Source organism: Myripristis murdjan, chromosome 3 (assembly GCF_902150065.1).
Source record: "Myripristis murdjan chromosome 3, fMyrMur1.1, whole genome shotgun sequence".
Lineage (NCBI taxonomy): Eukaryota > Metazoa > Chordata > Actinopteri > Holocentriformes > Holocentridae > Myripristis > Myripristis murdjan.
The window spans coordinates 46198625-46270713 of record NC_043982.1 but is presented as its reverse complement, the minus strand read 5'-3'; the positions used below and the strand labels follow the sequence as shown (position 1 = coordinate 46270713).

General features: G+C 44.2%; 1 protein-coding gene across 1 annotated transcript; it reads left to right on the top strand.

Annotated features, from left to right (window-relative positions):
• The first annotated feature begins 20343 nt into the window (after positions 1-20343).
• LOC115356941 (annexin A2-like) lies at positions 20344-40838 on the top strand. The gene is made up of 13 exons (XM_030048255.1): positions 20344-20388; positions 24906-24966; positions 27958-28051; positions 32373-32467; positions 32591-32704; positions 32971-33061; positions 33473-33552; positions 34424-34483; positions 34915-35008; positions 36398-36493; positions 37264-37322; positions 39100-39222; positions 40537-40838. The coding sequence occupies exons 2-13, from the start codon at positions 24916-24918 to the stop codon at positions 40594-40596; spliced, it is 1017 nt and encodes a 338-aa protein (XP_029904115.1). The 5' UTR covers positions 20344-20388; positions 24906-24915; the 3' UTR covers positions 40597-40838.
• The last annotated feature ends 31251 nt before the right edge of the window (positions 40839-72089 follow it).

The window sequence follows — 72089 nt, the reverse complement described above, 5'->3', positions numbered from 1 at the left end:
TGAGCCTCGTGCAGGTGAGTTCAGAATGGTTTAGAAGGTTTTAAATTTCTCTGATTTAAGGCTTTTGAAGGCCCTGCAGCTGCTCTGCTGCCAGCGAGCCGGCCGGCTGTTTTACTTTTACACAACATGTGGTTTCATTTGGAAAATGGCAGAATGAGTTTCAGTCACCCATCTTAATGAAAGCAATATTAGAGAAATCGTCTGGAGAGCAATAGACATACAACTGTATATATACACACACATATATATATATATATTTTTAAAAAAAGGTCTATCAAGCTATGCATAGTATAGTGTATGCACAAGTACAGTGAATTTGATTTTGGCAAGAAAATGTTTTGATATATGCTGCATGTGTGTGTGTGTGTGTGTGTGTGTGTGTGTGAATGCTATGCATGTGAAGACTCAGACAAACCCAGACAAGGTTTTGACCTCCGACCTCCCTTCCCATCGTCTCCTCCCTCCTTTTTATTTCAGGTTTTCTTTTTCCTCTCTCACATGAACTCCCATCACATTGAAACTTCACAAGGTTTAAAATGAACAGTTTTTTTTTTTTTTTTTTTAAATCATCCGTGATACACGATGGACAGAAGACTATGCAGACAGACCAAAACACAGAAACAATCCACCGTCATAAATGTCTCAGTTTGAAGTTCAACACGATGAGTTCAGTTCAGACATCCCAGCAGCTGGCAGCTTCATAATGACACATTATGGAATAACACAGCATTTTGTAGCAACTCTACAAATATTATACATGCCCCCCTTCATTTTGTAATAATTTACCATATGTTGTCATAAAACCTTGAATGCAAAATGTTTTGCAATAACATACACCTGCTGCTACAAGCTGATGTAGGAGCTGCACTTTTTTGACAGATATGCAATAATTCAATGCATTTTGTAATAACTTGCCACAGCTGCTGTCTTTTCATCAAGTTCCACAAATTATTATTATTATTATTATTATTATTAATAATAATAATAATAATAATAATAATAATAATAATAATAATAATAAATTATTTAATATTATTTATTATTTAATAATATTATTATTATTAACATTTTTAAATAGTATTATTATTATTATTTAATAATTAATTATTATTATTATTATCTTTTTTATGAAATTGTACTAAAGTGTACTTCCAGTCCAAACCACGCCCCCTGGCAGAGGTTAAGGAAAGGGCCCAAGATCAGATTTCACAAAATGCAGGAAAAGTTTTTATTTCGTTTTATTTTTTTATTTTATTTTATTTTTTGTGACTGAATGTGTCAAGCTATAACAAAACATGGGTGTTACTGCAAAATGAAAGAACATTTTGGTAAGTTATTACAAAATGTGGCATTATTCCATATTGTTTTGTCACCACCCCCTAATTCTGTAACTGAATAATCAATAAAATCCGTGTGTTTCATGTTTGATTTCACCTCAAAGCACCACAGCAGTCTCTCTAGTTCCAAAGCACAAGAGTGAAACTGTATTTCTGGCAAATAATGAAAGTAACTTTAGCCATAACTGAATGTCAAGCAATAATGTAAATGTTGTATTTTTATCTTCTTTTTTTTTGTGCGTGTGTATAGTTTAAAAAATGGCATGTCAGTGCAGACTCTAATTTATCAGATTGGATTTGGTTTTCTTTTAAAGCCTGTGTGTTGTTTGCTTCCTTGTTTTGTCACTTTGGACAAATCTGAACTGAATCACCTACGCCGATGACATACCACTTTTCTGTCCATGCCGCCTCATTGGTTTGACTCCTCCCTCTGTAAGTAACTTTAAATATTTGTCTGTATAGGCCACAGGAAAATACTGCTATAGATGCCTACTCAGCACAAACCCTTTTTCCTGTTGACTGATATGCACCATGATGTATAATATAATGTTTTGATATGCGCTGCCCTCTTTTAGATTTAGTTTAGGTCAGGACGGAGCGGCACTTTGTGTTTTTATGATGTGTGTGGTGCTAGGTTACCTTTCGTGAGCAGGTTCTTGATTTTTCCAGCTCTACCACCTCCATGTTTCTTTGACTTCACAGGGTATTTGACACATTTAACATGAACAGTAATTATGATGAATAAATATCATGATACAAGAATTTTATTGCCCAGCCTGCACCTGTATCAGTGTGCCAGACTCGGACCTGTTAATTTCCTTTGTCTGTTTTAATTGGTTAGCGATGGTAGTGTTGGTTTTGATACACAGTAGAGCTGCTGCGTCCAAAATGTCAATTTAAAAAAAAACGAAAAAAGAGGAAAGTATTTGTTTGATTTGAGCTCATTAAGTTGTGTTTGTGTTTGTTTTCTGGGTTTCTGATCTTTGTCAGATGTGGTTGTGAGATTTGTCCCACAGTTAAACTCGAGTCAACATGGCTTATGCTAACGCTAATGCTATGTCACCCAGAATGCAAAAGTGCAGTCATTAGTATGCAAACCACACAATAAACACAACAAACTGCAGAGGATCATCGGGCAGCAGAGAAATGCCTCAGCCGGCCGCTCAGCTGCAAAGTCGACTTTTAGTCTCATTGATTCAGTTAAACCCCAGAGGGCGGGGTCAAAAACACTGAATATGGCTGGATTTTATTTTTTCCTTCAGAAGCAGAGAGCTTCTTTTCAGAATATTAGCCTCCTTCATTCTTACCTTTTAAATTTTTCAGTTAAAAGTTAAACACCTCCACAACACTGGATTTGTTTCTCTCCATTCACTTCCAGAGGAAAACAGCTCCCAAAATAAAATCACTTTTACCACAGAAACCAACAAAAATATGCAACGAGACCCGGTTCCCAATTTTTATAGGAAATTGAATGCCTCTTGTCTTGTTATTTTCTTATTTTAATTTGAAAGTAACAACAGGTAATCTCGCACCAAGAACACACAATACTTTCACAAATAATTGCTATTGCATGATAAAAAAAGAAAAATGTTAGCTATCTCTCTACAAAAGTTTGAGTTAGCGTTAAATTAATATTTTACAAGAAACATTTTTAGCTATAAAAACGCTGGTTCTCTGGCTCCACCCACTGAGGTTTAACTCAACCAATCAACAGTCGTCCAGCTGACAGGAAGTGTGTGCAGGCCTGAAGCTTTACAGTCCGTCTGCTCCTGTCAGTAAAACACCGGAGGCGGCTGGTTAATGTGAAGATGACAACATGTTTTTTTTCCTGCTATGGGTCAAATTTTAATAGAATTAGAATGATAAAGAAAAGCAAAATTATGAGCCGTAATGTCTGCTGGGTTAATGAGTGAGACGAGCAGGACAAGCTTTCTGACATTTTGACTCCTGGTGGTGATAAATGGACAATCTGTTTATGTGGTTTGCAAGATGGCTTCAATTTCTGTCCATGTAATTTAAAAAAAAAACAAAAAACAAACAAACAAAAAAAACATACATTTGCCTGAGTGAGGTCAAAGGTCAACATCTGAGCACAGTGTTTGGATGTTAATTGTGAATAAATTGAATGGTTTGGTTACATTTTGATGTCACAAATTTGCTGCTGATCTGGAGTTTGACTGTTTCTATGCAGCTGTTTTTTTTTTGTTTTTTTTTTCAAACATCCTGTTTTTTTCTCCACGACAGCAACTTTGTTCCTCGTCCGATAAAGAAATGCAAATAGTATTTTGACTCATTTTGTAAATACGACTGTAAAGAATAAGAAATTTAATGTTGTCTTTGAAATACTTTTCATTCTGCTATGAATATTGTTATATTGTACTTAGAAGCTGTACCTTTAATAAGCCTTTTATCAGAGGTGCATTGAACACATCTATTTTTGATGTGTGTAATGTTGGTTATCCCAGAATAAAAACGACAGCTTGTGGAAAAGCTGCATCTGCCTCTGTCTGGTCTCCTTGCATGGTGTACAGCTAAAACATGCTTATATTTAACAGAATTACTGTGCTGTTTCTGGAAAACTGCTGTGTTTTAAAATCAGTCTTCCTCTTTATAAACTGTAATAGAACTTTACAGACTCTGGGTGAATGGGAACAAGAGGAATCTAAATGGCAGGAATGTGAAACAAATAAGGGAAATGGAAACTACAGGAATAATGCTAGAGGATTTATATGTATTTCTATGTTTTTATGTTTTGTGTGGTGAGTAGACACGTGTTCACCTGTGGTGCTAAACCAGGTGAAATGATTCTTAGTAAGCAGCTTCAGGGCTGGATCTACCAGGGTGGCCTGGGCCGGCAGCTGCCACCCTGAAAACAGGCCAGGCCCCCCAAGCAGAACAACATCACTTTGACTTTTACTCTGAACAAACTAGAGGAACCACAGCTGGAGGCTCTGAACCCACACTCTGATTTTATGCCAAATATCTCGATATACAATATAACCCTCGGTTCACATTTATTTGAAATTTTAAGTGTAACAACACTTACGCATTCTTCAAAGAAACAGAAGAACAGAAAATGCAGTTAGTTCACAAAGTATTTTATTGATCAGAACAGATCAATCAGTGTCTCAGGTTAACGCCTAACCCTGAATTTGATATGGTCAGTATAATTTAATATTACACATGTTCATGTCTAGATAACAATATGATGATGATGTATTGGTCAGCCCTACTGTCTATCTATCTATCTATCTATCTATCTATCTATCACTAACTAAACATTTAAACTGAGGACCCTCTGGAAGACCCTCAGGGACCCCTGGGGGCCCCCGGACCACACTTTGAAACCCCCCAGTTTAGAGATGAACAGCAGCCACAAGACAAATATCAATAATTCACTTTTGCAGCTGAAACTCTGGCCAGACAAATACTGGTTAAATTGATAAAGCCTGTAAGTGAACGAGTCAACGAGCTGACGGGGACTGATTACAGAACAGGATGGACACTCAGCTGGGTGAGTCTGAGGGCAGAGCTGGAGGAAAACAAAGAAGAATCTGTCGGTTCTTTAATGTAAAAGCCAGCAGAGCCAAGGAGGTGAGGACAGAAACCAACAGCAAAATTTACAGAACACATATCCACTCTGAAGATTTGATCCCTCCTGTCTGGTGTGAATCTGGTGTGAATCTGGTTTGGGACCAGATCAGTCTGTGGAACTTCCTGTGAAGCAACAGGAAAGAGATGGATGGATGTCTGGAAGAATGAAAGTCCAGCTGAAGAGGAGGGGATCTTCATGTGGGTCATGTGACTGTTTCTGCCAGCAGAGGGCGCTACATGAGCAGAGAAACAGCCGTGTGACAGGAGCAGCACACTGTTACATCAACACTGACAGGAAAATATTAAAACACAGAGGGACGCTTTTCATAAGACAAACAGCAAACCGTTTGGAAAAAATAGGAATGAAATGACAATGAGACTTTAAATTCCCTTATGAGGTTCTTTTTTGAACCATGAAATAAAAAACAGTGTCTGTGCGGAACCCAACAGTTTGGAGAGTTCTAAATATTTCCACACGTCCTGGAGGCTGTCTCAGCTCAACATGAAGAGAATAAAATCTTTGATTACCAGTCTGTATAAACCAATAAGAGAGCTTATTATTTTTATTATTATTATTTTTATAAATAACAATAATAGCAACAGCAATAAAAACAATAATAATAATCATATGCTAATAATAACAACAACAATAATAATAATAGTAATAATAATAATAATAATAATAATAATAATAATGTAACAATTGTTATTATTATTATTATTATTATTATTACATAGTAGTAGTAGTAGTAGGCTATAGTAATTATTATGCTAGCATAATTAATATTTTTCTATTATCATGTAGCTCCTCAAGGAGCCACCATGCTGAATGAAGGCTCCTGGATGCCCTCTGATATCTTCATCAAGCCATCAAAATGGCGCAAATTAAGGGTTCCTCCAGGAACCTTTTTAATCCGACAGGTTCCTCTGAGAACCCATGTTGTGGCCTCTTAGAGGAGCAGGGTTTCATTTTGATGAACCTCTAATGGAGCTTCCAGGAACCTTTTCTTTTCAGGGTGCACTTTCATTCATTCATTCATTCATTCATCATCTCGACCTGCTGTATCATAAACATTGCACAAAAAGTAAGGAAATTTGTGTTTGGTAGATTATTTCTTTGTTGTAACGATGCTTCTTGGCAATAAATCTCATACCGTTGGAAAGCCTGTTTGTTTCCTTTATAAATTGTGCCACATGTGTAAGGAACATGGATTTGTGGGATGAGCAGCAGAGCTGAGGATGTGGGTTGCGCCCATGAAAAATTTGCCAAATCTTCTCTGCCAATGCCAAACAGCTTATTTTGCTGTTGCTATTGACTCTTGTTTTGAGCTTCTGGTACCCTCAGGTGCTGCCAGTCAGGTGCCTGATTGGCACCTCCACAGTCCGGGATCGAACTCTTTCCTCCAAGATGACAACGCTCGCCCTCACAGAGCGGGTTTATCAGAGACGACCTCCAGAATTTGTGAGAGGAGAGGATGGAACGGCCTGCCAGCAGTCCTGACCTCAACTCCACTGAACACTTGTGGGATCATCTGGGGCTGCTGTTGGTGCCAGAGTGACCAACACAACCACGTGGGCTGACTTGTGAAAAATGCTGGTTGAAGAATGGGACGCCATTCCACAGCAGTGTGTGAGCAGGCTGGTGACCAGCATGAGGAGGAGGAGCCAGGCTGTTGTGGCTGTGTCTGGTTCTTCCACACACTACTGAGGCTCCTGCTTGTTACATCAATAAATTGTTAAATTGCCAATATGTCTTGTTTCTTCAAACTTCAATCATCCAATCCACCAAACACCAAACAAGAGTCAATGGCAGAATAAGCTGTTTGGCATTGGCAGAGAAGATTTGGCAAATTTTTCATGGGCGCAACCCACATCCTCAGCTCTGCTGCTTATCCCACAAATGCATGTTCCTTAAAAATGGGCCCATTTAAAAGGGAAATAAACAGGCTTCATCAAAGATTAGATTAGATTAGAAAGCCTTTATTGTCACCGAGGAAATATTGATTTGCAACAGCAGTCGACAACCAAATTCATAGCATAAAAAAACAGTACAATACATAGAAAAATAAAGACAAATAATAGATGTCATCAGGTGAGTTATCATGACTGTAGATATACAGTACAAGGTGTAACCCCTGGTTACTAGAGGCATTGAATGCAATAAACATTAAATAAATATTAAATTAATACAAAATATATATATTTAGGCTATGGGTTAAATTAATAAGTAATAATTAATTTGAGAACTAAAAATATTAGAACAGTAACCATGACAACTGTCCCATTTAAAAAAAAAAAAAAAAAAAAAAAAAAAAAAAAAAAGCCTGTGTGAGAATGGAATTCTCACTCTCACAGCTGCACCTTGAGAGACACTGAGACTGAGACAGACAGAGACAGAGACAGAGACCAACTGAGGGAATCAAAATAAAAAAAAGAAAAACATCCTGAAAAGAAAGAAAGTGTTTAGCTGGCTTTATGCAGGTGCCGTGGATCAGCTGATTATCAGCTGATCCAGTTGTAAATATAGATCGGTGTTCTTTGGTGTGTTTTTATGTTTACATTTGGGCCGTTTTAAAATATTAGCAGCTGTTAGCAACAGTTAGCATTGGTGGCCATTGCTGGCCGTTTGTATTGGTGTTAACTGAAATAGAATTTAGAATTGTTTTTAGCTGGTTTGTGTGGGTTTAAAAAAAAAAAAATGTTTTAACTGACAATATGAATGACAATTGTAATAATATATATACAGTACAGGCCAAAAGTTTGGACACACCTTCTCATTCAATGCGTTTTCTTTATTTTCATGACTATTTACATTGTAGATTCTCACTGAAGGAATCAAAACTATGAATGAACACATGTGGAGTTATGTACTTAACAAAAAAAGGTGAAATAACTGAAAACATGTTTTATATTCTAGTTTCTTCAAAATAGCCACCCTTTGCTCTGATTACTGCTTTGCACACTCTTGGCATTCTCTCCATGAGCTTCAAGAGGTAGTCACCTGAAATGGTTTTCACTTCACAGGTGTGCCTTATCAGGGTTAATTAGTGGAATTTCTTGCTTTATCAATGGGGTTGGGACCATCAGTTGTGTTGTGCAGAAGTCAGGTTACTACACAGCCGACAGCCCTATTGGACAACTGTTAAAATTCATATTATGGCAAGAACCAATCAGCTAACTAAAGAAAAACGAGTGGCCATCATTACTTTAAGAAATGAAGGTCAGTCAGTCCGGAAAATTGCAAAAACTTTAAATGTGTCCCCAAGTGGAGTCGCAAAAACCATCAAGCGCACAACGAAACTGGCACACATGAGGACCGACCCAGGAAAGGAAGACCAAGAGTCACCTCTGCTTCTGAGGACAAGTTCATCCGAGTCACCAGCCTCAGAAATCCCAAGTTAACAGCAGCTCAGATCAGAGACCAGATAAATGCCACACAGAGTTCTAGCAGCAGACCCATCTCTAGAACAACTGTTAAGAGGAGACTGAGCCAATCAGGCCTTCATGGTCAAATAGCTGCTAGGAAACCACTGCTAAGGAGAGGCAACAAGCAGAAGAGATTTGTTTGGGCCAAGAAACACAAGGAATGGACATTAGACCAGTGGAAATCTGTGCTTTGGTCTGATGAGTCCAAATTTGAGATCTTTGGTTCCAACCGCCGTGTCTTTGTGAGACGCAGAAAAGGTGAACGGATGGATTCCACATGCCTGGTTCCCACTGTGAAGCATGGAGGAGGAGGTGTGATGGTGTGGGGGTGTTTTGCTGGTGACACTGTTGGGGATTTATTCAAAATTGAAGGCACACTGAACCAGCATGGCTACCACAGCATCCTGCAGCGACATGCCATCCCATCCGGTTTGCGTTTAGTTGGACCATCATTTATTTTTCAACAGGACAATGAGCCCAAACACACCTCCAGGCTGTGTAAGGGCTATTTGACCAAGAAGGAGAGTGATGGAGTGCTGCGGCAGATGACCTGGCCTCCACAGTCACCGGACCTGAACCCAATCCAGATGGTTTGGGGTGAGCTGGACCGCAGAGTGAAGGCAAAGGGGCCAACAAGTGCTAAACACCTCTGGGAACTCCTTCAAGACTGTTGGAAAACCATTTCAGGTGACTACCTCTTGAAGCTCATGGAGAGAATGCCAAGAGTGTGCAAAGCAGTAATCAGAACAAAGGGTGGCTATTTTGAAGAAACTAGAATATAAAACATGTTTTCAGTTATTTCACCTTTTTTTGTTAAGTACATAACTCCACATGTGTTCATTCATAGTTTTGATTCCTTCAGTGAGAATCTACAATGTAAATAGTCATGAAAATAAAGAAAATGCATTGAATGAGAAGGTGTGTCCAAACTTTTGGCCTGTACTGTACATATGTAATAATAATGACAGCACACGTGATTGTAAGTGGAACGCGCATATAGGCCTAAATAATCAGGCTAAACGGTAAGTATTTAACATGGCAAACCTTAAAAATGCAAATTATTACATGTTAATCTTAACAAGAAATTTGTATTGTGAATCATTTGTACGGGTAAGTCTAAGGGAGGCAAAACATTGGTCATGTCGGCAAAATAGACAGACAAAAGGTCTAACTATATGAATTTGCAACATATAACATAAATTATATTTCACTATTACTTGGAAAGGTTAACTGATGAAGGAATGAGATGGAAAAGCAAGAAAAAAATGTGTTCCCTGGCCTCTTCGGTCCACTTTGACGACTGCTACATTCGCCCCACACGTGTGCTACATTCGCCCCAACAGTGCGGGGCGAATGTAGCATTGCGCTGCTTCCGCCTTCGGCCTGATCACACCCACTGTATTGATCCGCGGGACGAAACAGTAGTTTGGATTGGTGGAGTACTTGTGTACCTTGCTTACATTAAAATATTGAAACTGTAGCTGGCGCTGTCTTTTTGTAATAAGGAAAAAACGAAAAAGTGCTACAACCATACCGGATCTCCCCTAGATTGCGACCCGGGCGGTTGCCCACACTGCCCGTAGCAAAAACCGTCCCTGACGTTAGGCATATCAGACGGCGTTGTTGTTGAGTCTCCATCGTTCACGCGTGTTTTGTTTACATCTTGAGGCTTCATTTCAACCTTCTTTTCCGGATGGGATGGTGCTACACATGTCATTTTTGTCTGGTTGCCACGGATACATGACGCTCCATTCTGTAGAATGGTGGACTTGGTGCGGCGATAAAAAGCATGTGAAACCAAGCCGCTCCAGTTGAAAATTGATACATTGTATATTGGGTCGACCCAAATATGTGTGAAAACACCCTGAGAATCCTCAGCTCAGCTCTGAGGAACATCACAGTTTGGACTGAGGTGGCGAGCCAACCCAGAGACAATCAGAGAAGTTGATCTTTATTTTATTTTTTGTTTTGTTTTGTTTTGTCATTTACATGCTATGTTGATACTGTTGTTGTCCTTATTATTTGGTTAATTATTTTCTTTATTTATGTACTGATTAGATAGTGAGACAGACCACCTGCAGGTAAGAAACAAAATAGATTTTAAATATAGTAAAATAGGAATAAATAGTTTAATAATAACATAAATAGTAGTAATAAAATATTTTAATCAAATATAAATAGATTAAACATTTAATATTAGACCTAAATTGATATTCAATCAATTAGATACTTACCTGACAGGTGGAAAGAGGGAAAAAGGGTTATCATCTTTTATATTTATTTATTTTGGTTAGGTTAGGTGGTTTTGTTGTTGTTGTATGTCAGTTTGATAGGAAGAAATCAGAACAAAGAAAAAATAAGTTGAGAAAAATAAATTGCATTAATTATTTACTTTTAAAATAACAGTGATCTCTTGTTTGTTTATTTTTTATTTTTTTACTCGCACCCATTTCTCCCGAGCGAACTAAGTCTTCTGATAAATTGGTCCACATTTAGATTATAATTTTATTTATTTTATTTTAATAACTGGTTCTATCATAGCAACCGGTTGTTACAAAGGACTCAAGCCTAAAGCTAAAGAAATAATCAACCAAACACAAATTCCCTTTTTGTGCGATGATTAGATTCATGTGTTTGTGTGTTTATGAATCAGTGAATTCCTGCCTGCTCCCACCTGCTGAGGCATCATGGGAAATCATCCTGATGCTGGTCACATGACGTCACATGACGTTTGGTTAATCTGACACACAGAGCAGAATAAGCCTTTTCTTTTTTTGAAACATGAGAATGAGCAACTTAACAGGGAATGACCCAAAATTTTAAGAAAGAAAGAAAGAAGGAAGGAATATGACCTGAAAATTAAAAGAGAGAGAGTGAAAGAATTATTAGAGGATTATCAAACATGTAGGGAAAAATGCTGAGAAAAAAGAAAAAAAAAAAAGAAAAATAGAAAGAAACCAGAAGAGGCTGCTCAGGATTCACAGGTTTACATTCAAGTTTTCTTCATATGTTTTGCAGCACACACACACACACACACACACACACACACACACACACACACACACACACACACACACACTGACACACTCACACTGACACACACACATTCACATTCTCACACACACACACACACACACACACACACACACATGCTCACACACAGGCCTGACTACCCCTACACTGTGACTGTGTGTTTCCATGGTAACCATGCCAACAGACCTGAGCGTCAGCCGATCAGCTGATCGAGACAGGATCAGTGGTTCGTGGTTAATAATTATAATATATTGCACCAGTCCAATACTGAAAACAAAAATGTACAGTTTCTTTGAATATTCATTTAAATGTATTTATTAGAGTCATGTTGTACATGATTATCATCTGAATGTTGAGTCTTGGTTGAATTTTGTGTAACTGCAGTATTTTCATCAGGAGTCCGAGCTTCGCTGCTGTTTCTGTTCTCTTTCTTTATTTTTTCTTCTTCTTCTCATTTTTCTCCACTAAAAGTTTTTGTGCAGCAAAAACTGAGACGCAGACACACATCCAGCCACTGCTCACACGTCTGTCATCTATTCATCTCTCAAATCGTCTGTGTTGTCTGCTGCTGTGAAAATGTCAAATTTTATGTCTTATCTCAGTTTTCTTAAAAATGGTTTATGGTGTCCCGTCTGAAACCGCAGGGCCAGTCGTCCCAACACAGCCGTCCCAGCACAGCCGTCCCAACACAGTCGTCCCAACACAGCCGTCCCAACACAGCCGTCCCAACACAGTCAACCCAGCACAGCCGTCCCAACACAGCCGTCCCAGCACAGTCAACCCAACACAGCCGTCCCAACACAGTCGTCCCAGCACAGTCGTCCCAACACAGTCAACCCAACACAGCCGTCCCAACACAGTCGTCCCAGCACAGTCGTCCCAACACAGTCGTCCCAGCACAGCCGTCCCAGCACAGCCGTCCCAGCACAGTCGTCCCAACACAGCCACGATCATCTGGTGACGCTGACGTGACGTCACCAGCCAAGCAGCAGTTATCAAGTTATTATCAGTTATCAAAAAAACTCATCTCCAAAACTTTGCAGTAATTCAACCTGTTTTCGCCAGTCTTGTTTTTTTTTTTTTTTTCCACTGGGTTTTCGCCATTAAAACTTTTTGCTGTTCACCTCTAGGGGGCTCCAAAAATGTGAAAAGTTTTTATCGTCGATGCATAAATTTTAGCTCTGATTGAAGTGGGTGTGGCTTATTACAGTGAATATAAATTTCTAGATATAAAAAAAATCACCAAATCATCAAATTTTTACATGCGAAACAAAAATAATGTCACATGTGAACTTGAACTTTTCACATGACTGAAAATTTTCCACATGAAAATTTCCACATGGGCTCCGGGGCTTCATGAGGGCCAACCTGGGGCTCCGGGGCCTGGTCAGGGCCAACCTGGGGCTCCGGGGCCTGGTCAGGGCCAACCTGGGGCTCCGGGGCCTGGTGAGGGCCAACCTGGGGATCCAGGGCCTGGTGAGGGCCAACCTCCAACAAAACATCACAGATGTTCCCTCTTGCATTTCTAAGTGATATACCGTCTTTGACTGCGTCGCCGTGGCAACGCAGCCGTCTTTCCACGTCACTCCGGCTGTGTTGCAACTAAATTCCTCCCCCCTCCTGTTCCCTGCCAAGCGCAGTTCCTCCCTGTGTGGGCAGAGAGCTGAACTCTGCACAGTCTCATTCCTCTGGATTACAACACCCTCAGCACAGCCACCGCTCTCCTGCACCAGCCAACACTTTACTGACAATCAGATATCTGGAACAGCTCTGAGAACGCAGACTGTAAAATGTGCAGCACAGAGATCATCAGCCCTCAGATCAGGTGTTACACCTCCTTCATGGAAAACCTGACTCAACATGGGAGAGCGCTGCTGGGTGATCACCTGCACAAACAAGACCAACGGGACAGTGCAGCTCCCAGAAACCAAAGAGAAAAAAAAAATGAAAAAATAAAATACACTATATTACCAAAAGTATTCGCTCACCCATTCAAATGATCAGAATCAGGTGTCCTAATCACTTGGCCTGGCCACAGGTGTATAAAATCAAGCACTCAGGCATGCAGACTGTGAAACAAGACATTTGTGAAAGAATGGGCCGCTCTCAGGAGCTCAGTGAATTCCAGCGTGGAACTGTCATAGGATGCCACCTGTGCAACAAATCCAGTCGTGAAATTTCCTCGCTCCTAAATATTCCACAGTCAACTGTCAGCTCTATTATAACAAAATGGAAGCGTTTGGGAACAACAGCAACTCAGCCACGAAGTGGTAGGCCACGTAAAGTGACGGAGAGGGGTCAGCGGATGCTGAAGCGCATAGTGCAAAGAGGTCGCCGACTTTCTGCACAGTCAATTGCTACAGAGCTACAAACTTCATGTGACCTTCAGATTAGCCCAAGTACAGTACGCAGAGAGCTTCATGGAATGGGTTTCCATGGCCGAGCAGCTGCAGCCAAGCCACACATCACCAAGTGCAATGCAAAGCGTCGGATGCAATGGTGTAAAGCACGCCGCCACTGGCCTCTAGAGCAGTGGAGACGCGTTCTCTGGAGTGATGAATCACGCTTTTCCATCTGGCAATCTGATGGACGAGTCTGGGTTTGGAGGTTGCCAGGAGAACGGTACATTTCAGACTGCATTGTGCCGACTGTGAAATTTGGTGGAGGAGGAATTATGGTGTGGGGTTGTTTTTCAGGAGCTGGGCTTGGCCCCTTAGTTCCAGTGAAAGGAACTTTGAATGCTTCAGGATACCAAAACATTTTGGACAATTCCATGCTCCCAACCTTGTGGGAACAGTTTGGAGCGGGCCCCTTCCTCTTCCAACATGACTGTGCACCAGTGCACAAAGCAAGGTCCATAAAGACATGGATGACAGAGTCTGGTGTGGATGAACTTGACTGGCCTGCACAGAGTCCTGACCTGAACCCGATAGAACACCTTTGGGATGAATTAGAGCGGAGACTGAGAGCCAGGCCTTCTCGACCAACATCAGTGTGTGACCTCACCAATGCGCTTTTGGAAGAATGGTCAAAAATTCCTATAAACACTCTCCTCAACCTTGTGGACAGTGTTCCCAGAAGAGTTGAAGCTGTAATAGCTGCAAAAGGTGGACCGACATCATATTGAACTCTATGGGTTAGGAATGGGATGGCACTTCAGTTCATAGTATGAGTAAAGGCAGGTGAGCGAATACTTTTGGTAATATAGTGTATGTGGGTTTCTACTGCAGGAACCTTCAGCAGGAAGCAGGAACCCTCTGAGGAACTGTCTGCTGATCCAGGGTCAGAGACTATCTGCATGGACGTCTCTTATCCAAAAAAAGTCCCAGCTCAGGGGAGTCGGGACGCTCGAAAAGCCCGGGGACTTTGGGGGTGGAGCTTGCAGGGATGACGGCCACTGATTGGTCAAACACACACGGCGCGGCTGCTTCATTCATAAATCTGATACTCAAGTGCTGATCTGAGAGAAGGAGAGGAGGATAACAAGAACCACGAAGGCACCAACTGCTTTTGTTAGTGAGAGGCTGGTGGGTCCAATTTAAGTAATCTGCCAGTGAGCCAAGAGAAGAAGAAGAAGAAGAAGGAGAAGAGAGAGAGAGAGAGAGAGAGAGAGAGAGAGAGAGAGAGAGAGAGAGAGAGAGATGGTGATACTATATGATGTTTCCATAATAACAAAATATAGTCACATTTCATATGTATCAACATGTATAAATCATCATTAGTAATATTAGTAATATTGTTGATGGAATGTATTTGTTTTGCTTTTGTTTATTTTATTGATTGATGCTTTGGCAACTGTGTTTTTTTTTTTTTTTCAAACATGCATGCCAAGAGAGAGAGAGAGTGTGTGTGTGTGTGTGTGTGTGTGTGTGTGTGTGTGTGTGTGTGTGGTGTCTTCATTCACAGCGCTCTGAGAGAATTAGTAAATGAATGACTGAAAAATGTGCAGGTTTGATTCTGTGTAAATCAAAACTGCAGAAACTTTTACAGCCAAAAAGAAACAGTTTTTCCCGAGAGAGAGAGAGAGAGAGAGAGAGAGAGAGAGTGTGAGAGAGAGAGAGAGCCTCATTACGGCCAACCTGGGGCTCCGAGGCCTCGTGAGGGCCAACCTGGGGGTCCGGGGCCTCGTGAGGGCCAACCTGGGGGTCTGGGGCCTCGTGAGGGCCAACCTGGGGGTCCGGGACATGGACACCTGGTCCAGGTGTCTCCTCAGCACACACCTGTCCTGTTTGGTCTGGTCTGGCCTCCTGCAGGGTCTCTGCTGGATTTGAGCACACATGTGGCTGCAGAGTGAAGCCTCTTCACCGTGACTCCATCTTTGTTTCAGTAACACAGTGAACCACAGAGACAGAACAGAATGTGTTTAAAGGTGCAGTGCACAAAAATGTCCAGCGCTGCCTTCTGGTGTTTTGCAGTACTGTGTGGCACTTTGAGGTACTCTCTGGTACTTTATAATAGTTGATGATACTGTGTAGTATTTTGTGGCACTGGTACTACACAAAACTTATGGTAATCTATGGTACTTTCTGGTACCTTATTGTAATTGATGGTACTTTGTGGTGGTACTTTATAATAATTTATGGTACTTTATGATACTGTGTAGTACTCTGCAACACACAGTACTACTCTGTTGTGTAGTGCTGTGTGTGTGTGTGTGTGTGTGTGTGTGTGTGTGTGTGTGTCAGTCAGTGAGTCAGCAGCCGCTTTACTAACATCAGTCTGCAAATCAGAGTCGTGTGATGCAGATGAACAAGCCTCGACCTATCTGTGTGTGTGAGTGTGTGTGAGTGTGTGTGTGTGTGAGTGTGTGTGTGTGTGTGTGTGTGTGTGTGTGTGTGTGTGTGTGTCATACTGAGGTCACTGACAGGCAGGTTTGAGCTTTTCTGGGTGACATCACCGTCTAAATTGCAAAATCAGCATTACACAGAAGTTATTGTTCACAGGCCAAAGAGTTTCACCTCTCTAACACACACACACACACACACACACACACACACACACAGCTGCACTGTTCAGTCTCAGCAGTGAGACTTGGAGAAACATGAAAAACATGATGAGACTCCATCATGTTTCTAAACAGAATAAACACAACATAAAAAAAAGATGAAATTCATTCAGCCAAAGAGTTCAAACACCAAGTCAGAGCCGACAGCCGCCTGACAGGGGAGGGGAGGGAGTACATGAGGAAAAAAAAAAATTTGAAAAAAACAAAACAGTAAACTGTCGGGGGGTTTCACATGATGCTGGTTCCTCTGCAGCTTCCCCTTTAAGGCACACACACACACACACACACACACACACACACACACACACACACACAGAGTGTTACATAACAGAGGAAAGAATGCACATTACTGCTGACCCTGAACAGCAACCCACACACACACACACACACACACACACACAAACACACACACACAGCCATCAATTCATACACACATTGAAAACTTTCATTACATGTAATATGAAACCTGTGACAGTGTTACATGCTGGCTCCTGAGGAAGTGTGTGTGTGTGTGTGTGTGTGTGTGTGTGTGTGTGTGTGCGCTCTTTTAAAGACCCAGTGCCTGAACATTAACCCTCTGTGACCTCTGTCAACAACATTTCCCTTCATCATTTCTTTCAAGAAATATTTAGAAAATCTCCACACTGGCCTAAGAAGATCTGATTTTATTTTATTTTATTTTGTTTTATTGTATTTTATTTTATTTTATTTTATTTTGGCTGCAGATTCACATCTAAAAATAGATGCAGATTATAAATAACGCTTAACAAATTTGAATAAGCACATTTAATAATTTAAATAACCACATTGTTAGTTTACTTATTACTTTACCATAATCGTCCATGTTGAGTGACAGCAGCTGAATGCTAACACGTTAGCATACTGTGCTAACATGTTAGCATACTCTGTTTTCAGACTGTGGCCCAGGGACCCTCAGGGGTCTCAGAACCACTGGTCTAAACGAAGTTAAACTGGTTTTGATGGTCATTTTGAAGCGTCTGGCAGCGTGTGAACGCCTGGAGCTGACGCCGCGAGGGCGTCACCACATCGACCACACAGAGCCACTGTTGCCATGGATACGCCCTCCTGAGTGAGTGATGGACCAATCAGATGGCGGCACTGTGAACCAGCAGGAAACAGCCCGTCGGCGTTTTGTTTGGCTGCTGGAGTGAGTGACAGGCTTTACTACACCTGAGTGTGTGTGTGTGTGTGTGTGTGTGTGTGTGTGTGGGTCAAGCTCCTCAGCGCAGTGAACGGGGGCGGGGCCAGGTGGCTAATATTTACCTGAGAGTGAGTTGCGTTACCTGGATCACAGCCAGTGTACAAGCCCCACCCAGAGTTACCATGACAACCACAACCTCAGGTGAGTGAGCCGCTGTGAATCACACAGGAAGTGACACCATGAGGCGGGAGCAGCCCAGCGCAGGTCTGTTACCTGGGAGGTCGCTGGTTCAAATCCCTGGCCAGAGAGTCAGGAAGACTCTGTCCTGCTGCCGAGAAAATATATATTTATATATGATATATAAAAGAAATAAATAACATAAACAACATAAATAAATATAACAAATGAATAAAAGTTTGAGAAAACACAGAGTCACCGTTTATCCTCACTAGGGTCGCGGGGGGGTGCTGGAGCCAATCCCAGTGCTCATAGGGCGAAGGCAAGGAAACACCCTGGACAGGTCGCCAGTCCATCACAGGGCATCATGTCACCACGTCATCATGTCATCACGTCACCACGTCACCCCGTCACCCCGTCACCCCGTCACCACGTCAACACGTCATCACGTCATCACGTCTTCACGTCACCACGTCTTCACGTCACCACGTCAACACGTCACCACGTCACCACGTCACCACGTCACCACGTCACCACGTCATCACGTCACCACGTCACCACGTCACCACGTCATCACGTCACCACGTCATCACGTCACCACGTCTTCACGTCATCACGTCACCACGTCACCACGTCACCACGTCACCACGTCACCACGTCTTCACGTCACCACGTCACCACGTCACCACGTCACCACGTCACCACGTCATCACGTCATCACGTCATCACGTCACCACGTCTTCACGTCATCACGTCACCACGTCACCACGTCATCACGTCACCACGTCACCACGTCTTCACGTCACCACGTCACCACGTCACCACGTCACCACGTCACCACGTCACCACGTCTTCACGTCACCACGTCACCACGTCACCACGTCACCACGTCACCACGTCATCACGTCACCACGTCACCACGTCTTCACGTCACCACGTCACCACGTCACCACGTCACCACGTCACCACGTCACCACGTCACCACGTCACCACGTCACCACGTCATCACGTCATCACGTCATCACGTCATCACGTCACCACGTCACCACGTCACCACGTCATCATGTCATCATGTCATCACGTCATCACGTCTTCACGTCATCATGTCATCACGTCATCATGTCATCAGCAGATGAAGTTCAGAGAGGAACCTCGTCGGTTCTGTGAGCTGACAGGCGTCTGATCTTTGTTTTGATCTTCTGTTTGTACTTTAGATCCTCAAACGTCTTTTCTTTCATTTGCGATGCTTTGATGCTGTTGCTGCTCTGTTTTCAGTTTTTACTGTTCACCCTGAAAGCTGCTGGTTCCACTGAGAGCCCACTCACACTGGCAAGTTTGATCCGCGCCCAAGCACGAATGCCCCTAAAATCCGGATTCTTTGACCAGTGTGATCGCTCCGTATCGTGCTTGAAGACAGTATTTAAGGGGGTTCTTGAAGGAACATTAAGTTCCCATTAAATTCCCTTTTGAACCCAAAAAAATATATATAGGTTCTATGAGGAACCCAACAGTTTGGAGGTTCTTGGAGTTCTAAATATTCTCACAGGTCTGTGGAGGAAAGTTCTGGAGGGTTCTGGGTTCTCAGTTCAACATGAAGAGAATAAAATCTCAGAGACTTTGACTGACAGTCTGTATAAACCAATGGGACGTGCTTGGAGGTCCAGGTGGGTGGAGTTTATCTCAGCAGGTCCTCTGTCTGTCTAACCGTCTGTTTGTCCAGGCTGGTTCTCCCTCAGCAGGAACCCTGCCGCTGGGTTCCTCTCACAGGCCCCCACAACCACGTTCATGTTCCTCCAGTCCGGAGCAGATCCTCGGCTCGGCTCGGCTGAGCTCGGCTCGCCGCCGCGCTCCATCAGGAGGAGGAAGGAGCGGCTAAACGACACGTTACACATCATGTGACTCGCCACGCCTCAAGGTCAGAGGAAACCAGACACACACACGTCTGACTGTTTTCTGACTGTTTTCTGACTGTTTTCTGTCTTTTTTCAGATAACAGTAACCCCACCAGCCGCCCGCTCTCAGTGTGAGAACATCCATCGCTGTGCTAGGAAATACAAATTAGCTAAATTACTATAGCTAAGGTAGGAGGGTTTTTTTTCTGTGAATGGAGGTGAGCGTGCACGTCAGCTGTGCACGTGTGTGTGCACGAGACGTGATTGGACTGAGACGGCGACGCCCCCTTGAGGTGATTGGCTGTTTGATTTGAACCCGTGACATCACAGCCGCAGGAGCAGCCAGGAAGACACCATTTTTATTTTTTTATTTAGTTTTTATTTCTTTGTCAGTGTGTGTGTGTGTGTGTGTGTCAGAGCCGCTGTGTGTGTGGTGTGATGTGACGAAATGATGAAGAAAAAAGCTCCATACAGCGTTTCATTCTCAGAAAGAAAAGAAGAGAAAAGAAAAGAAAAGAAAAGACAAAGTGCAGCTGTCCTGCCTGTTCAGCCCTTCAGTGTAAAAGCCTGTTGCAGTGAGTCATGCAGTGACCATCCAGTGATACACAGAGGAGGAGGAGGAGGAGGAGGAGCGGTGTGTGTGTGTGTGTGTGTGTGTGTGTGTGTGTGTTGGTATTTAAACACCACACCCTGCCCCGTCCCGCTTCATAACGGAGCTGCTGCTGCTCTCTGCCTCACCGCTGCTTCACTGCTGCTCTGAAGGTAAGACTGTGTGTGTGTGTGTGTGTGTGTGTGTGTGTGATGTCTTCATTCACAGCGCTCTGAGAGAATAAGTAAATGAATGACTGAAAAATGTGCAGGTTTGATTCTGTGTAAATCAAGACTGCAGAAACTTTTACAGCCAAAAAGAAACTGTTTTTCCCGAGAGAGAGATAGAGAAATAGAGAGAGAGAGAGAGAGAGAGAGAGAGAGAGAGAGAGAGAGAGAGCTGAAAGAGGGAATGAAGGAGGGGAAGTCACACTAAATCACAGTTTGGATGGGAGCGTTACAGAAGTGAAGATCTTTGAGTTCTAAGAGTCAAAGTGCTGGACAGGAGCTCGCTGGGTGTTGCCGGGTGTGTCTGGGTAAAGTTTACCCTGGATACCCACTCACACACACACACATACACTCACACACACTCACACACACACTGGCAGCTGGCCTGTAATTAGCTGCTGTCGTGTTCGCAGGGAGGAGGAGCCGCCACAGATCTGCAGCGTCTCTCTCAGACTTTTCATACACAAAGAAAAAAGTAGAGCTCAACGTCATTTTTCTGTTTTCTTCATGAAGCATCACAGAGCTCCTGTTTCATATTTAAGAAAACCCCTCGGTCTCCACCTGCAGGGGGCGCTGTAGGGCTCTAAAACTGGGCTTAAACAGAGTCAAGTGAACAGCGGTCAGAAGCTCAGCTCTGCAGATCCACATTTCTCTGAGCTCAGAGGAAGGACATGTGGAACATTTAGGAAGCAGATGATTGGTTCTCCTGTGGTTCTGCAGCCAGTCAGCAGCACAGAGCCTCAATGCCAGTGCTAATCTGCTCAAACTCACAGCATTTTACAGCCAGGGATTATAATCTCAGTTTATAATCCTGTCTGCAGCAGAAATATGGACAGGAACAGTCCAGTTACTGATCAATATCTGGATCAAATGGACTGATCAGTTTAGAGCATTGAGCCCCACTGACCCACACACATTCTGCTCTGTTTAGCATATATTTACAAAAAAACCCTTATATTCTCTGAGATTCCCACACATCACTTACTTATCATCTGAAAACCAGCAAGCAGTGAACAGTGAAAATCTGCAGTTTGTACATTATGCATGCAAACTACTATAAACTGTTATCATCATCATCATCATCATCATCATTGTTACCATGGTTATCATTATCATGTAGCAGCATGAAGGGAGCTGCTGGTAAATGAGATTTCTGAGTGGAAGAGCAGCACTGCAAAAACTCAAAATCTTACCAAGACTATTTGTCATATTTCAAGTCAAAAATGTCTTATTACTAGTCAAAATATCTCATTACACTTAAAATAAGACATGATCACCTCAGAAGTAACTTGTTTTTAGACAATTGTCTCTTGTTTCAAGTGAAAATTCACTTGAAACAAGTAAAAATTAGCTAGAAACAAGAAACAAATTTTGCCAATGAAACAAGCAAATTTTCATTTGTTTCAAGTGAATTTTCACTTGAAACAAGAGACAATTGTCTAAAAACAAGTTACTTCTGAGGTGATCATGTCTTATTTTAAGTGTAATGAGATATTTTGACTAGTAATAACACATTTTTGACTTGAAATAAGACAAATAATCTTGGTAAGATTTTGAGTTTTTGCAGTGCAGTTTGGTGGCTCAGAGAGACTTGTTGTTTTTCATTGGACGTGCTCTCACGGCCGCGTGGAACCCTTCATCTCAGATAAAACATGAAAAAAAAAAAATCTCTTCACCTGGATTACAGCACAGAGCCACACGAAGCTCCGGGAAAACCTCAGCAGCAATTAAAATACCACCGCACCGCTTAAATACAGTTTATCTTTAGCTCAGTCAATATGTACACTTCCCCCGCTGGTGTGTGTGTGTGTGTGTGTGGAGGCGGGTGGTGGCTCATGTCCGTCATATCAGATGAAGTCATAGGAGGTGGACTGTCTCTCTGCTCTGTGAGTCACACGGCTTCCCATTCATTCTCTATGTAAGCCGCTGTGCAGTGCATTCTGGGAGCATCGCGGCGTCACGGCGGCGTCTCCTCATTTGCATAAAGTTGAGGTCTACCCGGCTAGGCTAATGTTAGCTAACACGGTCTTGTAATAAGTTAATGACGTTTCATCAAATACCTCTGCAGCTGAACACTAAACTGCAGATATTATTATATTTCACTGTTCTGTGTGCGCTCATCATCAAGAAAAAAAAAAGATAAATAAAATAAAAACTGTGCAAACGTGTGCAGCTCAGTGGGTGTGTTATTGCCAAAAATAATAATAAAAAAAATAATAATAATTAAAACTAGTCAGAGAAAATGGGACGTTATCTCTCAACTACAACCTCTGTCCTTCTGCTGAAAAATGAAGGACGGGAAAATGAGGAAGAGGAGGGTGGCAGAGGAAGAGGAGGGTGGCAGATACTAGTTTGGTGGAAAATTTCAACATACAGATTTTCCTGAGTCAGAGTGAAGGAGGAGGAGGAGGTTCAGGAAGACGTTTTTCCTAACGAGGCCTGAATGTGTGTCGACCTTCATCAGAGGGAGGAGAGGAAACGCAGGAGATCCTCCTCGAGCAGAACCTGCTGCACAAACAACAACTTCCTGTCCAACACGAGCACAGGGCCGCAGGGTGTGTGTGTGTGTGAGTGTGTGTGTGTGTGCGTGTGATTCATGACTGTTTGGAGCTCTTGTTGCTAGGTGATGAAACACCGACCCCTCATACGTTTCCTGTTAATGTTCTGCAGGAGGTCGAGGGTCATCAGAGGAACAAAGCAGATTTCTCTCTTTAATTTGGAAAAGTTTTATGTGACCCTCTCTCCCTAAATACACTTTATTATTTTTCAATATATATATATATATATATATATATATATATATATATATATATATATATATATATATATATATATATATGAAAAAAAAAAAAAAACACCAGCCAGCAAGGACAGTATTTTTTTTTTTTTTGTCAGAACATGCAGATTCTCTTCTTTTAATTTTTTTTTTTTACAAAATTGAAATAACCTCACTTTAATCTTTTTTTTTCTTTAACACGTAATTGGCTGTGATTATGATTATTTTTATTTATTTATCATTATTATTATTATTATTATTATTAATATTATTTTAAAATATTTTATAGACAAGACTCTGCACTTAAAAAAAACACTATAAAAAAATGCATTGACATCGGCTGGAGTAGTGGTGTATTTATTTACTTATTTATTCATATATAATTTTTGACAGAAATAAGGGGAATTCCCCAGAGAAATGAGACATATAAAAATAAAAGTCCCATGGGCGCATGATATATACTTTGTTCTCCTCCTGTTCCCACCCCTGGGGAAGACACTCCCTTTGGCACGTCCTGCCCCATAAATCAAACACACCCCACACTTCACACACTCCTGTGGCTCCGCTCAGCCCCCCCCTCCCCCGTGTGAGGATGATGATGATGATGATGGTGATGACGGTGCTCCACATACAGTTTGGGTGCAGTCATAAAAAGCCTGTTAGTCCAGAGAGGCTGCAGACGGAGCGGGACACGCTGAAAGGTGGACGCTTTCTTACAAATTAAAAGGCCAAATTGTCAAATTTCATAAGGCATGAAATGCTTTGAATGCAGGACTTTGGAAAAGCTTTGGAAAAGCTTTGGAAAAGCTTTCCAAAGCCCAGACCGAGACCTCCAGCGGGGGAAACATGTCGGCTTTTTTGTGATTCAACCACAACAATAAAGCCTTTTTAATATTTCCTTCCTTGTTGTCACGTTTCCTGACATTCAGAGCGCCTGGATCTCCGTCTTGTTTGAAGCACCATCAAAAACATATTTACTTGGTATATATATCTATTCATAGTGTCGTTGTTTAATTTAATTTAATGTTTGTTTCTTACTAATGTTCTAGTTTTCTTTCTGTCTGTGAAGCACTGTGAACCACCACTGTTGAGTGAAAGATGCTCGATCAATAAAATAATTTACTCACTGAAAAATGAAAAGGTGATAAAGCGTGCAGCAGAGTGCGAGACTTTTACAACAAATGTCATCCTTTTTTTTCAGACTCATGTTGGATTGGTCACATTTTCTGAGAGCAGATCAGATGTAATTTAACTTCTCTGACACAAAAGTTTTAGTGCAATAAACATATTCACTGGATGTGTGCCTGATGTCTGCCTGATCTCCTTGACAGTATGACAGTGAAGGTTTTCTGTTGTGGTGATGTGACTGTGGCCACATTACTCTTGTGAAGTGGTTTGTCATGACTTGGCTTTTATCTGCTCTCACTATAATAAAACTGTAAAACTCCTCTCACTGAGCCACAGCTGATAGTTAAAGCAAAGCACAGTTTTCCAGCGGTTTCCACGTACGCTGCTCGTCCCATCACAGCTCGTTCCCTTTGGTTTCCCACAGTTGTGAAACCCTGCGGCGTACGTGGCAGCGTTGCCGCGGTAACACTGTTTGGAGGCAGGTTATCTCTTTGGGCTCCACGCCCCGACTCATATCACAGGAATGCTGTAATGTTGTCTCTGTGTGAACTTCTTCCAGATATTACACAATGGCGCTGGTGGCTGAGTTCCTGGGCCAGCTGACCCTGACCTACGGAGGGGTGAGTGCTCAGCTCTGATCGCTTCACTGGGATCCATTCCTCCGGGTTTCTGTGTGTTAACAGGGGAAGCTCTGCTGTGTGGCTCATTGCTCTGCTCTGTCTCTCAGGACTGTAAAACTGCAGTCCTATCTTTACAGCCAGCAGGTATCAGAGGGATGTCCAGTGTTTTACTGCAGGCAGAGATCAGTCACATGTGATTAGACAAAGGTGTGGTGTCTCTCCATCCAGAGTCCAGGTGCAGAATCACAGCAGGGCGTGTTGGGGACATTTTATCTGTCTGCTGGGTCCCTCACCCTCTGATCCAACCCACCAGCAGGTGTGGAGCAGCTCCACCCTTAAAATTAACAATCAATAATCGACCGTTAGCCTATTGAGCTCTGGTGCCAGGTGCACTGAAGAGCTGCCTCATGTTCAAACATGGTGTGGACTATCAGCGGCTATCACAGACAGATAGATAGATAGATAGATAGATAGATAGATAGATAGATAGATAGATAGATAGATAGATACTTTATTCATCCCGAAGGAAATTCACAGTTTTCAGCAGTATCCACAGAGTACAAGATTAAGTAAATAAAAAATAAAGAATAATAAAAAATAAAGAATGTAAAAAATAAAGAATAAAAGATGACACTCGAGATCTAAAGATCTAAGTACCCAATGTGCAAAAAACAATGTGCAAAAAACCAGTGGTGTAGTCTAGTTTATTCTAGTGGGTATACACGCGCGCACATGCATGCGCAAACACATGCGCGCGCACGCACACACACGCGCACTTTCTGAAACGTTAACGTTAGCTCCAGCTGTAGTGTAGCAGCACCATACAACTTCACTGCTTCGTTAGTAGTTTACATAGGGTTCATGTCACGCCTGACGGAAGCCCATATGGTCAAAAAGAGCCCGCTTCGTACACAGAGAAGGCGACTTTATGAACGGGAAAGTGAAAAGACATACTGATGCGTATCTCTGCGCATTTTTAAGTGGTTATACGGAAATTCGGGACCTTTTCTAGTGGGTATATGGCGTATACCTGCGTATCACGTAGACTACACCACTGCAAAAAACCAAAAAAAACCTGTGTGCATCGATGTATACAATGTGCATAGATGTGAGCAATGTGCAAATTTACAGTATGAACAGATGATAAATAGCAGCAAGCAATATATACACTATAAACAAGGAATATATAAAAAATAGAAATATGAACAGTTTAAACAGCAGAGAAAAAAAAAAAAAAACGTCCACTGACAGAGTTTAAGTCTCCCAGTGGAACCACAGAGTCTCCAGGCTTCAAGCTTCTGCAGGAGCCAACCATTTTCCTGCTCTGAGCTGCTGCTCTGCAGAGCTGCTCCAGGTCTCTGCTGCTGTCTGAACTCTGGACTAAAGTCTGTCTGCTCCAGGCTCCTGGCTCTAAAGGCTTGGACTGAGTCTCCTCATGAATCCTGGCTGTGTTTTGGGCGTAACATGCAGTGAACCAATCAGAGGCCGTCTCCCGTCCCCTTTAACAGCCAGGTGTGTCCCACCTTGGTGGGCTGTTATTATACTGGTGGATTGGCGGATCCACGAGGTGGGCGCTGGACGGGGAAATGACAACTGAGCTGCTTAGAAAGTAGAAAAGACACTGGAGTCCCAGGATTAGTGAAGAGACTCAGTCCAGCCTTTTGACCCGGGCGCCCGGAGCAGCTCAGCCTGTCTTCCACCGCTCAAACAGCAGCAGAGACCTGGGGCCCTATCTTGTGCCAAAGTCCCTAAACCCGTTATTTGTGGATTTAGAGTTGCGCAAAACACCTGCGCTACCCGCTATATTATGCATAGGTGTGTTTTGGGCGTTACGCCAGTTAAACCAATCAGTGTGCCAGGTGCCATTGCCTTTAAGGGCAGGCTGCGCTATCCTAAATCCTAAATCCTAAACCCGTGATGGAGAGAGGGAGGTAGATTTTCTCAGGGCTTCTACTGAGGCTAAAGCAAGGTGGCTTTATATACATATTATATATTATATTATAGGCGAGTTAATTCGGGAGGTGGAGCCACATGTGTCCAAGTGGACGTGTCACAAGGTTGTACTGATTGAGTAAAATCCCCGGGTCACACCACACACACACAAGAGGCAGAGGTGGAACTATGTGTAAACTAATTTATTGACAAGGTAGATTGGGCAAATAAAATATTAAAAATAAAAATATAGCACAGCTGCTGGCTTATGATAAAACAATAAAACGTGCTGGCGTAAGTGTCCAATTAAAACAGTCTTTCCTCTAAACAGTCTATATGAGTAATATACTCAGTCCATTCCGGCGGCGTCCCGGTATCAGTCCGACCGTGTGCGTGGCGAGGCTCCGTCGGGGCGCGCATTGAAGCCGCCTGGGCGCGCTCTCCTAACAGCCCAAACTTTGGTCCTGACCACCCGCTATCCGCTTTCCCTAAAGTGTGTGCACAAGATAGCAACTTTAGGGATAGCGCATGAAACACGCCCACGGACACACCTCCAGGCGCAAATGACGGAGTCGGCATAACGGATAGTGGGTAGCGAGGGCGCAAGATACCGTTTAGGGATAGCGGAAGTTCCTAAATCCGCAATTTGCAGGTAGCGGGTGGTGGCAGCGGGTAGCGGGTGGCACAAGATAGGGCCCTTGGACTCTGAATTAGCTCTGCAGGCTAGGAGCTCAGACTGAGAAAACAGCTGGACGCTCAGCAGAGATGCATGAGATCTGCCCTGAAGTCCTGAAGGCTCTGGATGCTGCTGGGCCGTCAGGACTGACCCGTCTTCATAACTGGTTTGAACACCACAGAAGAAGAGACAGACAGGTCCATCAGGTTAGAGTCTCTGAGTAAAACTCTGTCCACCCAGCGGGCTGTGAGTTTGGCTGTAAGTCAGGTTTTCCGCTCAGAGGAGAGCAGCTGGAGGAGAATCCCAGGCGGTGTGTTGTGCCGAGTGTGTAGAGTCTTTCGCTCTGTTGTGTGATATGTAATTATACCCCCCCTCTCCTGCAGGAGAGCGAGCCCAAATTCCCCACGGTGGTGGCAGTTCGAGACTTCGACCCGGCCAAAGACGCTGCCAGGATCGAGACGGCCATCAAGACGAAGGGTGAGAGAGAACAAGCCTCCTGCTCTGGGAGGGTCTGAGTCAGCGCTTAATTTGGCGCTAACGAACGTTTAAACAAACGCAGACGAAGTTTATTGTTTATTGTTGTTTTTATTTGATATGGACATCACAAATACATTGACACTGTCGCAGTGGACAGACCAGATGCTTTGCTTGGGTGATTATAGCACACGTGCTAATTTTCAACACCAGTCCATAGGCGGCTTTTCTAAAACACACAGAGCATATGATCAGCAATAATAAAAACAGAATTCATGTTCGCAACAGTGATATTAGTAACAATAATAAACTAAGTCTAATATTTATACGTGTGAACATTGTTGTTTTGCTTTTAACCATGCTTTTAGTCCTCTGTTAAAAGCATTTGTATCAGTCTCCAGTTTCAGGTGAGTGGGTAGAGTGTTCCATAGGTTAACGCCTTTTACTGAGAAGGCAGACTGTCCAAATGATGTTGTACACCTAGGAACAATGCAGTCACCATTATAGGAGGCCCGTGTATTTATTTGGCTTGAGCTCTGACGTCTTTTTATCAGTGCAGAAAACAGGGGTGATACATAATTATAAAGACATTGAAAAACCAATCTGATATTGATGTAAATTATGAAGTTTTCAAATGCAAGAAGGTTGTGTTTTCTCAGGATGCCACAGTGGTGCCATCTCATTGGTTTTTGATCCATAATTTTTATTGCTTGCTTATATATTGCTACTACAGGTTTCAAAATGATTTGAGAAGCTTGTGACCATGACGTGATACAGTATGACAAATGAGAGAGAATCATAGCATGCATGTAAAGTTGAGCTGCTTTGCATGACAGGTCTCTTCGGATAAAACGAAAACAGTTGAGGTTTGGTTTAACCTTCTTGCAGATGTATTGTGCTTGTTTATCAAATTTTAAGTTCTTATCTAATATAATCCCCAAGTATTTGACCTCATTCACCTCAGTAAGTATTTCATTTCTAATCTTCACCTCAAACAGATCGTTCACAGGCTTATTGCGGGTAGAAATACACATAGAAACAGTTTTCTTGACGTTCAGGGTTAAATGAGACAACTCAAGCCAGTTAGTGACTTTCTCAAGTGCTTGCGTCAGGTGGTCAGCTGCTTTGCTAGCTGTTTTAGCAGATGCATAGATGACAGTATCATCAGCATACATCTGGCAGCTCATACCTGGACAGCTTAGCGGCAGGTCATTAATGTACATAGTGAACAACAGTGGTCCAAGTATGGACCCCTGTGGTACTCCCATGTTGTTGGTGAGAAGTTGGGATTTCTCCCCATTTACCTTGACACATTGTTGTCTTTCCTCCAGATATGATTTAAACCACTGAATTGTATCTATAGACATTCTGAAACGTTTTAGCTTGGCCAGGAGGATACTGTGGTCGACAGTGTCAAAAGCCTTTTTAAGGTCCAGGAACACTGTCCCCACGACATGTCCCCTGACCAACAGACCCTTGATCCTCTCAATAAGATAGCAATTAGCTATTTCTGTGGAGTATTTAGGCCTAAATCCAAATTGCTGTGTATGAAGCAGTTGGCTGGTCTCCAAATGTTCCATCAGTTGTGTGGCAACAATCTTTTCTAGGACTTTTGAGACTATAGGGAGAATGGCAATAGGCCTATAATTACTCGCCATGTCCTTGTCTCCCGACTTGTAAATCGGGGTAATGATTGCTGTTTTCCAGCTTTCTGGGAATGTACTTGTTCTTATTGAGAGGTTCACTAAGTAAGTGATAGGCAGCAACAAATATTTCGAAGTGAGCGGACAGCCTTAAAAACACACACACACACACACACACACACACACACACACACACATCTGTTTTACCTTTAACACAACAAGTGATCATGGCAGTACATTTTATCTTTCTGTAATCACATGAATCACAGGGGAATCTTTAACCACACATTTAAAATGAAAATGCCGGGTTCAGACTCAAAAATGGTTCAGAGTTGAATATTGCATTAATTAAAAAAAAAAGTGTTAAGATCTTTAAATTAATCCCACATGTTAATGTGTTAACTTTAACAGGCCACGTGTTGTTTTTAATCCACGGCAGCCCATGAGCCTCTGGCCTCCAGTTAAATGTTTTATTTCATCGTTTGGACAAAATTCCCTCTATGTCTTTCAAAAATATTTAAAAATAAATAAATAAATAAATAAAAATAACCCTAACAGAGTGAAAATAACCATACTTTAATTTGACTTTTTAAAAGAAGAAACAGGTTAAATTAAATTAGTAAAAAAAAAAAAGAAAATACAAGCAATCCTGATAATGATTTAAATTCTATATTTAATCATCAGATCAGTGATTGTGGGTCCATGTCAGCAGTCAAAGCGTCTCCCTCTCAGTGCAGCGCCTGCTTTTAATTTGGCGCTGCCGTATTCATCATTTAGTTTTAGCTTCGTTAAAGTTGTGGTTATGATCCAAACTCTCGGAGCAGATCTTCTGTGTGCAGCCGAGAGCCAGCACTCCGACTTCAGACGATCACACTCAGATGTTTCACCAGCCGCTTCACACGGAGCTGCGCCGTTTGTTTGGAAAAAACGCTTTTCTGCTCCAGACGTGTGTGAAAGCTCTGCCGAGGAGCCGCTGAGCAGACCCGAGCTGAGAGCCCCCAGCCTGCAGTGTCTCTGTGTTTCTGACTGTTCTTCCACTTTCTGAGTGGAAACATGGTCTCGCTGTGACTCAGTTTCCTGTGTGAGCCGCCGAGCCGCCGGCCAAACCACCCAGACTCTGGCACACCATGATTTTCCACCGTCGAGGTTTGATGGAAGCGACAGAGAAGCTGCTGGTGGCTCAGAGGCCGGGAGCCACACAGCCCCACCTACAGGCTGGGCTGGGAACCTCCTCCTGCCGCCCTGCCGCCTCAGCCACCAGCCTGCTGGGACACACTGTTCACACCGAGGTTACGAGCTTTTATTTTGAAGGCAGGATGTGTGTGTCCTCTGTAGTGTCGGTGCGGCTGCTGCCAGGAAGTTCCTGTGATGTGAGCAGCTTCAGGTCACAGCATCACAGCTCTGATGCGGCGCTGAGAAACCACACATCTGTACGCCGCCACCGCCGCCGCCACCGCTCGCCGCTCGCCATCACAACCACCCGCCATCACACTGAGGAGGAGGAGGAGGAGGAAGTTCAGCACAGCCACAGACAGTTTTTAGGCAACTACACCCAAGTCCACGCCAAAAATGACCTTTCTGAAAAATGAATTTTGATGTGAAACTCGATGGGTGTCACTGAGTTTCAACAATGCTCTGCAATCGCAAAAACTGAGACACATTTTCCACCGTCACTTGGTGCGTAAAGGAAGAAAGTGACGTAGAACACGGAGCGAGAGGCTCAGCGTAAGGAGGTTCAACAACAGACAGGACTTTCCCACATGACCAAAGAGCTTTAACCCAAACCACGACCTTTTCCTGACCTCACCCACGCAGTTTGGGACGTTAAAGGTGACCTTACTGCAACCTTTGGGACTGTGGTCTGTGTGTGTATGCACACATTATTAAATGACATTCGAAAAGCAAAAAATGCGTAAAGAGAATGTGAAATGATGTTAAAAGTGGCGTGCTGTTTAGATGCCATCCCATGATATGATGTTGCTTTACTCAAGACATAAATAACATGATTTTAATTTAGAGTCTTTCACATTTTAAAAACTATATAATTCAGAGGAACAGGGTTTAATGAGGGTTTTCCAAGGCTGACATGGATGCCAATAAGCAATATTTTAGCAGCCCTTCTTAACACCTACACAGGTATATAACCTATAGCGCAATAACTCCTGTCCATGTTTGCACTTGTACATATATTTTTTCTTTCTTTTTATTCTATATATATTTATATTTATATTTATATTTATATTCCTTTCTTTATTTTTCTTGACTATTTGCTCTTTTTACTTTACACTTTGAGTGGGAGTTGTTATTGTAACAAAAAGTAATTTCCCCCTGGGGATCAATAATCAGAATCAGAATACTGATTCTGATTCTGATTCTGAGGTAACTTCCTGTCAGCTCCAGGACCCAGACAATGTGACTGTGAGGAAGTGAAATCTAAAAAAGACGTGAGAGAGAGGAGGGACTCACAGGGAATAAAACTGACATCTAGAGCTGCAACGAACGAGTCATTATCGATTAATTTGTCGATTATTTTCTAGACCCCCAGAGCTTCCTTCCTTCCTTCCTCCCTTCTTTCCTTCCTTTTTTCCTTCCTTCTTCCCTTCCTTCCCTTCCTTCCTTCCTTCCCTCCCTCCCTCTGAAGCCTGAGTCCAGCTGAGAGCCGGGATGTTTCTGTGTTTCAGGCGTCGATGAACAGACGATCATCGACATCCTGACCCGGCGGAGCTACGAGCAGCGCAGGGAGATCGCCTTCGAGTACGAGCGGCTTGCCAAGAAGGTGATTCACCACGACCCGCCCGCTTGGCGCTCAGACGAGAGCTTCCACCTCACACGCCGTGTTCTCAATGTGTGTGTGTGTGTGTGTGTGTGTGTGTGTGTGTGTGTGTGTGTGTGTGTGCAGGATATGATCACAGCCCTGAAGGGGGCGCTGTCCGGCTCTCTGGAGACGGTGACCCTGGGTCTGATGAAGAGCACGGCGCAGTACGACGCTGCTGAGCTCAAAGCCTCCATGAAGGTGAGGAAACACCGTCATCATCATCATCATCATCATCATCATCATCATCATCATCATCATCACCATTCACAGCAACATCACGTCGTCACAGGACTTTTTTTTCTTATCAGACAGCATTTGTTTAGCAATGCAGGATTCATGATGCGTGATAAAGTTTTTGCTCATAAATTTTTAACTTTAATCTCAGGAATTCAGATTTGTGACGCTGCGAGCCGTGCTGAGTGTGAGTCTAACCGGCCCGGCGGCGGTGTGTGTTTCCTCTGCAGGGTTTGGGAACAGACGAGGAGAGCCTCATCGAGATCGTGTGCTCCCGGAGCAGCGAGGAGCTGCTGGAGATCAAGAAGGTTTACAAAGAGAGTAAGTCTGATGAGAAGGCACTTGGTCCAAGACGAGACACCAGTGGAGTTACAAGCCAAGGGTGTGATTAGGCATGGGGAAAATCTAATTGATTCAGTATTGGGATTCTTTTTTTAATTATTTTAATGAGTATTGGTATCATTATGAAACTAGATGACCTGAAGAATCTGTTGGTTCCAGTCGTGTCATGCATGATTGGCAAGGCGGCTAAATATCGCTCCAAAGTTCGGCTAAATTTTGTTGATTGAAAAGGTTTAGTTTCATTCTTATTTTGTTAAAATGCTTGGTTTTAGTTTAGTTGAGTTTTTTTATGGGCTTCCTGTCAGGGATGAGATTCAAAAAAGTCATAAAAAGAATTGTGTAATAAACACTACAACATCAGATTAACCATGCTCACCCTGCCGCCTGCAGTGTTCAAGAAGGAGCTGGAGAAAGACGTGGCAGGAGACACTTCCGGAAACTTCGCCAAGCTCCTGCTGTCTCTGGTCCAGGTGGGTCCACCTCACCCACCCAGTTACACCACTTCTGCTTCTCAAACTGGTTCGGTTCACGATGGATGGAACCAGCGTGCAAACTAAGGAACTGGCCTGCATTTCCACCAGTTTTTGGAGACTGTTCAGTAAAAAACGACCCAATATTTTGTTTGTGCAGCAGGTTACTATGAGCTGTGGTTACGTTTTAAAGTGAAGCGCCCTCTAGTGGTCCTGTAAATAACAACACTGTTTTGTCGTGTTCAGGGGGTGAAAAACTGACCCAAACCCTAAACTTAACAATAATGTTTTCCTCACTTTAGTGAGTATTATCAGTGGCTGTCTAGCTGGCGGGTCAGCTTGTTGAGTTTTTGTGGTGGAACCGGTGGATCGCTGCTCAACACGAGTAAACGTTCTCTGCCTGAGCGTGAGCCGGACGACTAACATGTCAAATGTTTTTATCAGCAGACGTTTTCGCAGCTGTGCCGAATCTCTGTTTACTGTTGGCAGAAACTTTTTTAACCAGAACCACAAAGTTTCTTGGTCGTCGTCTTCATCGTTCCTTGCAGAATAATACACATTCTGGTTCCAGCTGAGAGCCAAGTTTTCCATTCAGGAACCAGGAATCTATATTTGGTGGAAATGCAGAGAACCATTCAAAATTTGGTGCAGGAACCAGAACGGAGGCGGTTCTTTGTTGGTGGAACAGGCGTAACAGAGGTTCATGTTCTGTGATGACGTTCACGCTCGCTCATTAAATTAAAGATTGGAGCGCTGCCTGGTTCCTCTGCTGCTGTTTGACTAAAACCTTTACAGAACAAAATAACAACATTATTTTTCATTTCTCTGCATGGACTTGTTTAATATTTTTATTATCTCGTCTGACGCACAGACCAAGAGAGACGAGCCGTCTAACGTGGTGGACTACGAGAAGATCGACGAGGACGCCAGGGTGAGGCAAACCGTCCACACGTCTGTGTTAAAGGAATATTCCAACAGTTTGGGCAAAATCCCCTTTTCCCGACATCTCCAGACTGAGACCAGATGTTGGACACCATTTCCACCTCAGAGCTGCTGTGAGGTTGATTTTATCACTTTGACAGAGCCAGGCTAACAACTCCCATAGGCTTCTAGTCTTTATGCTAAGCTAACAGCAAATGCTACCCATAGGAACTGAACCACTGGAGGTCCAGAGGAGAAAATGGTGTCCAACATCTGGTGTCGGGTTCAAAATGAAAACAGATCTGTGTCAGCGTCACAGTGAATGTGCAGGGTCCTCTGTGTCCTGAAGCTCACAGTGAACATCTCGTAACGTCCAGCGTGAAGAAGCTTTTCATGACAACATGCCAGACGAGACTGACTCTCAGTGCTTTTCCTCCTCAGGCTCTGTACGAGGCCGGGGTGAAGAGGAAGGGGACTGACGTCGCCACCTGGATCTCCATCATGTCCCAGAGGAGCGTCCCCCACCTGCAGAAAGGTGAACTGCAGCAACCGAACTTCCTGTCTTAACTCTGACCTTATTTTTCACAATTTGGTATTCCAGAAGCAAATCCCAGCTAGCTATGGGAATCCTGTCTCATTACCTCGTCTTATCTCAGGTTAGGAAATCCTGAACACTCAATCCAGCATCGGGTATCAGCTTTTATCAGTTTGTTACCTAGCAACCGTTGCCATGTCTCTCATCTCGCCAAGCTTAATGTCTTTGAGTTCATCCCCCCTGGAAACTTCATGTAACGAGGAGACAAACTGCTAGTCGCTGTTGCCACCTGGCTTTAATCTGGCTCAGATATTTTTTTCACCTTGCTTTGGAAATCTTCTTTTGTGAAAAAGTGATTTGATGTGTACCAATCCGTTAAGCTGGGATCTGCACGTCAGGAAGGTTCTTTAGTTTGGGCCCCAAAAAGCTGAGCAGCAGAGGGAGGTCGGAAAATCTCAGAGAAGAAACAGTGTGGCCAAGAACAGCGTCTGGAAACAACGTCATTCCTGTGTTCCCAGGGTCCCGTGTTCCCAGGGTCCTGTGTTCCTAGGGTCCTCTGTTCCCAGGGCCCTATGTTCCCAGGGTCCTATGTTCCCAGGGTCCCGTGTTCCCAGGGTCCTGTGTTCCTAGGGTCTTCTGTTCCCACGGTCCTATGTTCCCAGGGTCCTATGTTCCCAGGGTCCTATGTTCCCAGGGCCCTGTGTTTCTAGGCTTCTATGTTCCCAGGGTCCTATGTTTCTAGGGTTCTATGTTCCCAGGCTCCTGTGTTTCCAGGGTCCTGTGTTCCCAGGGTCCTATGTTCCTAGGGTTCTATGTTCCCAGGGTCCTATGTTCCCAGGGTCCTATATTCCTAGGGTTCTATGTTTCCAGGGTCCTGTGTTTCCAGGGTCCTGTGTTCCCAGTGTCCTATATTCTATATGTTCCTGTGGTTCTATGTTCCTGTGGTTCTATGTTCCCAGGGTCCTATGTTCCCAGGGTCCTATATTCCTAGGGTTCTATGTTTCCAGGGTCCTGTGTTTCCAGGGTCCTGTGTTCCCAGTGTCCTATGTTCTATATGTTCCTGTGGTTCTATGTTCCTGTGGTTCTAAGTTCCCCAGCTCTAAATGGCACATGAGAACCTGAGAAAGATGTTCCCCAGCTCTGTATTCGGGGGGTTAATGTGTGTTCACAGCACACTGAAGTGGAGAACGTAGGACCCTGGGAACACAGATGCTCTCATGGAAACTGTGACTGGAACGTTCTGGAAAGTTCTGCTCTGATAGGCAGAAATCGCTGAGTCATGCTGTCAGTCTGGTGTTGATCAAGCCATGCAGATATATCCTGTGTAAATTCTGTACGGACTGCCCCCTTAAACTCATTTGTGTGTGTGTGTGTGTGTGTGTGTTGCAGTGTTTGACAGATATAAGAGCTACAGTCCGTACGACATGAAGGAGAGCATCAGGAAGGAGGTGAAGGGAGACCTGGAGAAGTCCTTCCTCACTCTGGGTACTCAACTTTAATCTGTTCATATTGATTATTGATCAGAGAGGCTGAATGGAACTGAACGCTCATTCCCATCCCAATCATAGGGACTGTTTTTGTGTGTGCCGTTGCCACGGTAACGCCGAGCTGACTTCTGTAACCCGACCTGCAGCAGAAACCAAAGCGGTGGACAGACGCTCTTCTCTTGATTTGTTTCTTCAGCACAACAAAAAAGGCAAAGAGCAAGAAATGACAGGAAAAAAACCTCAAAATTAGCAGAGAAAATTATTATAATTATAAAAAATATTTATAATTATTAATGACTATTTATTTCAAATTACATTGCCAGAAAAAATACCATAAAATTACAAAGAAAAAAAAAATAGAAATAAAGCCTGGCAGGGAAATGACGACCATTTCTATGTCAGGAAATGTTCTTCTGAATCTGCTGTGAAGTGAATGTTGCTGAGAGTGAGACGGGTCCAAATGCTTGTCCAGCATCAATATGACCTTTAAATATATATAAGTTCAATAATTATAAATACAGTTTTCTAATGCTCCAGTAATTTGTTTGCTCCTTTGCAAGTCACTTTATTCCTTCATGTTTTTGAGGGAAATCAGGTGAATTTGCTGGTTTGAGAGGGTTAACAGAGGCGCGGCTGTTTGCTCAGAGTTTCTGGAAGGTTCTGTCTGTAACGGGGCGAGGGTCCCCGAGCCGCTCGGGACAGGAAGTGGCGGAGACAGAGCAGGAAGTCCAGGTTAACTAAACCCCGGTCTGTCCTCTCCCTCCGCAGTGGAGTGCTTCGAAAACAAGCAGCTGTACTTCGCCAACAGACTCAGCGACGCCATGAAGGTAAACAAACGCAGCACCTTCATCACATCATCATCATCATCATCATCATCATCACACTGGGAACTTACTGAGCCACTGAAAACATGAGCAACCACAAAAACATGCAGCTTACACATATTTTCCGAATGTGTTTTCCCTCAAAAATGAAAGCATGTTCCCTTCAGCCGAGGCTCCTGTTTCCTGTGAGCTCAGACTTTTAGAACCGTAGAACCGGGCGGGTTCCCCTGCGCCCGGCACGCAGGCCGAGCTCAGGGAAACATCACCGCTGATTCTCATTAAGTGGTTAAAGTGGAGTTACATCATCCGAACTGCGGCGAGCGCTCCTGCCACGCAGCGTTTCAGAGCAGGAGGAGAGCGTTTGGAAATTTCTTTTCAAACCGAGAGCTAAAAAACAGAAAACAGAAACTGTCTGAATGATGGATCCAGATCCAGATCAGATGACGGTGATCTGTCCTCAGTGATGTTTCAGACATCTTACTAACACACACACACACACACACACACACACACACACACACACACACACACTTATCCAACTTTGTTTCCAAAAGTAAAAACACACCGCTGAAAAACAGGGAAAGACTTTCACTAAGACCAGAAAAACCAATGTTCTGTTGATTTCAGACGCTGACCTGCAGCACGCGGCCTGAGCAGGCTGTGTGCTGCCTCCACCTTATTTTTTTAAATTTATTTTAGACTTTATTTGAACAGGGACAGTACACATTAATTAACATCTGCAACAGCTGTAAATGTGTCAGTGTTAGCCAAAGCTAATTTTCAACTGTAGTCCCTGGGCCGTGATGTTACATAGGCAAGATCTAGAAGAAGAGAAGCCAAGTTAAAAAGCACAAAAGCATGCAGATTAGTTAATTAGTTAAAAACAAAGTTAAAAAAAATGAAAGAAAAGGTACATAAAACATAGCAGCACATTAACACAACAAGCACATTGACCATATGAACATGAGCAACATGTGTGCAGACGGACAAGCATCAGGTAAGGCTGGCAGCACACAGACTGATGCAGGGGCACAGACATTTGTGGACACAACATATGTACAACATGTAGATAGATAGATAGATAGATAGATAGATAGATAGATAGATAGATAGATAGATAGATAGATAGATACTTTATTCATCCCACAGGAAATTCGCAGTTTTTCAGCAGTATCCACAGATTACAGATTAAATAAATCAATAAAAAAAAGATAAAAAATAAAGAATAAGATCTAAGTACAACCCAGTGTGCAAAAAGCAATGTGCAAAAAAAAAAAAAAAAAAAAAAAAAAACAGAAAAAACCGTGTGCATGGGTGTATAAAATGTGCATAGAGGTAGGTCAATGTGCAAATTTAGAAGAAGTATACAGTATACACATGATAAATAGCAGTAAGCAATATAAACACTATAAACAAGGATTATAAAAAAAAAAAATAGAAATATGAACAATTTAAACAGAAGTATTAATTTAAACAGCAGTGGAAATGCTGGAGTAGTATGGCAGCGCACACACTGGGCACAGACAGTTGCGGATATGTAAAGCATAAGCATAAGCATATACAGACATGCAGGCCTTCATTTTAAATAAAGACCAAAGTCATGAAGGTGAATCTAAAAGCTGGTAAATGTAAGACAGACTGAGTCACGTGATGTGAGTTCAGTGAGATGCTCAGGTGCTTCCATGCTTCATCCTGATGACTTCCTTATGGACTAAATGCTTCAATCACTGGTAAACAAACAAACACAGTCCTGGCAGTGACGAGCGTGTCGTGTTTTCAGAGTAAAGGAGCCAAAGAGAAGGTGGTGACCAGGATCATCGTCTCCCGCTGTGAAGTCGACCTCATGAAGATCCGCTCCGAGTTCAAGAGGCAGCACGGGAGGTCGCTGTACCACACCATCACTGTGAGTGTGTGTGTGTGTGTGTGTGTGTGCGTGTGTGTGCGTGTGTGTTTAAGTTTAACAAGCTGTTGAAAAGAAGAGCAGAATCTGTTCAACACTGCTTACCTCACCTGATGTTCATTTCTCTGCCTCTTTCTGGTGTTTTATTCTTTATTTTTATTGCTGCTGTTTTTTTTTTTTTTTTTTTTTTTTAAATATGTCCTGATGTTTTTTAAATGTGTCCTGTACGGCGACCTTGAGTGCCAAGAAAGGCGCCTTTAAATAAAATTTATTATTATTATTATTATTATTATTATTATTAGAATCACAGTGCTAACGTTAGCCACCTGCTAGTTTAGCATGTACCAGCCCGTACATCAGCTGAGAGCCGGTCAGCAGCAGGTGAGGGGGCGGGGCTCTCACCCGCGGGCGGGGCGGGGCTCTCACCTGCTGAATGTGATGTCACTTCCTGTTTGTGCTGTACGCTGCTCAGGGCAGAGGCTTCTCTAACTCGGAGGGAAACTGAAGGGAAAACAAAAGTCCTACAGTCGGCGCCGTCGCTGCCAAGACACACACATATGAGTGTGTGTGTACTGCGTTGCTTAGCAACAACAGCCGTACTGACAGTGTGTGGGACAAGATGCTCATGGTGACGCAGCAGAAACTTGATGTTAATGTCTGAGCAGAGCACCAAGGCGGGGCAGCTTCATGTCTGCAGCAGAGGTCACACACACACACACAGCAGCTCAGAGGGCTTTACATGAAGACAAGGAGCATGAGAACAAACAAGGGAAAAGAAACAAACTTTTAAGAAAATAAGAAAATCCATACAATAAAAAAGAAGATAATTACAATTAAAGTCATTATAGTTAAGCAACAGATTATTAGATTATTACAGGATGTGGGGTATGCGGTGATGCCAGATTATCAGATTATTATGGGATGTGGGGTATGCGGTGATGTCAGATTATCGGATTATTATGGGATGGGTCGTCAGCTCGGTCTGATGAGGCTGCCTGACTGTCACAGACAAACAAACAAACAAACAAACAAACATTGAATTAATTAATAAATGAAAAAGACACACAGGACCTGAATAGAGCTTTAATGAAATTATAAATATTAAAAGAAGTTATTTTACACAGAAGTTATTTTATTAGAATTAAGGCTGAAACTGAAACTGTGACCAGCAGACCAGAGCTCTTTTGTTGTCCTCCTCCTCCTCCTCCTCCTTCATCTTCTTCTTCTTCTTCTTCTTCTTCTTCTACTTCTCATGCTGCTGATGATGATGGTGATGGTGATGATGGTGATGATGATGCTGGCCCTTCCTCCCCTCAGGAGCACACTAAAGGAGACTACCAGAAGGCTCTGCTCAGTCTGTGTGCAGGAGACGACTGAACCCCGCCTGGACTGCGTTTCCCAGAATGCCGCTGGGTGTGCTGTGCTCCTCGGCCGGCGTGTTGCTCGGGCCGTGGGCGGCTGCTGTTCCTCCATCTTTGGTTTTTATTCCCTAAAAACAGTTTGTGATCTTTCTGTGAAAAATGAAACGTGAAAACTGTCCCACAAAGACAGTCGAGGTTTATTCATGTTTGATCTGAATCAAATCATTTGTGCTGAGGCGTTTCTGCGTGTGCAGCAACATGACCTCTGGACGATGGTTGGTGTTTTTTTGAAGTAAAGTCAAGAGTTTTCACTCACTCTGCTGTCCTGTGTTCATTTGCTGTTTGACTGTTTGGCCACCAGAGGGCGGCAGAGCTTCACGGAGCGCTCGCCGCCACCAGGAGAACCCCAGAGGAGCAGGAGGAGGTTTCCTGAGGCGGAGGCAGAGCGACGGCCGGGAAACAAAATAAGAATCATAAAGAAAAATCAGATGAAGTGAGAGCAGAGGGGAGGCAGGCGGGGTCTGTTCACTCCTGCTGAGGCTCTGAAGGTCAGTCACAGAGAAAAGCAGCTCTGTCTGGTGTTATTGGGCCTGGAACCTGTTTCAGGGCCTCCGGAGGCCCCGGGACCGCAGTTTGAGAACCTCAGGACGGTGACACTGGGTTAAAAGGGAGAGCATCTTTAGGCAACATAATCATCATAAATTAATAAAACCAAAATGCATCAAATATATCTATCTGTATATAGATATAGATATAGTATATAGATCTTTAGATCTCGAGTGTCATCTTTTATTCTTTATTTTTTATATTCTTTATTTTTTTTATTATTCTTTATTTTTTATTATTCTTTATTTTTGATTTACTTAATCTTGTACTCTGTGGAGACTGCTGAAAACTGTGAATTTCCTTCGGGATGAATAAAGTATCTATCTATCTATCTATCTATCTATCTATCTATCTATCTATATCTATACATGAATATAGATAGATAGATAGATAGATAGACAGATAGATAGATGGATGGATGGATATTTTTGCAGAAAAAGCCCCAGTTCATGTTTCCTCCACACAGCTGGTGTCAGTCTGATGTGGTACATTGTGACTGACGTGGTTCATTTTAAAGGCAGTGAACTCTATTCTGCAAATAACAAAGATGGGTAAAAAATCTAAAATAAAAAATGTGTAAATTAATTAAAAAGTTGGGCATACAGGCTGTTTTCCTGCGTCTCGGTGGCTCGTCGTGCTGATGATGATTGACAGGCGATGGGCTGTGTTCGGTCCCTGCAGTGTGTTTGTGCATCACTTCTCTCCAGCTGATTCACATTTGATAATTGATTCCTCTGGAAGTCTCATAAAAGATGTTTTTGGGTTTATTTTGGTTTTTTTTTTGTTTTTTTTCCCGTGGTGGATGTGAGGCCCGTCTCTTCGTCTTGTTTAGATTCTTTTAATCGTTCGTATGTTTTGCATTGTTTGTTTGCCGCTAATTTTTTAATTAAAAATGTTAATTTAACCTCCGGCTACAGTCATTTGCATTTCCACGGCAGCAGAAGCAGCTTCGATAGGTTTCTGCTGTTTAGTTTGGTCGGTCTCCCAGGAAGGAGGGATGTTCAACAGGAAGAGAGAGAGAGAGAGAGAGAGAGAGAGAGAGAGAGAGAGAGAGAGAGAGAGAACAAAGAGGAGCTTCATTCAGCAGAAGTGATGACACTGATGAGGAGTCGGACTGGAAGCAGAGGAAAGCTGATGGGAAATGGAAAAAGAAACACTTGTTTAACTTTTCATTAAATATTTAAAAATGAAAACTGATTTGCTGTGAATTCGGGTCCAGGGGGGGTCACTCGTCTCCCTGGACTCCACATGGAAAACAAACAACACAAAATTCACAATTTATAAAATGACAGGAAAGAAAGCGACAGCAAGCAGAACATAAAGGATCAGACAAGGAAGCTGATTTGACACTGCCTGAGGTGAACAGTAAAAATCATCTTTAAAAATAAAATAATAAGATGTCCAAAAGAAGACACAATAATTTAACAATCAAAAATACAAAATAAATACAAAATACAAAATTTAACAATCAAAAATACAAAATAAAAACAATTCAAAACCCTTTTTCTCTTTTTACTGGGAGAAGGGAAACACGGAGGCACCGCCTGTGTACCTCCCCAGTCCACGTTTTAACAGAGCACGTAGTTCTGTGTGTGTGTGTGTGTGTGTGTGGGGGTGTGTGTGTCATTTATGACCCGAACCAGCACATGCAGGTTTATTCAGGACAGAAACATGGTGAGTTGTTCCAGATGACCTCATGCACACAGCACAGCATCCATACACACTTTATATTATATATATACTGTTTACATTTATATAGGCTGTTTGTATTTATTTACATATGCTGTTTATAGTTTATACGTACTGTTTATATTATACATATAGTTTATAATTTATATATACTATTTATACTTACATATTTCATATTTACATTTAATTTTATTTTTTTTTAACTTGCTTTATTTATTTATTTAGGCTTATACTGGGACCTGAGTCCTAATTTTGTACCACTAACATGTACCACTAATGTGAGCTGGTATGACAATAAATGACAAAAAAAAAAAAATCTCAAAACCCATCTCTATCGACTTGCATTTGCTTAATTGTTGTGCCTATGTATATGCATATGTACGTATGTTTGAGTGTGTGAATGTCTGTGTGCGTTTATGTGTGTGTGTATGTGTGCGTGTGTGCTGGTGGATGTGGAGGGATTGGGGGAGGGGGGCAGTTTTACTTTACTTATTTATCTATTATTCTGCTTTTCTTTTATTTGTCTATGTCTCCACTTTATTGATGTAAAGCACTTTGAGTTGCACCTGCTGTATGAACTGTGCTATACAAATAAAGTTATTATTATTATTTTTATTAAAGTTCCTTGAATCCTTGAATCCTTGAACAACATCACACACTTGACTTGTCCTGGACACAGAAACATCTCCACAGCTGCAGGGAGACAAACTACATGTGGACAGAAAGCAGAAAGCAGCTGCACCAATCACAACAGCAAACAGCCCATAATCTGCAGTGCACACAACTAAAATAGTGCACATACGTTGCACATAACACATATTGCACACGTGCAGTGGCGAACACCCAGAAGCCACTGCACCATCCCTTCAGCCTGGTTTAAAAACGGGATGGAGGTTGGAAGAAATGGTGAAGTTTGCAGGGAGGAGCTTTGGATCGTCTGCAGGGAGCGACGGCTCGCTGGCCGGAGAGAAATAAATACTGAGAATGCAGAAGTACAGGTAGCTGAGATCAGCCTCTGTGCATCTCACATGAAAAGGACTAAAAAGAGCCAATCTTGCTGCTCGGTTTGTACTATTAGAAGTTTTTTAAGCTATTTCCCAGCTGCACACCAGATAGAATCAAACTAGCGACCGCACAGCTTCTTTAAAAACACGACGGAGCCAAAGCAGCAACGCCTTTTTCCTTCAGACGCACGGCAACACCGGTGTGAACGGAGCGAGGCAGAGACACTGAGACACTGCAGCTCCTCGGCTCCTCGGCTCAGCCACGGAAGACCGGCGGAGAAAACTGCTGACATTTTATTGATAATTTTATCTGTTCTGACAAGGAAAACCCCAAACTCTTCTGAAGAGGAGAGAGCGGTGGCCTGTGTCGGCCCACAGAGCGATGCAGGCCTGTGTGAGTCTTCTCCATATCTGTGGAAAATGAATAAAATAAAAAGTACGACACTTTGATATAAATAAAACTTACAGCTGCAAAGAGTCAATATAAAAATGAATCCGGTTTGTATGGAATTGTGATGCAGCACATGAGCAGACCGGTGAACCAGCACATGAATCGGTCCACGCTGAACTAAACTCTGTGTTTTTGGATTTATCCACGATGAAACATTTCTTTTTTTATCTCAGTGTCCCAGTATCACCTCAAACTCCAGGATGAGAAAACTGTCCACCGTGCAGCAAAAATTAAATAAAAATAATTGTTATTTATTTCTGTGTTATTTTTTATGAAACCCTCAGGGAGCCGCTGCAGAGAGCTGCCGGCCCCCCGACCTCAGACCCTCACAGCGGGGGAGCAACAGAAAACAGATACAGTAACTATGTGGCGCCCCCCTCTGGCCGGTCACCTGTACTAATTAACTAACTGAATGAAGTGGCACGCAGCAGCCGTGGTGCAGCGTCAGCCAGAAAAAACAAAAATACAACAAGTTCAAGTGTCTCCTCCTGAACGTCTGTGAGTTTCTGTTTGATTTTATTTACAGGTTCTTTATCGTCGACTGTGTTTCCAGCTCATGTTGGATTTTATTACTTGTGTTATTTGTTTTATTGTGACGCACTATGTAACTCCTGTTTTGAAAAGAGCTCAATAAATAAAGTTATTATTTAAACATTATCAGTTTAAAGGTGCAATTCACTGAATTGCCAGAGGCTGCAGCTCACAGTTTGACCACCAGGGTGCAGCAGCAGGATGTGTGTTAGGACGAACAGGCGTCTTGTACTTCCTGTGAGAACACGCCGCCATTTGCCGCCCGACCGTCAGCAGGGGGGGGGCAGAGGGTGGAGGTGGGTGGAGTTAAGCGAGTTGTGTAGCACAAGGCATTATGGGTATTGGAGTGTTCCATGACCTTATAACCAAGATTTACAACCAAAAGCTAACAAAATAATACGATATTTTTCCCATCAAAAAAAAAAAAAAAAAAGAGCGTGGAACCAATTAATCAGTGAGTCAGGGTGAATGAGGACCATGTAGACTCAGTCATCAGGTGAACAGCGCCCCCTGCCTGCTTTGTGCTGTAAAGCAGCAGAGAAGACAAACTGAGGAGAAGTGTTTTCTGTCATTATAGGAGCGGCTCTACGTTACTGTGCTGGACCGAGGAGGAGGTGCTGAACTTCTCACGCCCCTGGGCCAAAAAGGGGGCGTGGCAGTGGGCGTGGTCTACCACAAAAGTCACATGACCTAGTGGATCGGTGTAACACAAAACACATTTTAATGCAAGGTTTGTCCAGGGTTAAGGAACAGCAAATTAACTTCTCACACTGACTGGACACGCCCCCTTCATCTCTGATCACGCCCACTTATACACAAGCCACGCCCACTTCTTCCGCTTTTTTTTTTTTTTTTGCAGTTTCTCCAAAGGGGGTCTTGTGGGGTGTCCTCGAACTTGGCGTGGAGCTGCCGACAAGATGGTCGCCACATGGCCACGCCCACTTCCTGTTGTGCTCTTTATTACAGATTCTGGATCAGAGGAAGGAGTTGTACTGAGTTTTGGAAGCGGGTGTGCCCCATTGGTTGGGGACAACATGTTTACTTGTTTTATTTGTGATGTTTTTTTTAAATGTCCTTATTCATTTTTTTTTTCACAGCACACAGCAGAGTCCTCCCCTCCACTGCTGTTTTCATGTTACTGACCTAGCAGAGAGAGACTGTTTAAGTGTGTGAAGATATCACACCACATACTGTGGCATTACACACTATTGTATTAAAACACTGTTTCTAACATTAGAATAAAAGACAAGCTATTTGATAACATATCATACACACATGTATTATCTTTATCAGACCACGATATTCACTCTTTATACTTACTCTGTTATTACCAGATGATTTTTTCTCTTTCCTGTATCTATAATTTGCGTGTCTCTCTGCGTTGCTGATACAGATTTACATGTCATGCCAATAAAGCCGGCTGAAATTGAAATTGAGAGCAAGTGAGCATCACTGCAGGCGCAGATATCAGTCACCTCTTATTCCTCTAATGATTTCGGCTGCGACTCGACACCTCGCCGCCGCAAACGACTCAACCAATTAGCAGCGGCGCTCTGCAGGGCCCAAAGCAGCCGGTAATGGAGCAATAACCCCTCTGTTGATTAGAAGCAACGGGGAGGAGACACACCATCCACTACCAGCTGCTGAGAGAGAGAGAGAGGGAGAGAGAGACACAGAGAGAGAGAGAGAGAGAGAGAGAGAGAGAGAGAGAGGGTGTGAGTCAACTTTTATTTCTTCAGACTGCTCAGTTCTTCTCTCCTCCTCTTTGCTCTGTCACTTCTCTCTGCACATTTTATTCCAAATGAGTGAAACTTCTCGTACAATATTTGTACGTCATGCACCTTTAACTGTCACTCCCACACTGATTTGGACCGCAGAGCCAATCACAGCTCCAGGAAGACACTCACAGCTTTATCCTCCAACGAGGTCAAAGATCTGCCAGTACACCCTGAAAGCTGCTGGTTCCACTGAGGTTCCACTGAGGTTCCTCCTAGAACCAGAGGTTTCTGGAAGCAGATTGTGTCCTCTGTGTTGGTTCCTGCAGGAACCTGATATCCACTGGGCTGGTTAGAGGTTCCCTCACTGCTCAGAGGGTTCTTAGAGTCCCTGGACTAAAAACCACATGGTTCCTCCAGGAACCCCAGGAACCTCCTGTATTTAAGGGGGTTCTTGAAGGAACTTTATATTGCCTTATGAGGTTCCTTTTTGAACCATGAACAGAGTCCTGTGAGGAACCCAACAGTTTGGAGGTTCTTGGAGTTCTAAATATTTGTATAGGTCTGTGAAGGAAAGTTCTGGAGGGTTCTGGGTTCTCAGTTCAACACAAAGCGAATAAAATCTTAGAAACACTGATTGACAGGAGAGCTTGATAATAACAGTAAGTAGGCAATAATAAGTATTATGATAACATAATGAATAATTTTCTATCATTTATGCAGCACTTTACAAACTAAAGAGACACAGTGCTTAACAATCATGAACAATAAGAGTGAACAAACTGCAGATCCATCAAACAGAACCAGGTGAAGCAGCAGGGATTATATTGATCTGCTCTATCAACAACATCTGACGCAGCTTCAGCCACAACAAAAGAAACAGGCAGCAACTCCAGAGAACATCTGACACGCTCCCAGAGACCATGACACACCATGACAGACCGTGACAGATGATGAGGCTTCCAGGTGAAGCTAGAGGACACCAGGCTGGTGGCTGGTGTTTCCTGATGTTTCCAGATGTTTCCTGATGTTTCCTGATGTTTCCTGGTGTTTCCTGGTGTTTCCTGGTGTTTCCTGATGTTTCCTGATGTTTCCTGGTGTTTCCTGATATTTCCTGATGTTTCCTGATGTTTCCTGGTGTTTCCTGATGTTTCCTGATGTTTCCTGGTGTTTCCAGGTGTTTCCCGGTGTTTCCTGATGTTTCCTGGTGTTTCCTGATGTTTATTAACAGAAGTGGGCAGATATCTCCTTCCTTTACTTCCATCCTCTCAGCTTCACTCAGCGCTCCGTTTCCATGGCGACGGCAGCGGCAGTAAAGCGGCTTGTTTTAACAGGAAGCAGCTCCGTTTGACCTCATTTACCAAATTAAAGTGTCAGTGTGACTTTTGCTTCCTGACTGTCTCTGCTGTGTCCAGCTCTGATGTCACCTCTGCTCCTGTGTTTTTAGCTGCAGCCGCTTCACCCCAGATCAGAAAAAAACAATCAAAACAATATTAATGACAATAAGAATAATTTAGTGAGTTTGATAAAATTCAGTTGTGTGATTTTAAAAACACCAGAGAAAGTTTCTTAAAAGCACCAGTTTTAACACAGATGCATGTTTTTCATTCTCTTAAAATGAAAAAAGACTTTTGTATCAAAATTCAATATTTATTTAAAAACAGCAATACTCAAAACAACAAAACATTTTTACAGTCAGGATCCAGAAGGTTCACAGATGATAAAAAGTGAATTTCAGACGATGCTTCTTTTCTTAAGCAGCTGAGGACAAGGCCCATCCCATCTGAGGCCCGTCCCGTCCGAGGCTCATCCCATCCGAGGCCCGTCCCGTCCGAGGCCCGTGTCCTCCAAGGCTGTCCCATCCGAGGCCTGTCCCGTCTCATCCGAGGCCTGTCCCGTCTCATCCGAGGCCCGTCCCATCCGAGGCCCATTCCGTCTGAGGCCCGTCCCATCCGAGGCCCATTCCGTCTGAGGCCTGGCCTGTCTGATGCCTATCCCGTCTGATGCCTGTCCTGTCCCATCCGAGGCCCGTCCCGTCCAAGGCCCACTTCTCCTGTCCAAGGCCTGGCCTGGTCCGTCCAAGGCCCGTCTTGTCCCCTCCGAGGCGCAGGATCGAGGTCCGGGTGTCTGAGGCTCCTGGGAGCGCAGTAACAAGCCCCACAAATTTATTATCATTAGTAATAATCTTGATGAGCACATTAGCCCATTGTGCTGTTTGATGTTTATCACCAATAAAAGATGGGAGACGGTGCAAAGCGAGGAGGAGGATTTTGTAAAGCGAGCGGCGGCTGGATTTACGAGGCGCGGCCGCTTGGCAGATTAATCTGCCGATCATAAAGAGCAGAGTGGCTTCCATATTTCTCTCCTGCTTCAGCCCTCTGGGACCCCCCCACCCCACCCCACATGATGCAATGCATGCTGGGAGTGCGTTAGCGACCCGGCCAGGCCGCCAGCGGCCACCTGGGGATACAGGAGCCGTCCCAGCAGGAGGACGACGAGTTTCCATTTACTGCCAGCTCCTTTTTCTTCTTTTCTCCTGATGAAGGGAAGTGAGCAGCGGCTGCTGCTTCAGAGCAGGACAGGAAGTTGAAACTGAGTTCACACAGAAGAAGAAGAAGAGGAAGAGGAAGAAGAGGAAGAAGAAGACTTCCCCTCCACTCTGATTTAAATGTTCAGACACGAGAAACTCCTGCGTCCACAGTTTGAGTGAAGTGGCTGCTCCTCGGCTCAGACGCCAGGCCGACCGGAGAACTTCCTCTTCTCCCTGCTGAACAGGAAGTTTCCAGTTTGTCTGATGAACAGAAGAAGAAGAACTGGGAGGTCAGCAGGAGCAGCGAACAGAGAAAGAAAAGAGCAACCCAAACTCCATCAGCAGGCCCCGCCCACGCTGTCTGATTGACAGGCAGCCCCTCAGAGGAGGAGCATACAGGTGTGTCACCGCCCACCAGCCGCTCGTTCATGAAGGTAAACCCACTTACAGTTTTTTTCAGTCGCTTTACCTCCTCTGTCAACTCAGAAACCCTGATATGAAAACAGTTAATCCATCGGCCTAATGAGAGGCGCTCTTCCCAAAATAACACATTTTGTTTGTCAAAAGGCTCTGACCATGACAAAACATTTCAAACATGCAGCAAAAGCACATTTTGTCACCATCCAATACAACTAATCCACTCACTCACTTCATACTCAACACCAAAATGCAACACACCCTTTTCAGTCTGAGCAGGTTCCACTTTACTGTTTCCTGCGTGTATTGCAGTCATATTTTTTTTTTGGCAATTTACATCATCACATATTGTAAAGCAAGTAGCAAAAGCCAATATTTCCCTCAAACAACTCAACTTGTGCCCAAATGAGTAGATTCCTTCAGTCAGCTCTACTGTACTGTAACACAGCTGACAGCAGAATACAAAATACAGCTGTCAGTTTGAACAAGGTTCTCCTGTGAGCTGCACATTCAAATGTGAACTTACAGTAAAGAACTGCATCCAAACTCAGAAAGACTTTGAAGTGAAATTTTACTGTATTGATGGCAAAAACTGAAATAGTGTAATTCACATACAGTATTACACAGAAAAACTCAAAGGAGCTGAAAAAAATACAGAATACAATTTATAGGTCCCTTTTTTTGTAGGTGCATCCTGATTGATTGGTGAATGGTGATTGGTGGAAAGGGCAGTGATGCAGGTGCACTAGTGATTTCACAGAGATGCAGCTCATTTCTATCAGCTGTGAGCAGATGTTTTGCTTTTGACCTCCACAGTGAAGTCAATGGAGTCAGGGCCGTGTAAATGACACATGTGAGAAGTGTTGTGCAAAAGAGCGTGAAAAATGTGTGAAAATGTGTGAATTATATTGCTTACTGCTATTTATCATGTGTATACTGTATATTTCGTCTAAATTTGCACATTGACCTACCTCTATGCACATTTTATACACCCATGCACACGGTTTTTCTGTTTTTTTTTTTTTTTGTTGCACATTGCTTTTTGCACACTGGGTTGTACTCAGATCTTATTCTTTATTTTTTTAAGTCTTTTTTTATTTTATTTAATCTGTAATCTGTGGATACTGCTGAAAAACTGCGAATTTCCTGCGGGATGAATAAAGTATCTATCTATCTATCTATCTATCTATCAATCCAATGAAAAGGTATGAACACATTTGCAAAAGAAAACTTCTGCTGTGGTTTGGAGGTGAAGATGACGACAAAGTGGATCCCAGTTTCATTATACTGGAAAAAAATGATTGAAAAAAACTGTAACACTTAACAGCTAACGGCTAACAGCTAATGGCTAAAGGCTACCAGCTAACAGCTAGCTCACTGCTAACTGTGAGTTTCCAGCTCACAGAGGAGCTTCAGATTAATCACTTCTACAAACTGTAACCTGTCCCTCTTTTCCCATCAGGCGTGTGTGTGTGTGTGTGTGTGTGTGTGTGTGTGTGTGTGTGTGTGTGTCCCTGTCCACAGTTGCAGGCTGTGTCCCAGTTAGCGCTGGGAGCTAGCCGGCTGTGTGCTGCAGCCTGAGGCCAGCTGCGTCTCTCAATTAAAATTTGACGAGGCCAGCTGTTGAGCTGCTCGCCGCTCGCTCGCTCGCTCGCGTGGCGCCGGGCGAGCGAGCGGCACGCCAACACACAGCCGGCGAGCTAGCAGCCGCCGCTAACAGCTAACGGCTAACGGCTAACGGCCGGTGCTGGCAGCGTTTAGCTCGATGTGAACAGATGTGGAGCGATACACTGTCCTGTTTATGGTGTGTGTGTGTGTGTGTGTGTGTGTGTGTGTGTGTGTGTGTGTGAGACCAGAAACTGCCAAAATCAGTTCCATTTGCAAAATGTGTTTTCCATGTTTGTAAGTCACTGTTTACATCCAAACATACAGAGACTCTCTCTCTCTCTCTCTCTCTCTCTCTCTCACACACACACACACACACACACACACGTTTGTCAGTAGATTTTTATGTTTATTTCATTTTTATTTTTAGTCTCCATGTTGTTGCTGTCAGTGTCAGTGGGAGTCAGTGGATTATTGTAATCTGACTGCTGCTATTCCAATCCAAACACAGACAGACAGGCAGACAGACAGGCAGACAGACAGACAGGCAGACAGACAGACAGACAGGTAGGCAGACAGACAGGCAGACAGGCAGGCAGACAGACAGGCAGACAGACAGGCAGGCAGACAGGTAGGCAGACAGACAGGCAGACAGACAGACAGACAGACAGGCAGACAGACAGACAGACAGGTAGGCAGACAGACAGGCAGACAGACAGACAGACAGGCAGACAGACAAACAGACAGACAGGCAGACAGACAGGCAGGCAGACAGGCAGGCAGACAGACAGACAGACAGACAGACAGGCAGACAGACAGGCAGGCAGACAGGCAGACAGACAGACAGGCAGACAGACAGACAGACAGACAGACAGGCAGACAGACAGACAGACAGACAGACAGACAGACAGGCAAACAGACAGGCAAACAGGCAGGCAGACAGACAGACAGGCAGACAGACAGGCAGACAGACAGGCAGGTGTCAGTGTCCTCAGCTGACTTCATATTAAAGTCCGGCTCTACTTCTCAAGGTTGTCGTGTAAGTTTGGCGGGCGAGCGCTGATCTCCTGACCTGCCGAGTGTTTGTTTTAAAGCCCAGCTAATCCTGAATTGTCACGCTCCCATAATCCCATCGCCGGCCTTCCTTTTGAATCCCTCCCCTCCCCCCGGCGCTCCGCACACTCCCGGACCTCCAGACGCTCTGCAAAAATCACCAAGACGGCCACTCGAACATGAACCAAATGTCGCTCCGAGCCGCAGGCGAGCCAGCTAATTAGAGGGCGGCTCGGCTCGTGGCGGCGCGGCGCGGTCAGCGGCGAGCGGCGCCCGTCCCGCCGGGTCCTCGTGTCCGCCGGAGAGGAGCGCCGCGTCAAGGACTCGCAGGTGAAGAGCCTCTGGGAGAGACACAAACACAGAGACGAGTTTAACTTTAATCCACTTCAGATCTGGGAGGTTTCTGCGGCCGGAGAGTCACGGCGCAAATTTCCAGCCAGGATCTTTTTACTGTGGAGGATGTTTTTTTTTTTGGTTCTTCTTCAGAGGGTATTTGCTGACGACGTGGTTCTGCCTGACATTTCACCCTCTGCACGTTTCCTCTTCTCTCTGATCCCGCCGCTGTTGCTTCATCCTAATGAAGCAGCGGGCGGTGACGAGAGGCCCTCGAGGTCCCCGAGGCCCCTGAGGCCCCCGAGGCCCCCAGGGCCCCTGAGGCCCTCGGCTGTGAGCTGCAATCCGGAGGCCGGCACACGGTGAGCAGGTCACTGAGCAAGAAATAAAACCCCGAGACAAACTTCACTGACTTCTCTGAGGCAGTGAACACACCGAGCAGAGTTACTATATATATAGTAACCTTGAATTAAAAGGTTACTATATAACAGTGAATTAAAAGGTTACTGTATATATAGTGACCTTTTAATTCACTGTTTAAATATCTGTTCTGGCATTTATTCCTCATATTCCTTATTAGCGCATATCAAATCAGATAATGTGTGATATGCATGTGTAAACAGAATAATTCAAAGAACTTGTAATTGACTTTTTTTCTTGTCTTTGTGTGTGTAATCAACTTGTGAATTTTTATAGTGATATCTGAAAGTAAAATGTTGAACCCCTTTCCCCTGTGTGTTAAAAACAGTGTTTTTTGGTAATATGTGGTCATAAATAGGTGATTTTCAAAACTTTCCACCAATGGGATTTCTTGGGACTTTTTCCCTCTCACTCAGGACAAACTGAGGATCCAAAATCTGTTGAGTTTGCTTCTCCTGCAATTTGTCCTAGGTTGACCCCAATTTTGGCCTAAAATGACTGGACTAGTCAGGCAGCAGCCGGGACGCCGATACGATCCGAAATACGCCATGAGTTGATTACTGTGATTGGATTGCACTCATTATTATTTATCTCCTGTTTTTTTTTAAGCACTAGTTATATAGACCATATCGCACTAGTTATATAGACTATATTTATATATAATATTTATATTTATATATACTTAAACGGTCCCACAATTCCATCTCTGCTGTAATCCAGAAGCCGAGCAATGACATTTCGTTGCCAAAGTCTCACTGCTGTGTTTTTTTGTGCAATGACAATAAAAGAAAGTCTAAGTCTAAGTCTAAGGATTCATTTTTTAACACTAACCCTAAAACTGACTGATGTGACTGATGTGACTAATTCAGATGGAAAACATTGGAGCTTACAGAGCGAAAGCCTTTGCACAACATTCCCCATTGTTCGTATGCGTTTCTTTAATCCATCATCCGATAAAAATCGTTATGCACAGAGACCCTGCACGTGTGTTTTACTCTGTTCTTTGCCAAAATTCATAACACGAGACCGAGAGAAAGCCTGGGATCAGCCTCTTCATCACACAGCCGGCCTGGGATCAGCCTGTTCATCACACAGCTGGCCTGGGATCAGCCTGTTCATCACACAGCTGGCCTGGGATCAGCCTGTTCATCACACAGCTGGCCTGGGATCAGCCTCTCCATCACACAGCAGCTCCTGTCCATCCTCTTGAAAAAACAACACAGAAAAATGAAGCTGTTCTGAAAACTTTGATGACTGAAGTGTCGGAGTCGGTGTGTAAATGTGACTGACACAACATGAGGTCATATTTATTTTTGAACATGCGACAATTTTGGACAAAAAAAAAAAAAAAAAAAAGCACAGACTTGGTGTGGAAAGGCCTTTATTCCACTTGCGCTTCTTGTCGCCACCACCAGGAGGCGCAGCGCTCTTCACTCTGTAAATCAGACGTGAAGATGAAGCTGCAGCGTGTCTGTGTGGAGCCCCCCCCCACCCCCACCCCGTCCCAAATCCCTGACCCCCTGGGTTCAACCCCCCCAACACACACACACACACACACACACACACACACACACACACCCTGGCCCGCCTCAGGTGATCTTTCAGATGATAATGAAGCTTCGTGAGGCTCCTCTCTGCTTTCATGGATCCTCATGAAAACATGGAGGAAAAGACACGAGACACGACAAATGGTTTGCTTCACAAAACACAACAAGTCAATATTTTCAAGGACGAAAGTAAGAAATTAAGGAGATGAATAAAACCAGTATAAACTGAACAAAACCATCAACAGATTAAAATTCAATAAACGCAAGAAAAGATAAACTGAGGATGGACTTGACGTTGGGCGACCTCAGACTGAACTGAAAAAGACACAACAGAGTGAGACTTTCAATTTGATTTAAAAATGTCAGTGGTGGGACGGGACTTTACGACGAGAAAAAAAAAAAAACAAACCTGATTGCCGAGAGACGTTGCTGTGACTTGGGCCGATTCAGAAGAAAACAATCTGCTGATTCTGGGCTCAGATCAGCAGGATCTCCTTGTTCCTGAATCCCATGTCAGAGTAGAATCTGCTGAGGGGATCAGCTGCAGGCCTGAGACACGGCCAGCAGGGGGCAGCACAGAGAGGAGGAGGAAAACACGTTTTGAGTTTTTTTTTTTCCTTGTAATTTTGCAACTTTAATCTCGAAAATTCATTTTTTTCTGAGGATATCACACTGCCCCCCCCCTCAGCCCTAACCCTAACGCCAAGTCCGCACCTGCAGTTTATGAGTAATTTTTTACTTTGAAGATCTTCTTTAGACTTTTTTTTTTTTTTTTTTTTACACTGTATGGATTTCTATTTCATCTGGAATTTCACCTGGTAAAGCGTCTTGTATTTCTAACCCTTGTCCTGATGTGAACTGTGTCTGTGTTCAGCCTCTGTGTTAGCCACCTGCCTCTGTCTCCTGCCACTCGGAGCTGTCATATCAACTGCAGATTTTCTCTCGTGTCTTATTTGTTTCTATGTATTTCAATGTTGAATTTTTGCATTTGCAATTTTTAATCTTTTTGCTGCCATCTGGACTCCCTGGAGGAAGAGACGCTGTATCTCATGGGAGCTTCCTGGATAAATAAAAAGGATAAATTAAAATTATTTAGTAAGCCGGGTCACTGCTTACCTGTCCTGTGTTTTGTCGGGAAAAAGACCAAATCCCTTCAGGACTTCAGACTTCATGAAACTTTGCTCTGTGCATCAGAAAACCAACAGCAGAAACGTTCCTCTGAACGATTCCAAGGAGGCGACAACTGAAAAATTTCTGAAGAAACAAAAAACAACAACAAAAAAAAAATCATTACAGCAAATCATTCATGCATAATACAGCACAGCAGATGTAGATTTCACAGCGCTTTCAGTAAAACCATTTAGTGGCTTTTCAGCTCAACTCAAGGCTGCGAGTCATGAATTATGATAAGTACAGCAGGCTGGCATATGCGAGGGCCCGCTCGGTGTAAAATGAACAATTAAGAAGCAGGCCTCTAATTAAGCGCAGAGATCAAGCACATTTCTCTCCCCTTAAGGACGTTTTCCACTGGGCCTTTGATCAAAGCGACGCCCAAGGAGCCCGCTCCGTCACCACCAACATTTCCTCTGGCTAAACGCGAATTATGCTCGCTTCACAGGATCCCAAGTTACAAAGAGAAAAAGCCGTGTTTTGCAGAAAGCAGAAGCCGACGCGGGGCAGATAACACAACAAATATTTCCTGCCAAACGCGATCGGAGAGAGTCGGCGCGTGTTGAATCATCGTTACGCGCACCAGGACGCAGAAACGGCAGCGGACGAACAAAACACTTGGTTTGCGAGCGACAAAATCAGAGCGAAAAACAAAGACAGAGCAAAAAAAAAAATCATACACACATGCACACACACACACACACACACACACACGCACACACAGAGATCATGGATGCTGCTTGTTCTGTCACGTTGCTCCCTGCTTTCCAAACGCCATGCAAATGAAGCCTGGCGCTGGAATTTTAAAATTTTTATTTATGCCCCCCCGCTGAGTTTTTCTCCTGTAGTGTGTGTGTGTGTGTGTGTGTGTGTGTGTGTGTGTGTGTGTGTGTGCGCCCTCCTGTTCTTGGGGAATATGCAAACTTTATCAGGGTCTGCATCCTGACTTTCATGTCAGGCTCTGGCTCCTCGACTGAGCGACAGACACTCAGAGTGAGAGAGAGAGAGAGAGAGAGAGAGATTGAGGAGTCAGGTACGTTGCCATGCAGCCCGCGGGGTCGAGTCGTCGCCGTGGTGACGCCCGTGTCTGCTAATCCTCCCTGACATCCTCCTGATGCCAGCCCTTCATTATAAATATTTTTAAAGGGGCTCCGACCTTCTGCGGGACAGGAGCCGCGGCGCCGAGCCGCACGGGGCTTTGATTCGTGCTCCTCCGTGGGCTCGGCTTGTCATAATGACAGCATCACTTGACAGCTCCTCTTCACGCGCCTCTTGTCGTCTTTTGTGGGAAGTTTCGCAACAATTAGCATAAATATTTCATCTCCTTCCGCCCTGCCTCGTCCCTGCTGCTGCTGCTGCTGCTGCTGCGGTGGTGGTGGCGGCGGCGGCGGCAGCGAGACGGGATCCGGCTGAACGCTCGGCGGCGTCCCAGAGATGTCACTGGAAACAAAAAAGAAAAAAAAAAAAAAGACAAACCTTTGTAAAGTGTGCTTTTCTCCCTGTTAACATACAAAGAGCAGCCAACAGAGGCAAACAGCTAAACACATGTAAGCCTTTGTGGGCTCCTTGACTGAACATGAGTGGGAGCGGGGATGAGAGCGCCACATTCAGGAGAAACACATTATTTATTTCACACTAACTTATTATTTACATTCTGGATGGAAAGTCGTCCGCTGGTAGTTTACCGAGGGAATCGCTTCCCCCCCGCACAGCCTCCCTGACGCTGCCAGGCGGCGGCAAAGAAAAGCCAAAGAAACTTAAGGTAAGAAGTTTAGATTGTCTTTAAGATGACGTGTCAGTGATGGGACGGGACTTAATCTGAGATGGGACTTAATCTGGGACGGGACTTAATCTGAGATGGGACTTAATCTGGGACGGGACTTAATCTGAGATGGGACTTAATCTGGGACGGGATTTAATCTGAGATGGGACTTAATCTGGGACGGGATTTACTCTGAGATGGGACTTAATCTGGGACGGGATTTACTCTTGGATGGGACTTAATCTGGGATGGGACTTATTCTGGGACAGAATTTATTCTGAGATGGGACTTAATCTGGGATGGGACTTAATCTGGGCCGGGATTTACTCTGAGATGGGACTTAATCTGGGATGGGATTTATTCTGGGACTGAATTTACTCTGAGATGGGACTTAATCTGGGACGGGATTTATTCTGGGATGGGACTTAATCTGGGATGGGACTTATTCTGGGACAGAATTTATTCTGAGATGGGACTTAATCTGGGATGGGACTTAATCTGGGCCGGGATTTACTCTGAGATGGGACTTAATCTAGGACAGAATTTGTTCTGGGATGGGACTTAATCTGGGATCGGACTTAATCTGGAATGGGCTTTAATCTGAGACGGGAGGCTATTCCAGAGCCTGGGAGCAGTGACAGGAAAAGCCCAGTCACCTCTGAAATCAGGTGAGATGAAATGTAAGAATCACAGGAGGAGCCCCGGGCCTGGGGTGGGCCTGGGCTGGCCCGGGTCGAGCCTGGGTCGGGCCTGGGTCGGGTCCGGGTTGGGCCTGGGGCTGGCCTGGGTCGGGCCTGGGTCACGCTGCAGTTGGAGCAGGCAGGCAGATCACGTGGGTTCCCCTGAGTTTTACAGACAATATTTAGGAGCAGGGATGTGAGGATGTGAGCTGGATCGTGAAGCGAGGCCTCCACAATTTTGCGAAGCGTCAGCATGTGAATGTCAGAATGAGAACGACTCGTGTACATTATTTATTTCACACTAACTTATTATTTACATTGTGGATGGAAAGTCGTCCTGGCAGCTCGCCGAGGGAGCCGTCTCTCCCTGCACAGCCTCCCTGACGCTGACAGGCGGCGGGAAAGAAAAGTCAGGGAAAAGTCAAAGAAACTTTCAGGTGGTAAATTTAGAAAATTCATGGATTGTCTTTTGGATGAAGTTTTTATTTCTTCACAACTCCAACAGTTCTTCATGTGGAGATAATGAAGGCACTGTGTCATTACGAGGCTGGATAATGCGATGCCAATTAATCTCTGTCTGCTTGTGCCTGCAGCGATTGAGCAAGCAAAACTAAATATATACTTACATCTGATTTCAAAGGAGTTTTAAACCCTCTCTGGCTTCGGCTCCGACTGGTGGAAGACTTTACTTAAGCATAGGAAGCGCATCATTAAAATTAAAGGGAGTGAAGGAAGCAAAAGAGAGAGAGAAAAAAAAAAAAAAACCCTGCTCGCCTGTGGGCGACTCCTCACCACTTCAAAAACAAACTGCACGGCCAATCCGAGGCTCCGCCGCCGCTCCAGTCCAACACTTGTCTTTCTCTATTTGATGTTGTTTTTAGGCTCTGACTTGATTAGCTGCCCCCCAGTTGAACGATGCTGCACAAGATTATATAAATGGGGAGGCGAGGCAAAAACACATAAGAAAAACGCACACAAAGCAGAGTGTGGAGGCAGGAAGCTGCGCCGCCCCAGCAGACATCAAACTGTCCAAACGGCGGCTGCTAACAAACGAGTGTGTTGCGGCGCGCAGGTCCTCCTCGTCCTCAGACCTTGACGTGTTCGGGCTAATTATACAACTGAACCTTAGATGTTCGGGGAAGCAGGGCGATCCCACGCCAGATGTAGCACGCAATTACCTGAACTCTTTTTTTTTTCATGTTTTTCCCCTCTCGTTGTGAATCTCCATCAACACAGAGCAGTGGAAAAAGGCAGGGGCTTAACGGGCAGCCCTGCCTGCCTCCCCCTGAAGAGGGGGAGGCAGGGTTTTTTTTATTATTATTACCATAACCAGCTGTTTTCTTCCCACAGGTCTTCATGGATTATGGAACAAGGTTTCCCCATTAATGACCGAAAGTGACTGCAGCTCTTTTGTCTTGGCACGGAGAGCAGAATAAAGAGAAAAAATGAACAAGTACAAAAAAAGATGAGTGGAGGTGGAGCGGGCCGAGGTGCGGCTGGAGGGCACGTCGGACAACAGTGTCGTCGTCTCGCTGTCACTTCAAACCCAGGTGGTGATGTTACTCTGTTGTTCAAGGCCAAGGCCTCTTTCATCTGCCCTGTGATGTGCGTGCATGTTTCCCCGGCTCGGGCTGCATTAGCATACCGTGTTTCCTGCCGCTCGCTGCAGCTCGCCGTCCCAGCTGCTTTTCCCCGCTGACGAACTCTCATCAGCTTCTGTCTGATGCTGTTTATTAAGCTAACAAGAGTTTTTAGTTTTTAATTGTCTGATGTTTTCTAATCAGACTAAAATGATGTCTGATGTCACTTTCTGTGTTCTGACCTGTGTCCTCCTGGTCTGCAAGTCCACTTCATGAATCCTGGCTGTGTTTTGGGCGTAACATGCAGTGAACCAATCAGAGGCCGTCTCCCGTCCCCTCTAACAGCCAGGTGTGTCCCACCTTGGTGGGCTGCTGTTCTAATGGAGGATTCTCCAGGTAAGAAGGAAGGAGACGGAGTGAAAGCTCACGAGCAGATCAGGACTCCATCTGAGCTCCCTGAGGTGAAGCAGCGTCCCTGCCCTGTGTGTGGGACAAGCAGAGCGGACGCTCGCCGGCGCCCCCTATGGAGGCCACCATCACTGTCTGATGATGAGCTTCAGACAGCAGAGAGACCTGCAGCGCTGACCTCAGAGCTGCTGTTTGCTGCTCAGTCACTCAAAATGACCACAGCTCATTTTCAGAGCAACATGGAGCTCAGAGGGACAGGAGACACTCTGCTGTGTCCACAAGGGGGCGCTGCACGGGGACATGACAGCTGAGAAGACACTGGAGTGGAGCTCAGAGCCGCTTTGAGCCGGGAGGAGGAGACGAGCCGTGGACTACCAAATCAGATTATGAGTCATGCAACCTCACAAAGTGACTTGTTTTGTTGTGACAAAATGTAAATGTTGAGGTAATTATAATTTTGGCACCTGCAGGTTGTTAGTGTCAGTATGGAGGACACACGTCGCATTTCCATCAGCCCTTTTCTATTTGCATTTTGCTGCATTGAATAAGAAAAAAAATGTTTGATGAAAAAGGCAAATGTCAAGTAAAATTCCCAAAACGCAACTAAAAGTTTATATGGTGAATTAAATTTTATAAACTTTATTTGGTAGAAAAAAAAAAAACCTTAAGAGGAGAAAAAATCTGATAATCCCACTTGTTTCAAGGTCAGTTTCAGGATTTTTTTTTTGTAAACCTTCCTTGTTGGAAGAAAAACAAGATTTGAACACTGAAGACGAGCCTGCACGACTTGTTAAAGTGGATTTTTTTTTTTTTTTTTGGCAGAAGCTGTCCTGGGTTTAAATCTGGTCCTGGACATTTTGTGACAAACACTCAAACCTGCTCCTGTCTCACTCCAAAGTCAGCTGCCATATAAAAGGCAAAACATGCCTAGAAATAACCTTACAGATTGCCACAGGAGGAAATGCAGTTTTCCTCTGAACTCCGATCCATCACAGCGTCTCACAGCAGGAAGAAAAAAATCTAAATACGTCATCTGACCTGCTAATAAAGCCATCATGTAAATGGACTCAGTGGGCTGTGTCCTCCATCTCTGCTGCTCCTGTGCAAAACATAGATCATCGAGCTAACCTAACACCCCCCAAACACACACACACACACACACACACACACACACACACACCAAGGCAGCGCTGCACCACTGGTATTGATTATCAACAAGACGCCACATGGTTTTAGTTTGTCCTCTCATCTCTGTCTCCTCTCATGTACAGTCTCTTTGTGATGAAGTGTGTTTTCTGTAAGCGTCTTGCGGTGTGTGTCGCCGCTGAAGTCGCCTCACAGCAACAAGCAGCGATGACCTGAGGGAAGCAGGAGAATCGAAGACACGGGACGCTCCGCTTCGCGTCCAAATTTCCTCCGAGGATTTATGACAAGATCAACTATTCCAATAAATCAGCGGCGTCTCTCTGTGGAGTGTTTACAGGACACCAGAACGTCAGAGCTCATTCATATTCATGACGTGAATCAGTTTATCTCCTCTCGTGACAAAATGCATATGAATTGTAAAGCCTTTTGAATGTACGCTAAATCATTTTCTCAGCCAAGTCGGTCTCATCAAATGGCTCGGTGCAAAAACGCTCAGGATAAATAAAAAGAATAAAACAGAACAACATGCGGTGGCCCTTTTCAATAATCTGCTCATAACTCCACTTCATAAGCGAGCGGCAGCCCTTCGTCCTCTCGTCTGTCCGACTAAACACAGATCTGATCAGATGTCAGTGTTTTTCATGTGTTACTAACCTGCATGAAGCAGGCGGGACGCAGAGTCCTCTGACAAGCTGGCTGGAAATTCAAGGAAAGACGATCTGAATGCAGTGAAGTCCACAGTCGAGGACCGCCGTCCCTCCAGTCAAACACACAGCAGCTCAAAAGAAATGACAACACTGCAAAAAGTCAAAATCTTACCAAGATTATTTGTCTTATTTCAAGTCAAAAATGTCTTATTTCTAGTCAAAATATCTCATTACACTTAAAATAAGACATGATCACCTCAGAAGTAACTTGTTTTTAGACAATTTTCACTCGTTTCAAGTGAAAATTCACCTGAAACAAGTGAAAATTTGCTTGTTTCATTGGCAAAATTTGCCAGTGGGAAAAAGTGAAAATTCACTTGAAATAAGTGAAAATTAGCTAGAAACAAGAAACAAATTTTGCCAATGAAACAAGCAAATTTTCACTTGAAACAAGAGACAATTGTCTAAAAACAAGTTACTTCTGAGGTGATCATGTCTTATTTTAAGTGTAATGAGATATTTTGACTAGAAATAAGACATTTTTGACTTGAAATAAGACAAATAATCTTGGTAAGATTTTGACTTTTTGCAGTGAAAAATAACCAGGATTTCCTTACTGGTGTATAAAGACAGTTGCAGGAGCAGAGACCCTGTCCTCTGTTTAACCAAAAACACAAGTCTGTGTCTGAATGTCTCGTCACACTGAAGCGACCGAGCTCGACCGAGCGAGCAGTTTGATGCCACATTTGTACATACTTCCTGTAGAAACAGGAAGCTAAGCCCGACGCCTGTCGCCTGTCTGCAGGATTATCCAACGCCTGCTTCACTCAGCGTGAAGGCGGGACAGCGTGTCCACCCAACAACACGTTTCCCTGTAATGTGTGAACTTCTTCAGCAGGTTAGAAGGAAAGAGGAAAGGCCTGTGAGAGCTGGCATGACCAAAAACACAGTGACGACCCACAATTCCTGGCGAGCTGGTAGGTGCCTCCGTGAATTTACATTTGAATTTTGTTTTGTTACACTTTTTAAAATGCTGCTGGACGTCACCCGGACGCGACGTGGCCTCGTCTGATTGGCCGGAGGACGAGTCGACGGCGGGACAGACGGGTGAAGATCAGCACCAGCGGCTGTTCTCAGGTGTTGAGGTGTTTTTTACGCGGATTTCTCCTTTAAGGCCGTGCCCTGCCTACCAGCCTCCAGTCACATGAGGCAGCTCAACACTTTTATCAATCTTCGCCGCTCCGTCTCCTCACATTTGCGGCGGCGGCCTGCTGACGGCGCCTGGCCCGCGGCGCTGTGCAGGCAGGGCCGGCCCGTGAGTTATTATTACATCCTGAGGATATGCAAATTGAAGCACCTCGACGGTGTGTGTTTTTGATGGAAGAATACAAATCACTGGAGACATGACACTTTTTTAATTTTCCTGATGAATGTAATGCCTCAGAAAAAGGAAGGATTGATGACGGGGTGTAATGAACTCTTTAGCGGGGAGCGACTCGGCCGCAGCCGAGGCGTTTTCATTACACCTCGGCGAGCCGACGCCCGTCCACAAATCTGTCCACATCCTGCTCATCGCTGAACTTCAGAGCCGCAGCGTCTTAACAACTTTGGCGTGGCAGATCCTTCCACTGAAATAACCATTTATTAAACCACAGACAGCAGCTCCGTGTTCACGCGCTGCCAAGCTAGGATTCCCTTCACCAGGGAGACCCGGGACACCAGGGGCACAGCACAAACTCTGCACTTATTACTAAATCAGATAATATAAACTTGATGCTTTGTCACCACCATCATCATCATCATCATCATTATTATTATTATTATTATTATTATTATTATTATTATTATTATTATTATTGTTCAGATAATGAGAAGGGAGGAGTCTTTGGAGGGCCCCAGCAGCAGGACGGTCCCAGCTGCTGGGTCGGGCTGCACCTGCTGTTTGAAGTTTGTGTGTAAATTATATTCTCATTTACGAATCTGTAAAAACTGGAAACTAAAACTGGCCTCACTGCTCAGACTTGGCGAGTGGCGTCACCAGTAAAGCTTCATCACAACATCACAAACACATGCTAACGGCAGTCAAGGAACAGATAAAGCTGGATTTCTCCTTACAGACAGGAGATGCTTGACCTTTATCCTTGGATCTTTATTTATTCCCTATATAATTTATATAGATCCGGGAATTTGGACCAAACTTAGATGTGAGCTTTGAATTGGAGCAGGACTCGGGTCGCGACTGATGGTGTTTCACAAGAACACACGAACACGAGTACAGACAAGAACGCCAAGTGAGAAACGCCCTCTGTCTGACAGGAAGTAGAGGTCATGTGACCTCACCTTAAGGTGACCACATTTCTGGAGGCAAACACGGTAATTTTTGTGATTTGCTGAGAAACATTAAACTCAAGAGACCGTGTTCCAGAAGCTGGCAGAAATCATACGCCCGCTTAAATGCTTTTTAAAAGCAATTGAAAATTTTAAAAGACTTTTTTCTAATTTTCAAATGGATTTTTTTCTATTGTTCTGTTCAGTTTTTGACTCAGACGTGGAGCTCCTGTCAAACTGACGACGTGTCTTTCAGTTTTGTTACGAACAAACAGGAAAACCTGACCCTCGACGTGACGCACCGTTTCCCAGCAGCAGGTTCCCGTCTGAAGATCAAAACTAGAAACCTCCAGACGTCCGTCTGCTCACTGCTCCACGCATTCAGGTTAGCTTCAGGTTAGCTTCAGGTTAGCTTCAGGTTAGCTTCTGGTTAGCTTCAGACTAGCTTCAGGTTAGCTTCTGGTTAGCTTCAGGTTAGCTTCTGGTTAGCTTCAGACTAGCTTCTGGTTTGCTTCAGGCTAGCTTCAGGTTAGCATCAGGCTAGCTTCAGACTAGCTTCTGGTTAGCTTCAGACTAGCTTCAGGTTAGCATCAGGCTAGCTTCTGGTTAGCTTCAGGTTAGCTTCAGGCTAGCTTCAGGCTAGCTTCAGGTTAGCTTCTGGCTAGCTTCAGGTTAGCTTCTGGTTAGCTTCAGACTAGCTTCAGGTTAGCTTCTGGTTAGCTTCAGGTTAGCTTCTGGTTAGCTTCAGACTAGCTTCTGGTTTGCTTCAGGCTAGCTTCAGGTTAGCATCAGGCTAGCTTCAGACTAGCTTCTGGTTAGCTTCAGACTAGCTTCAGGTTAGCATCAGGCTAGCTTCTGGTTAGCTTCAGGTTAGCTTCAGGCTAGCTTCAGGTTAGCTTCAGGTTAGCTTCAGGATAGCTTCAGGATAGCTTCAGGTTAGCTTCTGGTTAGCTTCAGGCTAGCTTCAGGTTAGCTTCTGGTCAGCTTCAGGATAGCTTCAGGTTAGGCTCAGGTTAGCCTCTGGTTAACTTCAGGTTAGCTTCTGGTTAGCTTCAGGCTAGCTTCTGGTTAGCTTCTGGTTAGCTTCAGTCTAGGTTCAGGTTAGTTTCTGGTTAGCTTCAGGTTAGCTTCTGGTTAGCTTCTGGCTAGCTTCTGATTAGCTTTTGGTTAGCTTCAGGTTAGCTTCAGGCTAGCTCCTGGTTAGCTTCAGGTTAGCTTCAGGTTAGCTTCTGGTCAGCTTCAGGATGGCTTCAGGTTAGCTTCTGGTTAGCTTCAGGTTAGCCTCAGATTAGCTTCTGGTTAACTTCAGGTTAGCCCCAAGTTAGCTTCTGGTTAGCTTCATGTTAGCTTCAGGTTAGCTTCAGGCTAGCTCCTGGTTAGCTTCAGGTTAGCTTCAGGCTAGCTTCAGGTTAGCTTCGGGCTAGCTTCTGGTTAGCGTCTGGCTAGTTTTAGTTTTCAGTTCTCAGTTAAAGTCGGGTTTCCCTCCTGGTAAAACCTTGTGGTTGTGAGGTTTTGGCGGTGAAGACGCTCGCTCTCTGGAGCTGAACTTCCATCTTTAGAGATTCACTGTTTCACAAGCAGCGTTTATGGCTAGCAGAGTGTTAGCATGCAGCTAACATTTCATCAGAGAAAGCTGTTCTTTTTATTTTTCTTTTCTTCTCGTTCAGAAAAGAAGGAAGGAGAGACATTTTGAATTTGGAGGTCAGTCCTGGATGACCTCTCATCAGCATCAGTGAGTCACACAGACTCACAGGTCAAAGGTCAGCCACTCTGAACTCTGACCCACAGAGCTGAGAGGGGAAACGATCAGGTGTATTTCTCTTGATCCGGTGTGACGGCGCCACCTGCTGAAACCTGCACACTGCGCACTTTCACACATTCAGATTATTAAAAAAAAATAAAACCTGAAACGATAATGAGACTCATAGGAACGGCAGAGCACACCGCTCAAAAAGAACTGAAACATCCAGGGACGCCTCCTGTCGTCATGGCGACGCAGGTAACTAATCAGCAGAGCGTCTGTGACGTTTCACCTGCAGAGGCACAACACCTCAGCAGCTGCTGCTTGATTTGTGTCAGTAAAGTTCATTTTGAATTGGAGCGGAGCAGCAGCACCGTCAGACAACATGACAGCTCAGTGTGTGTGTGTGTGTGTGTGTGTGCATGTAAATATGTGTAATTGTAATAAATGTATTTGTGTTCTTACATGCTTCCATGTGTGTATGTGTGTATGTGCCAGTGTGTGTGTGTATGTGTGTATGTGTTTGTGTGTATGTGCATGTGATGTTCACACATTTGAGTGTGCGTGTGCATGTATCATGTATAAGGCGTGTGTATGTGTGTGCATATGTATGTGTATGTTATATGCATGTGTCAGTGTGTTGGTGTGTGTGTGTGTGTGTGTGTGTATACATGTAAATATATGCAGCTTTGTATATCTGCATATGTGTACCCATGTGTGTGTATGCATGCAGGTTAGGTGTGTGTGTGTGTGTGTGTGTGTGAGCAGGTTAGGTGTGTGTGTGTGTGTGTGTGTGTGTGTGAGCAGGCTAAAGAGAGTAATGGCCTCCATTCATTATGAGGCCAGTTGATTTTCATTTCCTCTCGGCTCCAACAATTAAACGGAGCAGCTGAGGAGGTGATGAAGGGACCGGGACGCCCAGAGGTCGCCCACTAGTTAGAGTGATAAATTAAATACTATTATCAACGCCCCCCCACTACCCTCACACACACACACACACACACACACACACACACACACACACACTGGTGCCTCTTCAGCGGTGTAAACAGTAAAATCAGGCCTGTATGTCAGCCAGTGATTCTGCCTCAGCAAATAAAGGAGGCAGCGTCTGTTCCACACTGATCCCAGAGCAGCTCGGCTCGGCTCGGCCCGGCCCGGCCCGGCTCGGCTCGGCTCGGCTCGGCCCGGCTCGGCTCGGCCCGGCTCGGCTCGGCTCGGCCCGGCCCGCCTCAGCTGACCCTCACCCTGACCTGCAGCACCACATCCTGCTGCTGAGGCTGAGAACAGAACATCACTGATGTTTATTTAGTCAACGAAAATTAGGACCAAAACGTTATTTGTTCTAGCAAATGACGAAGTTTAAGAGTGACACAAACTCTGAAAAACACAAAGTGAAGATGAAATCAACACAACAAAACAAAAACATTGTTTTTTTCCGACATCTCTGTCCAATCATATCCATGGAATTTTTTTTTTTTTTTTTTTTTTTTTTTTTGGGCCAACGATCCACAGGGCTTCACTTTGCTCAAGCTGTTGGTTCCAAACAAAAACGTTAAATAAAAAATATTTTTTCTGAGTTTTTTCTTGTAAATTTGGTGACTTCATAATTGCACAATTTTTGAATTTTTCTTTTCTTCACTTTTTTCACAAATGTCAAATTTACAACTTTTTTTCTTGCAACTTTGTGAGTTTTTGCCGGCAGCGTCATTCTTCATGTTTGGTGTCTGCTGAGTGTTTTTAAAGCAAGACACACACAAAAAAAACATAATACTGATTATGTTTTCCTTTTTTTCAGACTGATCAAATACACATGACAATCTACTCAGACGTGTTTAGAATAGATCAATGAATCCAAAACTTTAAAAATTAAAATACTTCCACCCCCCCGCGCACACACACACACACACACACACACACAACACTTAAACACCTCATATTCTTAGGCTACTTTATTGTATATACTTAGCTCTCATTGTCTTTAGTGTATATATTTTGCATATTTAGTCTATTGTATATACTTTTAATTTTAATTTTAATTTTATGTTTTTACTGATGATGCTGCTGTAACGTGTGAATTTCCCAGTTTGGGATCAATAAAGTATACCTGCCTACCTACCTACCTACACACACACACACACACACACACACACCGTGGCCCGCTGAGCCTTTAATCTGCGCCCCCCGTCCTGCGTTGTGCCCAGATAAATCTGACCGGCCCGGATTGTGAGCCGGCGGCGCCGCACAACAAAACACATATTAGCATTAGAGAGCAAACTAACATATTAGTGTACAGTCGGTGTGACGGGACGGGCGCCGCGGCACAATTAGTCATCCGGCGGGGGACAAACACAATTACAGCGGAGCAATCAGAGAGAGCAGGGCGGGGGGCGGGGGGGGGGGCGGGGGGGGCTGACCTCTGCATCGCAGGTCAATTTAAATGTTTGATGTCTCATTGAATTAGTATCACAGTGTGAAAGACAAAGCTCGGGCTAATGGAAATGAGCCCAGACATGCAATACTGCTGATTGGCTCTGATATAATTAGAATAATATCACGTCCGGCGTTAATAACAGGGAAAGGAAATAAATAACGGGGAGATAACTTAATCGCCGCCGTGCTAAAATGGCTCCGTTTTAAAAAATGCTAAGGCCAGCGCTTTCTGTTTACTCATGGCTGCTGATCATCGTGAATATTGATGTGGCAGGACGATGGGAGCTGAAGGATCCTCCGCCCGGCGCTCCCGGCCACGCCGCTTTTTAATCTTAATTACTCATCTTGATAAATACATAAGGACGGAGAAAATTATGGCTGTTTTTCAGCCGGTTCAGATGAGGATGAGCTCTGCTGATGAACGGCAGGGAGAGCCGGTCCGGCGCTGGAGGGGCGGCTTCCCGCTCACCGTCTGTGGGTTTATTTCCCCCCCCCACACACACACACACCTCTCCACACATCATTTACATTCTGCTGAGGGAAAAACATCCTTTGGTGAAGTTAATCATTTTACATTTCTAAACCGCAGAGGATCCGGTTTGTAGCTGAGTTTTTGTGATTTTTCTCAGCCAAGGACTCGTATGAAGAGTTACCCGAGAAAAAAAAAAAAAAAAAAAAAAAAAAAAAAAAATCCATCGTCTCTCTCAGGTCTGTGCTGTTTCAGAGACACAAACTCTCACCTGCTCAACTTTTACACAGGAAAGAAAAATATAAGAGCCGGCAGGAAATATAAACCCAGTCACCTCACAGCAGCTCCTGCTCTTTGGCTTTTTTTTTTTTTTTTGAGAAGCAGAGCGAGCAGCCGGGGTGATCAGCACCAGCACCAGCAGTGCACTCTGGGTAAAATAAATAAATAAATAAATAAATAAAAAAAAGCAGAGCGGGGACGGGAGACATCCATCGTTCTCCAAATATTATCTCACAGCGTCGGGACTAATGGAACGTCAGGCCTGGATCTATGGCCTGCAGAGGTGCCGCTCATCCATCTGCGGCGGGTACAAGGTCTGCGGCGGCGTCTACCTGCCCGCAGACTCCATTACTCTAAATCTACCTGCTATTTCCTTGATCTAATATACATTTGAATCAATCAACAGTGTGCATTCTGATCAGAGCGTAATGGATTATGAGGAGCGAGGGCTGACGCGCAGCCACGCCAGATGACAGCGCGGCGCCGGGGATATAATACCACTCTGATTTTAAAATCATCGCCGCGCGGGATTAATCGGGACCTCGGGGGCGGGAGAGACGCCGCCCCGGTCCACGACTTTATTCCCGCGCTATTAATATTCCTGTTCCTGCGTGCGTTCGGCCCGCGCGGCGATCTTGAATTGTTCCACCGCGCCTTCGCCGCCGCATACATTAACCTGTCCTCCTCCCGCCGCCGCTCGCCGAGGAGCTTGGCGGGATTAAAGCGCCCGCTGCCGCCCGGCAACACACCCTCTCACAGATGACCTCCGCCTCTGTGTGTGTGTGTGTGTGTGTGTGTGTGTGCGCGTGTTGAAGCGCATTTCCCCGTCTACCTTGTGCTGAGGCATGCTCCGATTGCTTTCAGCTGCCATTTGCATTATAAAACAGCCGGCTGTGTGGGAAAAAAAAAAAAAAAAAAAAGAAAAGAAAAAGAAAAGACAAAGAAGAAAAGAAAGAAAGAAAAAAAAACAGTCGCCATTTTCCTTTCCAAGAACTACAAGGGAATATGAGATTAAAGAGCTAAAACTTTTGCTTTTATGTCTTAAGCACTTTGCTAATTAGCCGGGCTCGAGCAGAGGGGCTGTGAGGATGGAATAAATTTTGGGATGAGCGGAGAAGAGTAAATGGAGCCGGAATAAAAATAGGAATGGAAAAACAAGATGACAATGGCCCCCCGGGGACGGAGGGGCTCTTCATTACGTGTCATTGGAAATGATGCAAGCAGCTGCGGCGGCACCCGCATTACGGCGGCGTTGCATCGCAGCCTCCTCAGCTGCTTTCCATATAGATGTGCTGTTAGTGGAAGTCGCAGCGCGGGCCTCCTGATAACACGCCGCGCTGCACTATAATAGAGAGGCGCATGTATAATTTATAGAGCCGCGCGTCCCCCAAGTTAATTTTGCCCCGAGCAGTGTTTATTTCTGCTTTGTACTTTGTTTAAAGCCAGTTGTTGACAACTCTTGAACATGTCAAACTATCACCGCTAATAATTGCTTAAGGAGCTGGAACTTTTGCAAATGTTGGTTCCAGCACAAAACACATGCTCCTCGCCTTCTCCTGAAAGTCTTTCAGATGAATTTTTGATTTCTCCGCCTGACTCTTAGCAGAAGATTCCCTCTGTAATTCAAAGCAATAGCTGTAAGTGAAAGAATAAAAAAGAATAATGTAGTGCGCTCTCTCTTCCGAGAGCGCTTGCCGCTCGCTCGCTCGCTTGCTCGCTTTCTTTTTTTTTTTTTTTTTTTTTTTCATGTTCGGTGGGAAAAAATTGTCAAGTGCTGCTCTTTTCTTCTGGCTTATTCTTTCTTTTTTGATTAGCTGAGTTTCTTTTCTTTCTTTCCCCTTTTTTTTGTTCTTGACCCAAGAATCCTAAAGAGGCTTCTCGTCGAGTTTGGAATATGTTATGCTGAGGAAGATGAATCGGTACACGCGTTGCCCCCGGGCGCTCTCTACCTATCTCTTTGGGTCAATGCCATTTCTCTTCAGATCGCGACGCCGCCACTCAACTGGAGCTGCCAGTTGATTAATCCCAATTAGACGGGCTGTCACTTTCCCGCGGTGAGGGAGGACGCCGGCGTCCCCGGCTTCCCTCCCATCTGCGTCGGACGGGAGGATCTGCAGAACGTGAAGCGAGCGGCGGCAGAGAGGGAGGAAAGAGGAGCTTTCCCCACGTCTCCCTGCATCTCCCTCTCCGTCTGATGCCCCCCTCTCCTCCCCCCCTCTCCTCCCCCCTCCTCCCCCCGCCTCCCGTCTGTCTTCCTCCCTTTCTTCATGGAGACATTGAGGAATAATGAGTTGGATGCCAGTCAGAGAGGAACTTCTCTCCGGGGCTCAGGTCCTCTGACAGACAGACAGACAGACAGACAGGCAGGCAGACAGGCAGACAGGCAGACAGACAGGCAGGCAGGCAGACAGACAGACAGACAGACAGACAGACAGGCAGGCAGACAGACAGACAGACAGACAGACAGACAGACAGACAGGCAGACAGGCAGGCAGGCAGGCAGGCAGGCAGGCAGGCAGGCAGGCAGGCAGGCAGGCAGGCAGGCAGGCAGGCAGACAGGCAGACAGACAGACAGACAGACAGGATGAGGCTCACATGTGTTTTACCTCCGTCCTGCATGTTGCTGCAGGGCGGGGCGGGGTGCAGGTGGTGCAGGTGGTGCAGGCGGGGCGGGGTGGAGGCGGGGTTAATCTTTGCTCTCAGTGTAAATGTGGAACAGGACGGCGTCATCACTCAGAATTAAATCTCACAAGCTTGTGAGTGTCATTTTTATCATGTATAAATTTAAAGCACATTAATTTAAATAAACTAAAAGATATCAGTGCAGTGGAAGATTGTTTTCAGATTATTCAGGAAAATTGTTTTTACAAAACAGGAAGAGGGCGCTGTTCTTCCAGAGCAAACAGGACTCAAACTTTCAGAGTTTCTGGAAAAAATCTCCTTCAGTGTGTTGATTGTCTTTGGT

Excerpts from the sequence above, each read along its gene's own strand:
- LOC115356941 (XM_030048255.1), top strand. The coding sequence starts at position 24,916 with ATGGCGCTGGTGGCTGAGTTCCTGGGCCAGCTGACCCTGACCTACGGA. Across the intron at positions 34,484-34,914 it reads AGATCGACGAGGACGCCAGG|GCTCTGTACGAGGCCGGGGT; the intron begins GTGAGGCAAACC and ends TTTCCTCCTCAG. Across the intron at positions 35,009-36,397 it reads CGTCCCCCACCTGCAGAAAG|TGTTTGACAGATATAAGAGC; the intron begins GTGAACTGCAGC and ends TGTGTGTTGCAG.